The sequence below is a fragment of the Thunnus thynnus genome, chromosome 21 (assembly GCF_963924715.1).
Source record: "Thunnus thynnus chromosome 21, fThuThy2.1, whole genome shotgun sequence".
Classification (NCBI taxonomy): Eukaryota; Metazoa; Chordata; class Actinopteri; order Scombriformes; family Scombridae; genus Thunnus; species Thunnus thynnus.
Window position 1 is genome coordinate 6,937,130 of NC_089537.1, and position 53,891 is coordinate 6,991,020.

At 39.8% G+C, this 53,891-nt stretch overlaps 3 protein-coding genes and 1 long non-coding RNA gene across 6 annotated transcripts; 2 read left to right on the forward strand and 2 right to left on the reverse strand.

Moving 5' to 3' along the window:
- Window positions 1–2,327: 2,327 nt before the first annotated feature.
- LOC137173741 (toll-like receptor 13) lies at window positions 2,328–11,116 on the forward strand. Its single transcript, XM_067578783.1, has 4 exons — window positions 2,328–3,569; window positions 4,218–6,863; window positions 7,294–7,411; window positions 9,194–11,116. The coding sequence occupies exons 2-4, from the start codon at window positions 4,334–4,336 to the stop codon at window positions 9,432–9,434; spliced, it is 2,889 nt and encodes a 962-aa protein (XP_067434884.1). The 5' UTR covers window positions 2,328–3,569; window positions 4,218–4,333; the 3' UTR covers window positions 9,435–11,116.
- On the reverse strand, window positions 10,615–12,821 carry ccl20b (chemokine (C-C motif) ligand 20b). 2 transcript variants are annotated; one of them, XM_067578784.1, is made up of 4 exons: window positions 12,594–12,821; window positions 12,162–12,264; window positions 11,537–11,620; window positions 10,615–11,439 (listed from the first exon to the last, which is right to left on the reverse strand). In XM_067578784.1, the coding sequence occupies exons 1-4, from the start codon at window positions 12,673–12,675 to the stop codon at window positions 11,373–11,375; spliced, it is 336 nt and encodes a 111-aa protein (XP_067434885.1). In that variant the 5' UTR covers window positions 12,676–12,821; the 3' UTR covers window positions 10,615–11,372. The 2 variants fall into 2 exon arrangements, with proteins under 2 accessions (XP_067434885.1, XP_067434886.1); XM_067578785.1 differs by having other exon boundaries at window positions 11,537–11,611; window positions 12,594–12,813.
- A 5,642-nt stretch (window positions 12,822–18,463) lies between these two features.
- On the forward strand, window positions 18,464–22,912 carry LOC137173743 (uncharacterized). The gene is made up of 2 exons (XR_010925232.1): window positions 18,464–18,820; window positions 22,764–22,912. It is a non-coding gene; the product is annotated as an uncharacterized lncRNA (long non-coding RNA).
- Window positions 22,913–24,447: 1,535 nt separating this feature from the next.
- Window positions 24,448–52,321, reverse strand: map3k15 (mitogen-activated protein kinase kinase kinase 15). Of its 2 annotated transcripts, XM_067578781.1 has the most exons (30): window positions 51,542–52,320; window positions 47,196–47,335; window positions 46,933–46,956; window positions 46,430–46,507; window positions 44,101–44,294; window positions 43,301–43,469; window positions 43,078–43,184; window positions 42,337–42,507; window positions 42,018–42,130; window positions 40,650–40,809; window positions 40,026–40,176; window positions 39,817–39,924; window positions 39,547–39,596; window positions 39,004–39,099; window positions 38,755–38,842; window positions 38,517–38,650; window positions 36,708–36,835; window positions 36,281–36,411; window positions 34,957–35,062; window positions 33,255–33,412; window positions 32,969–33,152; window positions 32,411–32,588; window positions 31,626–31,800; window positions 29,547–29,732; window positions 28,733–28,838; window positions 28,285–28,525; window positions 26,774–26,886; window positions 26,582–26,688; window positions 26,406–26,482; window positions 24,448–25,744 (listed from the first exon to the last, which is right to left on the reverse strand). In XM_067578781.1, the coding sequence occupies exons 1-30, from the start codon at window positions 51,843–51,845 to the stop codon at window positions 25,651–25,653; spliced, it is 4,071 nt and encodes a 1,356-aa protein (XP_067434882.1). In that variant the 5' UTR covers window positions 51,846–52,320; the 3' UTR covers window positions 24,448–25,650. The 2 variants fall into 2 exon arrangements, with proteins under 2 accessions (XP_067434882.1, XP_067434883.1); XM_067578782.1 differs by lacking the exon at window positions 46,430–46,507 and having other exon boundaries at window positions 51,542–52,321.
- Window positions 52,322–53,891: the final 1,570 nt, after the last annotated feature.

Sequence of the window (53,891 nt, forward strand, 5' to 3'; positions counted from 1 at the left end):
CATATTGGTAAATTTAACGTAGCTGAGCTTACTGGTAAACATCTACTCCTAAAAGATAATTTATGGTTTCTTTCGACACATAAACAGACAATAACTCATTCAGCAAACATTTGATATAACTTGGTATTCATTGTAGCTCCATAAAGTGAATAAACTTGATGTTTCCCAGATAATACACGTCTGCCTTAACGACAAAGTTTACACATTTTTATAACTACTGATTTATTAAATCAGAGTTCTACTGAGTGAAACATAATGCCAAATTTAGCAGAAGACCTCAATAATATATAGAAAGTCTGTTTAATCAGGTAATCAATAGTGACGCACTGCCATTATTTATGGTTAGGCATTCCGATTAGGCTACCTCTGTCATCTTTTGCCCTTAATATCTTAGTGTATTTTGACATACTTGTTAAAAGATAATATGTTTTATGGTGTGACAATGCTGTGGTTAAGGTCTGGTTAGGTTTAGGCACAGAAAACACTTGGTTAGGTTTAAGGAAAGATCATCATTTTGGTTAAAATGATTAGGGTTATGGTTAGGGTTAGGGTTAGGGAGTTAGGGTTAGGATTAGGGTTAGGGGTCAAGGGAACGTGTGTATTTTTGGAGCACCCGGCCTTCAGAGCAGTGGGCTTTTGTTTTCGGGACAACAGGCCATTGGACTGATGGGCTTTCAGTCCAGTGGGAAGTTTAACGAACTATTGGGGTTTCGTAATAATGGGCCGTCGGACCAATGGCATGGCACCCGATGGACAGAGTAAAGGTGTTTAGCCATACATCAAGACGAACACTTTTTTGAACTAAGAAGAACATTTTGTCCCAATCAGGGACAGATTTAATGGTTTGAAGGGCTGTAGGCCAACTCGGTCACGGGGCCTTCTTCGTGTCTTGTTTTCACCCTTTGTCTGATTGGGTATGTTGGTATTGGCAGTGGTAGAAGAAGTACTTGAAACTTTAAATTATTAATACCACACTAAACATAATCTGTCAAAACTAAAAGTCCTGCATAAAAAAATGTATTTAATTTAATAATACTACTCATTTGTATTATTAGCACAATGTACTTAGGCAGAGCTCATTTTAGCTGCTTTACATACTGCTGGATAGTTTTAATCTATAATAATGCATCATGTTTTATTTGTTGATCATATACTTTGTGTGTAAAATCTTAATCTGTAAAGTAACCAGTAACAAACTGTCGAATAAATGTAGTAGAACAACTACAGTGTTCCCCCTGATATAGACGGAAGTGAATCCCTCCCAGTAGAAGTGAAGTAGAAGAATACAGTTGCAAAAAAAGGGAAATATCAAAGTACATGTATCTCATAACTGTAAGCATAATACTTGAATAAATGTACTTGGTTGCTTTTCAGTAGTGGTGCAACGGATCATAGTTAATCTGTGATCCATACAGATCGCCCCCCACGGTTCAGCACGCATGTGAGCTGCAGATTAATTACAAAATTTAATGTCTCATTTAAGACAAAATAAACAAACGGCTGTAAATACAATTCATGGACAGACAGCGCATCGCTAACAGGGATTTTGAAGAGCAACGACCAAACCAGCATCTAATGGGTCCGTGGTGACATCTGCAGGTATTTTTACCTGCTGTTTAATGTGCTGCAGCTGAGCAGCTAATTAGCTACATAGCTGCTAACCGACTTTAGCGGTGCACTTTTCCCCAGTGAATGTTTGTTTGGTGGCCCGTTCAACAAACTAAGCTGCAGGACAAGACGTGTGTTTATGTTTGTAAGTTATCATCAAGTTTTGATGATGTGGACACAGGCTGTTGTTTCATTCACTACCATGTTTAAAGGAGGAAGGTATCATGCATCATATTGCAATTTAATTTAACAATTGAGCTTTGAATATTTTATATATTTTAAGATTTTATTTAACTATTGGACATCTTCAATGATTTCATTTAAGACCATGAGCAAAAGTTCCATGCTGTAAGTGTCCAAAAAATGATCCAATCCGTGACTCAAATCCGTGATACGATCCGAACCGTGACTTTTGTGATCCGTTGCACCCCTACTTTTCAGTATATATTGTATTAAGGAGGTTGATGATTTCCATAACTGTGGTCATTTACCAGGTGTTTCCTGTTCTTATCTGATACAAACTGCTCACTGAAGCAGCCAGTGAAATAAACAAAATGTATTTTCTCAAGTGAGACAGCTGTACTGTACTTGATTATTTTCACTTTATGCTACTTAATAATTCTACTCCACTTTTTTTTTTTTCAGGTTAAGAATTTGATAAAATATGACGTATCATTATATAATAAACTACCCAGCAGTATATAAGGTAGTGAACATTCTGTTAAAATTAACATTCAAATGTTGCATATAAGGTAATGCATCGATAATAATAATAACACAACATGTAATATAATATAACACAAGTACAACTTTAAATGCAGGACTTTGACTTGTAATGGAATATTTCTATACTGCAGTACTGTTACTTTAAGGACATGAATACTTCTTCCGTCACTGGAAGCAGCATGTTGCTGCACATTGTCTGCACATCTCTACCTTGTACATTCACTCAAGTACTGTACTTAAGAACAGTTTTGAGGTACTTGTACTTTACTTGAGTATTTCTGTTTTATGCTGCTTTATACTTCCACTCTTACACTACATTTCAGTGGGAATTATTGTACTTTCTACTCCACTACATTTCTTCGACAGCTTTAGTTACTTTTCAGATGAAGATTTGACACAATGGATAATATAACAAGCTTTTAAAGTACAACACAAAGATGAAACCAGTGGTTTCCAACCCTTTTGGCTTTTGACTTCTTACAAAAAGCAGTGTGTAGTCGAGGTCACATTTCAGATGTCTATGAGTTGTGAACAGCTCCATCAAAGAGTGATTTTCCCTCTAAACTTCTCACATGGTTTCATTTCAATAAATAAAAATAAATAAAAAATCCAAAAACTGAAAACAAACCACTGCTTTCACTGCAAGACTTCAAGTAAATAAGTCACTTGATGTAATTAATTTTTCATGCAGGACTTTTACTTGTAATGGAGTATTTTAACATTGCTGTACTGGTACTTTTACTTAAGTAAAAGATCTGAGTACTTCTTCCACCACTGCAAGTGAGTCATTGCAACAAGAAAACACTAGTAACTGTGATCCTGCTAGTTGTTTAATGGGGAGCAGCTTCACTTTTACTTCCTTTTCCTTTAAATATGCACTCTGTTATAACTTTTGATTTGCACGTGGACTTGAGGAGTTTCCGCTCAGCAGCATGTGAGTGGAGAGTTGATGGGATAGTCCATTAATCTGTAGCGCAGAGGGTCGCACATCGACAACAATTTTGTAAAATGTGCTTTGGGGACTTTTTGTAATTAATTTCAGGGTATAATGAGTTAGAATAGTAAAACCATTTTATATGTTTCATATCTAAACATCTTAATAAATCTATAGCAGTTAGGGGCCTCATGCAGTGGCTTACCTTTCCTAATGGTGAAGTCCGCCATGAGTCAAGCAAATAAAGCAAGTGCAAGCTTTCACCAGATCAGTGATTAATCAGCTCTTCATGCGTGACACAGTGAGTAACAGACACCAGCATTTGTCACATGTTAATATAGTATTGATGACTTATTATGATTATGATTATGATTATTATTATTATCGTTGTTGTTGTTGTTGTTGTTGTTATTATTTATAGCTTCAACCTTTTCTAATAAGGTTAAAGAAACTGCACATTAAAAATTACTGGGCTATATTGACACCAATTGGTGTACCTAATACCTAATATTGACACCAATTTACCTAATTGGTGTACCTAATACCTAATATTGACACCAATTTACCTAATTGGTGTCATGTACATTTCACAGTTTGTTATTGATTGTTAACAATTTATTTGTGTATCTTTGGAATATCATTTGCATATCATTTTGTACAAGAAACAATACATTTGTGACAGTTTTTAAGCTAAACCTTGTGTAACATTGGGTCAAATTAACAGATTTCTACTGGGTAAAGTTAACTTAGTGATATATTTGTGTTATATTTGTCCAAACTGGGTAAAACTTTAACACAGTGATTTTTAGTGTAGTGTCTAAACTCAGATGTTGTGCTTTTTCACTTTCCATAATGGCACATTGCACAATTTATGATTGATGTTTTCTAATTTTGAGTATTTGTCACTCCTGATGATGGTCTATATTTTTCTGTTTTATTGTATTTCCAGGATAACATTCTGCAGTTTCATAGTTTTATTCACAAGGTGGACTATATCTTGAGAAATCTGACAAATTCCCTTGTTGGGTGGACTTCACTTCTTCTTTTGTAAGGAAGATTTTAAAAATGGCTGCTGGAGTGAAAGAAGATGGTACAATGCCAAAAGGAGGATCCAAATGGTTTAAATTAAGCATTATTTTCCTCTTTCTGAGTATTAGCAGTTTTGTGGCTCCAGTCACAGGATTTTCACTGAAGAATACATGTCGGGTCAGTAGAGATGCTGCCATTTGTGCCAGGTGTAATCTCAGCGCTGTCCCTCAAGATATTCCATCAACAGTTAAAGTTTTTGACTTGGCTGAAAATAAAATTTTAAAAATAAAAGAATTAGATTTCAAAAATGTACCAGATTTGATAGAGTTAGACCTAAAACGTAACAAAATAACGCAGATAGCTAAAGGTGCCTTTGCCAATCTGCGCTCCCTCGTGAAGTTAAGTCTAAATAATAATAGATTTGGTAACCTGGGAGAGAATATTTTTGATGGTTTAAGCAATCTCACAGAGCTAAGAATGGTTAGCAATCGCATCGAAACTGTGGCATCCACCACCTTTAAGCCTTTGACAAACTTGAGGTTTTTGGACATTTCTTTCAACAACCTGAAAGAATTAAAGAAAGTTAATTCTATAATACAGCAGCTGCCAAGTCTACGAGAACTAGTAATGAGAAAAATCGGTTTAAAAACTTTTCTGTCATGGGAGCTGACAAACACCCCAATAAAGCTTGCTTCCCTCGATTTGTCTCAAAATCAAATTTCAGTCTTTAGGATCCACGCAGATGTTTTTCCTAATCTCAACTGGTTTAACATTGGCGCCACTAATGGAAAGAAACCTATAATATGGGACGTGCGTAACAAAACTTTTCTCAGCCAAGTAAAAACTCTTGATATTGGTGGGCTTCATTTGGCTTTAAATAACATGAAATCATTCTTTGAGAGCTTCAACTCCTCACTGACTATTCTGAGGATGAATACAATGAAACGTAACCTTGCATCACTAATCAATATTTCCTGTACCATCCCAACACTGTCCACACTGACACTCCAACACAACAACATCAAGTCTACGGATTTGTTTCAGGCGTGCGTCAGTGTAACCGAGTTAGACTTAGCACTGAATCGGATAGAAAACGTCTCCATCACCTCCTTCAAAACTCTTCGAGGTCTGAGGATCTTGAGTCTGAGCCGTAACATGCTGTCATCTGTTCCACCTGTCATAAGGAATATACCAACTCTTGCAGAACTGGATCTCAGTACTAACAAAATCAGCTCACTTCGTTGTGAGGATTTTGCCAATCTTACAAAGCTCTGGGAGCTCAGCCTTCATCAGAACTCAATCTCAGCTCTAAAAGACTGTGTTTTCAAGGATTTAAATAGATTGGAGGTCTTAAAGCTACAGACAAACCAAATTACTAAACTAGGCCAGGCTTTCAATAAAACTTACTTACCAAATCTGAAACAATTGCGTTTGAATGGAAATAAACTTACTGACATTAAATATGGGCAATTTAAAGGCTTGCCATCCCTCCAGAACTTGACATTACATGATAATAAAATAAAAATGCTTCACAATAATAGTTTTATTGGATTAACATATGTTACTGATATTCAACTACAAAATAATGAGATTACACAAAATGATTTATTCAAAGATAGTTTCAATCACCTGACCAATCTAAGGAGATTAGATTTGAGGAACAATCACATTCAATATAAATTCACCACAGCTTTGCCTTATCCACCATTTTCTCAGCTCTCTCGTCTGGAGACATTGTTTCTTCTTTCACAACACCACAGGGGCAAGTCTAGGGGGCTGCCTTCCAATATCTTGGAAGGTTTGACCAATTTATTGGTTTTCAATACCAGAAACAGTCAACTTCTATCCTTGCATGTAGACATGTTTAAGCACACGCCTAAACTGGAACAACTTGACATCACTGCAAACGACTTTATGGATGTCTCCCCTGAATTATTTTCCCCAATTCGAAACCTGAAAAGCCTGTACATATCTCAAACAAATCTTCTGTCTCTAGATTTTCTGATAAAAGCCAACCTTACCAAGCTAGAGTTCCTACAGGCAAGAAAGAATGGATTCTCAGTTATCCGTGAAGATATAATGAAGTCCGTACCAGCTCTCCGATATTTGGATCTCGAATTCAACGGTTTCACCTGTGACTGCGACAATGCCTGGTTCCTCCAGTGGGCGGAAAACAACAACCAAACGCAAGTTTTTGGCGCTTACGATTTTTTGTGCAACTATCCTCCAAATTTTAAAGGTATGAAACTGAAAGACCTCGACATCCGATCCTGCTCAGTGGACATTGGCTTCTTCTACTTTATCTCCACCACATGTACAATCCTCCTGTTTATGCTGGCGTCCTTCATTTACCATTTTCTGAGATGGCAAGTGGTTTACGCCTACTACCTCTTCTTGGCTTTGCTCTTTGACTCAAAACAAAAGAGCAAGAACACTCCATATCAGTACGACGCCTTCATCTCCTACAACGTCAGTGATGAGCCCTGGGTCATCAAAGAGATGTTGCCAAAACTGGAGGGAGAGCAGGGCTGGAGACTGTGTCTGCACCATCGAGACTTCCAGCCAGGTAGGATGCTTTTTACACCTGGCATGAATAGATCACTTTTCTGTGCTCCAGCTGAGCTTTAAAGGGAAAAAATTTTTAAGTCTGAGTTCAAAATGCAGTCCAACAAATATGTGTTAAATACATTTTCACAATTTTCTCTCATGTTCACTTGAGTCCATTGGCAGTAGGGGAAAAAAAAGTGGCATTTCTCTCCAGTGGGTTTTCACAGAAGCCATCTGATTTCAGTGTGTGCCCTAGACATGCACATTTAGTCTGGTAATCAATATACACAGATGCTTTTTACTCATCACAGTTGATGTTCTCATTTTGTAGTTTCATTTGTACTCCAGAGGGTGTCACCACAGTACTTTTTTGCACTACCAGAGGGACTACAGAGAAGAACACAGTTCATCAGCTTTGTTCTTTTACCTTTTCCTTTTGTCTTTCTCAGGGAAGCCCATTATAGAAAACATCGCAGATGCCATCTATGCATGCAGAAAGACAATCTGTGTGATCAGTCAGAGATACCTTGAGAGTGAGTGGTGCTCCAGAGAGATCCAGACAGCCAGGTAAAGTGTCAGCTCACTATAAATGTGTCTGAGCTGAGATGCATATCAGTAAAACACCTCACTAAGCTTGTAAGAGGCATCTCTCATTGATGCATTGATACAATCCATCACTGGCTGTGCTCATATATTCACCACACTCATAGTAACAGTATGCTATTCACATTAACTTATGATGTGATAAAATCAATACTGCTTTGTTGCCAAAATTCCTGCAAACAATAGGACAAGGTCTTTTCCAGTTTTTTAAACACGGAAGTAGGAAATGAGTATTTTTTTACACTTTAATGTGCTGAGAAAGACAAGATACCTGTGAACAAAGTTGCCTTGTGCCCTAAGCAGGAAATGAGTACTGCTTACTGCTCTTATATGGTCTGTATTATAAGAGACCAGTGAAGCCAGTCAGAGCCAGTCTGCAGAAACTAAACCAAAATTAAAGTGAGTAAGGTGTTTTCATGCCAAGAACAACTATACACTTATATTTCTGTCAGCTTAGAAATATCTCCAAAATCACGCCGAGGCATAAAAACCCGGACAAAGTGCGACAAGGCCATGTCCAGATCCGAGGCCGACTCCATTGGGAGGATCCATCAATCCCTTACACTAAGCACTTAGTCCTCTTCCTCCCTTTATATTCAAAGTACTCGTGTGGTGTCATTCCCTCCTTTTCCTTTATTATTTTGGTATATTGCGTCATGAAATAAAAGGACAGGTTGACACATGCACTGTACTGCACTGAAAAGCCCACTGAGATAGTCTGTGTGCATACTAACTTCCACACCAGGTGCTCAAGCTGTAAAGACTGATAATTGCACCTTGAGGTGGACAGGCAGTCCACGCCTTTACTTGAAGAGTTTACCAACTTTTATGTAAACAGTGTCACGGCTCTTGTCAATCAGATGTAATTGTCTTTTTAATTATCATCAATGAATTGATCTACTTAAAAGTATTGTGTGTGTATTCAAAGCCTGATATATCATATTTATCTATGCCGTAGACCTCTGTTGTTGTCCAAAAACTATTAAAAATACATCAGTGAGCCACACTGCTGCTCTGGGTGACATGTTCCTTCGCCACAAAGAGTTTTGGATACGTTAGTTTGTTTAGAAACAGCTTCAAAAACTAACAGCGATCACGTTTTCAGTCTTTAGAGTAGTTCTGTGTAAGGCAGACACCACTGTGCATGTGCTAGCTTGTTTTTATGCTAAATCATAAACCACAATCTCTTGACTTTGTACTACATTGTAAATTAACTAAATAATTTTAGTACAAAGTCAAGAGGTTGTGATACATAGCACAACAACAGCAGCATCTGCCTTATACAGAACTACTCACCGGAGACTCAAAATGTGGTCGCTGATCGATGTCTTTCTGATTAAACTGACGTGACCATAATCTTCATGGTGAAGGAACATGTCACTTGGTGATGGTTGGTTTGGCTCTGCATGACATTTGTTGACAATAAAAAGATATATCCTTTAATTAATTTAGTGCTGAAACAATCAGCTGACTAGTGAATTTTATTTACTGGGTTTTTTTGTGTTTTATTTAATCAGTGTAAATTGCATATCTCTGGGTTTTGGACTGTTGGTCAAACTACAAAGCATGGAGTCACCTTGGGATCTAAGAACATCTGATAGGCATTTTTCATTGTTTTCTGATATTTTGTAGACATAATGTTTAATCAAAAACAATAACAGATTAACCAATAATATACAGTACGTAGTTGAGTTAAAGGGCGATGACGTTTTGTCCTCATCCATCTTCACCTCCTCCTCTGTTTAGCTACCGTCTGTTCGAAGAGAAGAAGGACGTGCTGATCCTGGTGTTTCTGGAGGAGATTCCCGCCTCTCATCTCTCTCCTTACTACCGCATGAGGAAACTGCTGAAGAAGCGGACCTACCTGAGCTGGCCCCAAGCCAAGGATCACACCGCAGTGTTCTGGGAGAAAGTCCGCCGGGCTCTGGAGACCAGTGAAGATCCTGGTGAGGACAGGTTCCTCCTCAGAGTGGTGAACAGATTTTGATGAAAAGAAATGAGGAGGTATACGGCCAGGAGAGTTCTTCAGTTGGATGTTTGTTGTTGTTTTTTTTAATTGTTTGGTTGTATATATATGTAATGTTGATGCTTTTTTGATTCCAAATGTCAAAAAAGGTTAAGACATTTTTGGTGCTCCGTCACTAGTCAACTGAAATGGAAAACCAGGAGCCACAAGTTGAACAGTTTCCATACAAGCAAACCGGAAGACCAAGTTATGAGCAATTAGGAAAAATAATTATTTGTTTTTCCATTTCAAAAGCCAAGACAACACGTGACCTCTTCCTTTGACTTTTCCTTTTGTGTGGAATTAATCTAATGAAGTCAGTTGGATGGATAATAAAAAGGTGACAGATGATGACTAGTTCCTGGACAAAAGAAAGTAAAAAACAATGCTGTGTGGAAAAAGAATGACTGACGACAAATTGGTGTCATTATGAAATACTTTGCCTCACCCTGTTTTTGACAGATCTCACAACTTACCTAGATAGATTTGACAAAAGTCATAAATCACTTTCAGAATTGTTTTTTTTTTTCAAACAGTCAACTATAAATTGATAGATTCATAGACATAGACACTCCTGTTGATTAGTTTTCCAATTACAAACAATAGAGGATGCAAACGCAACAGGGGGGAAACAAGCCTCTACGAAGTCATTAGTGAGAAGTACATTTTCCATCCAAAGCATCAGTCCACCTCCATCAGCTGTCACCAAATCACACATCAAAGAATCATTGATCACAGAGCCTGAAAGGTTTCCATCAAACAGCCATAAACACACAGTAACAGTGTCAGGTGTCATACCTTCCTCTCCACCACCTTATTAATATCCAGCGTTCTGACCCTGATCTGATTGCTAGATGCTAACAGCTAATTATGCACTTTTAGATAACAGAGAGGTAATTGCCTCATAGGAATATTAAAGGTTTTTCATCCATTACTCTTGAAGTTTGTGCAGTTTAAGGCTCAGAAGCCTGTCTATAGGACTGTGTACTCAAACAACTCCAAACTAACCAATTTAAGAACTTACTCTATATTTTGAAATGCTCAACATTATTTACAGGGAAAAAACAGACATTATTGTACTGTATTATTGCGTAACCACTGGATTTACATGATTTTCTTAAAAAATATTTAATCCCAAAAGATGAAATAACAAGCTTTGTGATTTATTTGACATTGATTTATTGATTTCTGACAGCAATCCCAAAGATAATAAATAGGCTTTAACAACATGGAGCCTTATTTCACTCAGAGTACATCATATAGCTTTAATGAAGAGCTGGAACAAGCTGATGTAGAATATGTACAGTGTGATACAGCAGCAGTAGAAAATGATCAATTTAATAACCGATAAGCTACTGAGCTGAAAGCTGAAAAACATTTCTACTGTATATTTTTGTTAGCAAGTAGCTGCAGCACTTTCTGTGGCCCCACGTTAGCCGGTTAGCTTCCACAGTTTAGTCTAGTCTATAGAATATGATGAAATTAGTATATAAAATCTGTATTGAAGGTATGAAATTACTTGTGTGGACACTCTGAATGTAGTGAAAACCATACTGACAGACACATGTATTATTAAATGTCTTTGTTTTTAATAAATTCTTTGAACAATGATCAATTACAATATCAATGTTCCTCTTTTGGGAACACTATACACAAATTTTTTTTTAAAACAAATAATAAATAAAAAATTGCAATACTTTTTTGTTGATGACACTGCCGCTATAGTTTACAGTATACTATGTATTTAGAATACTACTCTTCCCTGTTTATAAAACAGAACAATTATAATAAGAAAATGTAAGTGTAAATGTAAGTGTAGTTTAAAGTGAATCACAAATTTTTCCACTATGAAATAAGGGTTTTGGGTGCAGGAAGGCATAAAAACAAGAGTTATATTCTGCAGATATGACACTATAGAGTTTATGCTGATTGGGTTCTGGCAGTAGTTTTCTCTCTGATGACCTTTGTGGTCGTCTTCCTCTTTTCACTACAAAGAAAAATAAAAGCAAAACATTAGTTTGGCTCAATAAGCCATTAACACACACTGAAATAACTCGATAAAGAGGGACGTGGGTTCTACTCACTCCACACACTTCATCCTCATCTGGGTCCAGGTCATGGAAGGATCGGCACACACGAATCTGCCAGGAAGGTGAAAGCTGTGGAATCCAAGAAAGGAAAAAGATTATACATTAATTACACTGCAGGAACAGTTTTCCTCCCCTGCGGTCTCATAGCAGTGTGTCGGCTTTTGTATTAACTTCAGAGTGTCTCTAATAATATTTACCAGACACACACACACCCTGTCCAAAGTACCTGCTCTTAAAAAAATGTCCTGCAGCATGTCATTGTGACTGGTTTTAACTAAAACTTGAACTCATTCATACACTCATGACAAGTCATATCTAGTGCCTTTTTTAATGATGTTTGACCTCTCATAATCAGGACTGAGATTTATTTTCTATATTACTATAACTTAAAGTCAACATCTTATTTAATGCACAACTTCCCTACATTCTATATAGAGTATAACTTTATTGCAACATCTGACACCAACGTAAACATATCAGACAGCTAACAGGTTTTCAATGTGATGTTTTGGTTCAACCTGATCTACCTGTTCCCTGTGTAACAACTGGATTTGTGTCATTATTTCTATCCTGACTCGCAGCATTTATACACTGACATGAGATCGGACCGTTAACTCACATAATAGCGTTGATGTCGCAGGATGTGTTGATGGTCTGGATGGTGTAGCCCGACAGCCATTTGCATTGCAACGGGCGTCTGGAGTATCTCAGACAGCAGCTTGCTATAAAAACACAAAAAAAACCCAGTATGAACAACTTTTTTTTTTTTTTCATTTTGATGCAAAAAACACAACATTTAAACACACATTTTTTAAACATTAAAAGTTTGTTTCGATGCTCTCTAACTTCACTATGTGAATCTATAGCCAGTTTGTTAGAGCTTTAAAAATTTGCAGATATAAGACAGTAAAAAAAAAAAAGAAGAAGAAGAAGGAGAAAGATTTCCTTTCCTAAAAGTATTAAACATTTGACAGGTACGATAAAAATCCTTCACTATTATATAACATCAGGGTATTGCTCATGTATGAGCGGTAGTTTTTAAATCACTGACCTGACTGCGTGCTGCCGACGAAGGTGCTGATGATGATGAAGGAGCAGAGAGCTGCCACGAGATACGTTTTGCCGCTTGCCATTGTTCCGCAGTCGGTGCCCTTGCTGTGCCGGTTTGCGTCGATGTGAGGTTGTTGTAGCTCGAGTGGTTTGAAGTGCCTGAAGGCTTTCAGTGAGAGTGTGACAGAGAAAGCGATATACCTGCTCTTTTATGTAGCAGGCTCTGGATTTTCCCGGATGCTGTGTGTGTAAAAAAAAAAAAAAACAGACCACACCCCCCTCCAGGTGGGGTGAGTATTAGAAAATAAACGGTGTAAAGTTTATAATAAGAGCTTTACACTTGGTACTTGAGGCATGAGTCAGATATAAGTCATGAATATGAGGACTTGATCTTTATTTGACCTAAGCATTTAAAGTAAAAGATTTCATTTTCATTCGAATTTTGTCATTTCAATGATCCATATTACATGACCTGAGTCATATGACTCGTCTCAGACATCCTTTGACACAACTTCTTAACTTAAACTTGCTCCGACCTAATAAAAATAGCTGTTAAGAATCTATAATGCCTCTGTAATGTGAAACAGGCCACTATAGTTGCAGTGTAATCGCCAAACTATGCATCTCTTTTAGTTTTTTTAGTTCATTGTTTTGCTTTCAGAGCCCACACATACATTCTCATTGACCGTAAACCACTCCAAGCCCAAAAAAAACTCTGATAAACCCAGTCTCATCCATCAAGTGGAACTAAACACACAAACACCAAACAGCTTGTGTTCATGTTTTATTGCTGCCAAAATTCACTTAATGCAGCTTTAAAGGGGTTTATTTAACATTTAAAAAGTGTATATTTTACATTTTCTCAAGACCGAATATCATTGCAAGGATTTGAATGATGATGAAATGATCCCAAGAAGTAATCAAAGGTGTGTTCTTTTGTTTTTTCATGCAGTTGAAAGGGGATTTTTTTTTTTACCTCTACGCACTACAGGTTTTTCAGCAGCTCTCTCCCTTGCAGCGAAGCATGTGTCATTTCATCATTTTGTGCCTGTGTGTCTGTGTGACAGGTAGTAGGCGGGTTGGCATGTACAAATTATTTTTCAAGGTGTGAACCGTCCAAAAGAGACAAAATGATATCTGCGGTCAAATAATCTCAGCATGACAGCAATGACTTTCTACTGGGAAATGTGTATTATGATACCAAGAGCAGCAAAAAAAAAAAATCAATACTGCAAAAACTACGTCTCCATGAGTGAAGAGCATGAGAAAAGTTGTGATTGTTTAACAAGTGAGAGAGTTTGTTTGTTTATCTTAGATAAAACTCTACTCCCTGTAGAGATTAAAAGTTCCAGTTGAGTACAGCAGAAAGTCCCCAGCACACCACATCAGCTACATTAATCCACCGAGTAGTTAATCTATCTCCCTCCATCATCGCTTTCTTTTTTGTGTGTGCTTTGTGTGTGTCATGCCGCTTGCTACTTTGGGAGTTCGTGTGAAGTTAAGTGTTGCCATTCATGGTGGAAATATGTCAGTTATGTCTGTCAGTCTAATCTTTTGTCCATTGTTTCACTTTTTTTTTCTTTTTTCCCAACTCTTCCATCACAGCCAAGTAAGCCAGTTTTGTGATATTTTGTGATTTTTTTTTTTTTTTTTTTTAATTTTCAGCATTTCCACTCAAGACACCATAACTTTGTCTCCAAAGTAGCCCGCTCAGTAAATTATGATAACCTTATCATCATCACACCATGTACTGCGTTCAAAGATAGCCCCCATTCTTTTCTATGACAGTTGCTCAGTGGTGTGTGAAGCCAAAAAATAGTCCACTGTGTTTCTGCGGGCATCCTCACTCTTCCGCGTTTTTGGGCCCATGGAGCGTGCACATCAGAGACTCCAGCTGTGATGGTTCAGAGAATGTGCATCTAAGACTTCCGACTTAATCAAATGGTTCTTTCAGAGTTTCTAAATGCTATTGGACCAAAAGGATCAAATTCAGATAATAAAATGAGTCATTTGTGACACTCAGAAAGATGTTCTAACCATTTAAGACCTGTTCCTTTTTTTATCTTTACTGTACCTTTCATCACTGAGTCATGGCACACTCTCGATTACTTGGACCACTCCTTGAGGCAACTCAAACTTCACACCTCACACATCAGCCCAGGTCACATGCATCAGGTGGAGGGGATTGCTGCAATCCATAGTCTTGCATCACTCACGTGTATTTTACCTCTGGACATTTTGTGCACGCCGTGTTAATTGGCCCCAAACAGCCAATATACCGACCGTGCAGATGTTAGCTGTAAGCTAAGCTAGCTAGCAAAGGATACATGGGCTATGTGTGTGTTTGTGTGGCGGCTCGGCCTCTGACTGAACTCACCAGAAACTCGAGGTCTTTCTGTTATTTTCTTCCAGTCTCTCCCCTTTTTCTTCTTGCCTCTCTATGTATTGGATCAGATTCATGAAAGGGATATATGAACATTTTTCAACTTGTGTGGACACGTATACAGTAAACAGAGAGGGGGCCAGTAGGGACCAACGGTAAAAATTTGCCTGTCTTTGATTCCCACAATAAATACATGTTTATTGGATACTTACCCAGTTTCACCCTGTTGTGAAATCAGCTTGGTCGTCATAATCATATTACTAAAGAGCGGACGTACTCTCATTGTTTGTTTTTCAGTCAAAGAGCGATTGCATAGTAACGGCGACTAGCAAAACCATTGTGAAGTAGTGAAATATTAAATGTAACAGCACTTTCAGAGTTTTACTGCAGGTGGACTGTGAATAAGATGTAGTAGGTCCTAAATAATAAAATAACAAATGAAGGAGCTTATCTGCAGATCGTATCGACAACAGCTGGACTGACTCACGTTTCTTCGAGTGCCGTTCGATGCTTGGAATGCAGTTTATGGGTCAAATAGGAAGCCAGTATAGAGTTGTCAGGGAAACAGAAAGCCATGAATGTAAACTAAATTATTCTCATGCATCAAAGTCTCTCTCCTCATGTAAGGTTTTAGGTTTAGCTTATTCTCCGGCATCTCTAGCCAAACCAGAATTGTCAGGGCAAAATGTACTCACACCATGACTAAATGCGTGCACTGTTATAATAATAATAAGTAGTTACATGGAAATATGGTAAGCTTAAAAACAACTCTTACACTAATTACAGCAACACAGCTTTTTATGAATCACTCCTTCTATTCACCTCTCTAAGTGTTTGTGCACACACCCATACAGTATGTTATAACAAGGATATAAACACAACTGTTTCCTGATTGATTGAGCAATCTCATGATCTACTTCAAAGTGGTTGGGCAATTGTGAGTCTGGATATTTTGCAGTTTTTTAAGTTCAATTAGAATCAACTCACTAAGTGAACAAGGCTGGATTTGTGATGGGAGGCGAATGTCAATGAGTAATAATAATAATGTAAATGTACATGCATATATAAATGATCTTGCATGTACATATAGTTACTGTAGATGCATGCAAACACACAGTACATATACAAATGCACACACATGCAAAAAAGCTTATACCATACTATCTGAATTAGTATAACCCATTAAAAGACTCTGTAATAGTTTATGGCTTCATCTAGGCCAAACTGTGTTTTACGGGTCTGAACTGGAATTACCCAACCATTAAAGTCATTGGATGTTATCAGTTCAGTATAAAACTAAAAATGCCGCCTCGTGGTTGTATGCTTCCACCAACCAGTCAAGCTGCAGTTTATATCCATGTCTGCCCAGACTCATAATATTTGTAGTGAAGACTTTAAAGGAATTAATAAAAGATGATTCCAGTGCTGTCTTCACTTAGAGGACTGATAGAAAGCTTCATCACATGGTGCAACGATAATCACCTGAAACTCAGTATCAGCAAAACCAATGAGCTTGTGGTGGACTACAAGAGGAACAGGAGGCCCCCTGTCTTGGTTTTTCATCCAGGGAGAAGAAGTGAAGAGGGTGGATTCATACAAGCACCTTGAGAAAGCAAAATTCAAAGAAGCTACAAATTCTAAAAAGGTGGACGCTTCATACGTATCTTCAACCCGGCGGCACAGAAGATCCAAACAATCACCACAGTTTCAAGGTGGGAACCAAGATTAGTGTCACTGGTTCAATATCTGACCAAATGTGAAATATGTTCACAATCTCCCCTTATGGCGTTGAATAACGGCCAGAAAAGTGTTTTTGCAGAACATTATGATGTCACAGTGACGTTTGAACTTTTTGGATATAAAATGTCAACACTTCATCATTTTATCCTATTTGACATTTTTGTGAAACTTTGTCATAATGAGCGCATGAAATCTTAAGTTATGGTTTGTGAGGTCACAATGACTTTTCACCACCAAAATCTAAATAGTTAATCCTTGAGTCCAAATAGACGTTTGTGCTAAATTTCATGAAATTCCCTTAAGGCGTTCCTGAGATATCACATTCACAAACAGTTTGTGCTTTGTGTGAGCCAAAGTCTCTGTACCATTCTTTTCATTCTATTCCCTAAGTATCAATTCCTTATAATAACTGAATTCCCATAAATGAATCTGATATGTTTAAATGTTTCCATTGAACTGCAGGCATCATGTCATTCGTTCCCACAACTGATACAATCAGATTGATGCAGAATTCACGTGAAACAATGTGGAAAAAAATCCTGGGAACACTCTGATCTGATCTACCTCTCTGTAACTTATCTTGTATAAGATTACAACTCAGACTGAAATCTATTTGTAGGCCTTGATGAGCTAAAAATAGCAAAGGTGCTTAAAATAGCAACAGATTATCAAAGTTGGATTGTCCAGGTATGTGTTTACAATGGGCAGGGTGTGAGCTGCCACTTCCTTGTTGATGACCCAGTGACGCAACAGCAGAAAAAAAACAAAAAAAAACAGGAATAAACATAATGTAGTGCAGCAGTTGACTAACATGCTTTCAGTTGACTTACTGCAGGGTTCAGGTTTGCTTAAGATTTTATATAATATGAAGGTACACATATTCTTCTATGGGTTTTTTATCTTAGTAAATTAAATAAACTTCCTTCTGAAAACAAGGTCACACTCTCCAGGCTTTCACTGGACACAGGTAGTAACTTTATCTTGTGTTGATAAGTCCAATGGCCTTTGTAATTGTAATCAGGTTTATCAGCCAGGTAAGTTCGTCATTGTGTGCTGGTCCCATGGGTCATGTTACACATAACACTATACTAAAAAAAAAACAAAAAAACCGTTATGGATCATTTAGCAGCAGTGATAAAGCTCTGATAAACTCACTCACTCATCAAGTTAGCAACTAGCTGATGAATGTAGGGGAGCATTTAGCGGCTAAAGAAAAAGATATTTTTCTCGAGAGTCGGTAGAGACCAAAAGAGGGTTAACAGAAAATGTTGGTCACAAAATACGACTCCAAATCAATGCTTATGTTGTTTTCTGTATGCTAGATGTGTTAATAAGCTATTTTTTTGCTGATACAACTTCAAACTTCACCTACCTGCCAGCGGGATGAGTTATTACAAACTGAGGATTTGCATGATATATTAGTGAAGATACCCAAAGTTTTTCACTGAATGCAAACAGAAATAAAGAGCTAGGGTTGAACTTAGAGTCAAGTACAAGATTGCATCAAGAAATCAGATATCTCATTTTGATCTCAGCGTCTACTGCAGTTTAACACTGATAAGGGGACACTTTGACGTAAGAGCTATAATCAACAGTTACAAGTTTACTTACAGTAGCTTTGAAGCACAACAAGTTTCAAAGCTGGAAAAATGATCTTTGATCCCAATCACCTTTTCTTGGCAGACAGGGAAATAAGTCAAATGACAAACAAGATAAAATGCATTCTTCAGGGTAATGTTTGTCAGGGTTTATTTGGCAACAAATTGTAAGCGATCGAAAAAAATCGACCTGTTTGATCCACACAAACACAAAAAAAGTCAATATTTCTGTGCTGTTAGAACAATGCTGTCAAATTTGCAGAAAGCAGCTGTTGTAAGCTAACTGAATAATAAACACAGACACACTCACATTCAAGAGGTACCGGTTAGCCCTCCCCCCAAAGATCCCTCTTCCTAACATTGAATCCTGTAGCTATTTCCTGTTCTCCTTGAGCAAAATCAACAGCTTTTTGTCTCTGGTCAAATGAGGCCTTCTATTTCTAACATTTGCTCTTCTTTGACTGGCTGTCATGGGTTCAGGCATACATACTGTGGGTCAGGCAGCAGGTAAGTCATTGTTTGCAGAATGATAAAGTTTAAAATGATTACAGATGACTTGTCTTGGCTAGAAAAATAAGAGAAACACAACTGTATGTTAAAATACATACCTGATTCATTATTGTCTTTATTATGAACACAATACCTAGCCGAACTACCTGCTTTTTTTGTTGTCTTACAAATATATCTTTGTCTAAAAGAGACAAAAAAGCTTTAACAGGGTTGTTCATCCACACAATTAACCAAAACCCCCCAATTTCTCCACCAACTGCCTGACTGGCTCAATAGCTATTTGCTTTGGACGTCATTTTAACTGTGAAACGGATGATTAGAATGATTCATCATCCCCTTTCTACCCTTGACTGGACAAATGTTGTTTTTACCTTTACATGGGTTAAATAACTATGTGCAAAGTGAAAGTAGTTGCTCAAGTGACAAACCCACAGAGAATTCCTGCTCAACTTTTCAGTAATCCTCTGTAGAGTTTTTAGGGTTTTTTAAACTTCTTGTTTTGGTTTTCTGGCCTGCAAATTGTTTTCAGCTGCTTTCAGCAAACTAACTCTAATAAACCCAGTGTACGCTACTTCCCCCGCACCGAACTGCTGACAGGAAACGCTAACTACTAGCCGGTGAACATAGTAGAGCATTTAGCAGCTGAATAACTATTGGACAATCAGGTGGACAGAAACACGACTCCAAATGCTAATGTTGCTCTGTTGGATCTGTAAATAAGCAACTGTTAGGGTTAACATCTTTGCCGTATCAGCTTTATATATACCAGTGTTATGCGTATGTTGTTGCGGTGTCTCCAGGTGGCTTGAAATTCAATTAGTGAATTAGTGCAAGTTTAAAATACAGCAGCTCTTCTGGAAACATCAACTTTCTATATTTTCACAAAAATCAGTTTCCGTGACAAATAGGCCATGCACAAGCAGACTCATCTCTCATTTTATATGAATATCACCTTGTTTTAATTGTTTAATTGTTCAGGTGAGGTCTGGGTTCACTAATTGATCCAACACACGCTTTATGTGCTGGATTCTCAGTGCATGTTTTAGAGACTTGAATTTTACAGAGAAAACTGAGCTTGACAGGCTTTGCGACTGTAAAATTTATTACTAGAGGTCACACAGTACTTAACTTGTGTAAGGTGGTTAGTGGTGTACTGATATTATTTTTCTGATTGACCGATTGATATCAGCAGCCAACAAACAACTTGTTAGGATGTTTAACCAAAACACACAAAGGGTCAAGAGCAGACCATAAAACAATTCTGTTGCCAACGTAAACACACCAAAGGTGAGCCAGAAGCCTTCAAAATGTTTTCGTAAGAAGTGGGAGTTGCCCACCAAAAGGTTACTTTTCTGGATTATGTTTCCAGCTTTGTTCTTTTCTTTGTCTATGTCATACACAGGATGACTAAGCTCAAGTTGAACTTCCTTTCATAATGACCCAGTCCCTAGTTCATTATGTCGAATTTCCCATTTTCTTATCTTTTTTACACTTTCTCGTGATACTGTTCCCAGACTGATATGACGTGCACTGAGGTTAACTCATTTCCTTCATTTCCAATGAAGCTTGCTATTATATTTTTCCAGGCGTTAATCACTCTTACCACTCCCATCCAACAGTGTCATATCCTTCTCTCCTGGTAACATCAATATCATACTTTGTGGATGAGGTTGTCAACGTCTGGTTTTCTCTGTTTCTTGTCAACGTTACTAAGGTGGAAACCAAGTGCCAAGTGTGTGTGGACCAGACATCCCAGAAGTTAGCAGCTAATACTAGCAGCGCAGTAGTGTCGCAGCAGGATTGACTGTAAAGAATTAGATTATGTAATGTCAGCACATCTGAATCAAATTAACATGTGCATTAAAGCATATTAGTGGATTATCACTCACTAAATCAATAGATTTAGGGAACGTTAACAGATAACAGATCAGGCTAGGATAAAGTTAGCAAGACATAACATAACCACAAACAGTCTATTAACTGTAAATGCTGTTCTCTTAATGCCATTTCATCCAACGTTGTGGAATTAGAGAAAAAGATTTCTAAATGTGATATTTTGCTTGGTGTGTGTGTGTGTGTGTGTGTATGTGGGGGGGGGGGGGGGGGGGGTTATATATATTACAAGTAATCATTTTAAGGAATCATACTGCAGTGATGCTGCATGACAGGAGTGATGCAAGGTGAGGACCAATGAGGTCAAGGTCAAGAGGAGCAGGGATGTTGGCTGGGTGCTGGCAGGTGGAGGAGCAGGGATGTTGGCTGGGTGAGGCAGGTGGAGGAGCAGGGATGTTGGCTGGGTGCTGGCAGGTGGAGGAGCAGGGATGTTGGCTGGGTGCTGCCAGGTGGAGGAGCAGGGATGTTGGCTGGGTGAGGCAGGTGGAGGAGCAGGGATGTTGGCTGGGTGAGGCAGGTGGAAGAGCAGGGATGTTGGCTGGGTGAGGCAGGTGGAAGAGCAGGGATGTTGGCTGGGTGCTGGCAGGTGGAGGAGCAGTGACGTTGGCTGGGTGCTGGCAGGTGGAGGAGCAGGGATGTTGGCTGGGTGAGGCAGGTGGAAGAGCAGGGATGTTGGCTGGGTGCTGGCAGGTGGAGGAGCAGGGATGTTGGCTGGGTGCTGGCAGGTGGAGGAGCAGGGATGTTGGCTGGGTGAGGCAGGTGGAGGAGCAGGGATGTTGGCTGGGTGCTGGCAGGTGGAGGAGTAGTGACGTTGGCTGGGTGCTGGCAGGTGGAGAAGCAGGGATGTTGGCTGGGTGCTGGCAGGTGGAGGAGCAGGGATGTTGGCTGGGTGAGGCAGGTGGAGGAGCAGGGATGTTGGCTGGGTGCTGGCAGGTGGAGGAGTAGTGACGTTGGCTGGGTGCTGGCAGGTGGAGAAGCAGGGATGTTGGCTGGGTGCTGGCAGGTGGAGGAGCAGGGATGTTGGCTGGGTGAGGCAGGTGGAGGAGCAGGGATGTTGGCTGGGTGCTGGCAGGTGGAGGAGCAGGGATGTTGGCTGGGTGCTGGCAGGTGGAGGAGCAGGGATGTTGGCTGGGTGCTGGCAGGTGGAGGAGCAAGGGTGTTGGCTGGGTGCTGGCAGGTGGAGAAGCAGGGATGTTGGCTGGGTGCTGGCAGGTGGAGGAGCAGGGATGTTGGCTGGGTGCTGCCAGGTGGAGGAGCAGGGATGTTGGCTGGGTGCTGGCAGGTGGAGGAGCAGTGACGTTGGCTGGGTGCTGGCAGGTGGAGGAGCAGGGATGTTGGCTGGGTGCTGGCAGGTGGAGGAGCAGTGACGTTGGCTGGGTGCTGGCAGGTGGAGGAGCAGGGATGTTGGCTGGGTGCTGGCAGGTGGAAGAGCAGGGATGTTGGCTGGGTGCTGGCAGGTGGAGGAGCAGGGATGTTGGCTGGGTGCTGGCAGGTGGAAGAGCAGGGATGTTGGCTGGGTGCTGGCGGTTGGAGGAATAGTGACGTTGGCTGGGTGCTGGCAGGTGGAGGAGATGATGGTGAAGACGGTGGGAATATCATCTGCTTCCAGCCTGGTCTTGCCCTTTTTGGTCTTGACAAACTAGTCTGCCTCAAAATGTGTCTGCCGAGTGACGTGAATTTACTTCCCACACACAACGACTCAGTTTTGTCCACCCACATACATCCCATAGTGGTTAAAAGGATAACTTATTAGGGAACACTTTATACTTATTGCACATGTATACACTCATTACATATCTAAAAGACAGCCAAGAACATGACACAACTTTATACGAATTCATATCACATCAATAACTGATGCCACTTGTCATACTGTACTTTCTCAAACATCTGCAGCAAAAGCTGTTGATGATCACAATTAATGAAGTTGCATAACTTAAGTTGGGGAACAAAGTCCACACCTCATCTCCCAAGGCAATTTCCCATCCATACCTATACAGGTGTGTCTAATCCTTTCTCCCTCTCTCACTCCCACTCTCTCTTTCAGCACAAGAACCACAGAGGCATTCAATGTACCCTGATGACTCCCTGCAGTGAGACAGCACCCTCACCCTGCACCCTGAGTCTCAACTCCCTGGGTTTTGCGGGCTTTTCCCTGTTGCTTATTTTTAATAAACCAAACATTAAGCATCCCAATGGTGTGGGCTTTGTTCGTGGAAAAAGTGCAAATACAGTGTTTGAATATGATTACCATACATAAACTTTCCTTTTTGATGGAGCTTATAGTAAAGGCCGCCCAGGCTTGCCCCTAGTTATGCTAGTTATAGGCCTAGACTGCTGGGGGACTTCCCATGACAATGTTTTTTGTGCTTTTTTGTCAAACCGGAAAATCCAGAGTCCGAGTGTGGATGTTGAGGGCCATGGCTGCAGGTATGGTGGTGCGGTCCTGTGGGTGTCCTGCCCTGACACCTTCTCCTGCTACTTCTGTTGCTCATTGCTAAAGTACAGGTCAAACGACTTCATTTTGTTTGAATTTTACCCAATATTTTGAGCCGTTCTTTGTTACGAACTGCAGCAAAAATTTCCTTGTATGTTGAATAAAGGATTGTTTAACTGATTTCCTGGTGGTCTCACTTTTCTGCAAAAGACATGGTCTGCCATTAATGTCTAATAATCACAAACATCCAGTGGTGCAACAACACGTACGCACACACGGGTGAAGGTGATTTAGGAATTGAAAGAATGCACACTGAAGGTTATTTCCCAGTTGGTGTGGTTAATATTCAATAATGCTCTCATTGAGCATTGAGGACTATTTCAAGCTGCAGGAAAGAACACTGTCATTAGTGTTTCCTTGAATTCACTTCCCCTTCAACAAGCCTGTAAAGTAAACCTGTCGGGTTGGTTAACACGAGGGTGCTGACATGACTACTCAGGTTAATTTCGGCTTTCCACTGTCAACTCCCAATGCCCACATTTCTGTCGGCTGCTTTGAAGTAATGGAAATGCTTAAGAAAAATAGCTTTGCAGTTTATCTTGATGATAATGGATTTATGATGTAATCCAATGAGCTTTACTGAGGGTAAATGTAATAACAAATGCTAAAACATTAACCTATTCAACTAACATTAAAGGGTTGGTTCACCCAAATTACAAAAAAAAAAAAAAAACAGCATAAAACTTAAACTATCTGCATGGCTACAAAAAGAAAAGAAGAATGTGAAATGTGCTATCTGAAGGCTTGTTGCAACATGATGCATGACTAAACAGCTTGACCTAAAATGACTGTAAGCAACAGGCGGTCTGTCAGGTAACAACATCTGAGGAACTGGGGGAAGAAATAACAGGCAGGCCGCAGGTCGCACACAAGTAGGCAAACAGGTTTATAGAAGGTAAAAGGCTAGTGGTAAAGAGACAAAAGAAATGAAGAAAAGGCTCAAAGACAAAGTGGAAATATACTTCAGGCAATTTGGCAAAGAGCACTGAACTGCATTTCTGTGCGACTGTCTTTTTGCTGGTACTGTGAGACTCTTAAATTGTCCTTATAAGACTGTTTTAAAAGGCTGAAAATGACAAAATTATCTAGCAAGGCATGTATTCTATATGCTGTATATATATATATATATGTGTGTTAGGAAATGGAAAATGACCTTGCAATGTCAAAAAAAACCCCATCATATTTCATTTAATGTAAACAAATATCTGACAATTAACAGCTGACAATAAAACACTCTCATCATTTCCAGGTTTATTGCAGTTGTAAAGCAATCATGAAACAAACCAGCACATACATATAACAGTTGGAATAAAATTAAAAAAAACAAAAACAAAAAAAAAACATTTAAATACAATTACACGCAGATGAGGAAACAATCATTACTACATTAAGAACATAAAGGAAATGTTGCACACCTAATAAATAACATGCGTACACATAAAAAGGCAGTGAGGTGGTGGCAGTCATGGTGTGTGTGCATGTTTTAATAAATTATATCAGTGTGGCTACATTGGTTTTACAAAATTTAAGGCTTTTTAGCTGAAATTTGAAAGATCTGTAGGACAGTAGATAGTTTTGGAACAATTATCCAATATGAGTTTGAAAGACAAAACCCAAATGCAAGATTGATAGATAGGTTTGTAAAAGATCTAAGAAACCATACTAGTGATTTTGCATGTTTTACCCAAATTCAGTTTTTTTATACTTTACACTATCGCTGATACCTTACATTACAGATAGAGAGTTGGTCATTTAATTTGCAGTTTTCCTCTTCAGAGAGAACAGAGGTTGTGAAAAAAAAGTATCGAAACGTTTTTTTTCCAAACCACTTTTGCAGCATTATCAGCAAGCATGGTTTCTAAACAATGACAGAGCCAAGAGGAGGACGCTGCCACGTGTGTGGGCAATGGTCAAGCACTTGAGTCACGCGTGAGGAGCGACATGGAAGCAACGTAATCATATTTTGGCAAAAATGTGACTATGCTGAGAATCTGGATGGACAGCAGAAGAGTGGGCGATGCTACAGGAGCGGTTTCAAAACGTTTTATAGATAATTTCATACTTTTTTGCATTGTGAACACCTGTTTTCTCTGTGAAAAAAAAAAAATCAGCCTTTTTCTAGGCTGAATACATGTTTGAAAGCCATCAAGCACAAACATATTGTGGCACACATACACATGTAAATGCACATAAAGATACACACAGTAGTGCCTGCACTAAAGCGCTTTGGTCTGGTCAAGTCTGACTCTGTATGGAGATGCACAGTCGAGCAAAAATTCAGTCGGTCAACATGAAAAGGCACTAAGACACTCTACTACCTCACCTGCACTGAGAGAGACAGAGAGAGAGAGAGAGAGAGACAAGTATGCAGGACTGGTAGTGTGTGGACGTGTGCGTGTTTCTGCAAATCTTCCATCGCTGGGGTCCATCTATCCCGTCATGCGTCTTCTTCCGAGCGTTCGTCGCCCCTCAGCCTCTCGCGCTCTCTGTGCCGCTGGATGGCTCGCCAGATCCGGCAGAGGACTCCACCCCTGAGAGGAAGAAGGCTTATCAAGACTGTTTGATATATGATGGTTTAAAACGTTCCTCTTTCAGATAGGAAGACGTACTTCAGCTACTCTTGGAAGCCTTTAGATTCATCATATACTCGTATTTTAGGTCTTATTTTAATTCGTTTTTAGTTTAGTTCTTCCCTTGATGCTGCGGATGCTATAATTTCTGCAGTTCTGTTCCTTTTAAAATCTCTGCAGCCTTGCTAAAAATCTGCAAGCTATAAGTAAAAACATGCCAGCTCCCATAAGCACCTGCTGATTTTGCATTGAGATAGCCTGAAGCTTTGTGAGACGTAACCTCTCTAAAATACTTATTTAATAAATCATGAAACCTTTGTTGAATTGAAGCAATCAGAAAATAAGTGACATGAGATTTTTTGTTATCCTGTTCAAGGCTGTATTTCCGTTACTTGTCTTTCCTGTTCTGTTCTGTACACGCAACATCAGATGCACAACTGTCTGTCGGTTTTTTAGGGAGTTTTTCCTTATTGCAATCGAGGGTCTAATGACAGAGGATGTTGTGTTAATGCACAGATAGTTGAGGTCAGTGTCAAGGAAGCAACAGTGAAAAGAAGTTTGTCATGTTCCTTCCTGTCAATTTTAGTCATGTCAGGACAAACAGATACGAAAGAGAAGATACCGTAGACGTAGACAGCGGAGGTCGTCTTTGGTGACGTCGTTGAGAATGTCAGTCAGCGTGTATTCTTCCAGCACAAACTGCCATACAACAAAGAGAAAACAAACCGCTTTCAGTATATGCCCGGGTGGTATGCTCAGAAATAGAAGCTGTGGACAGAAAACCAACAGATATACAACCTTATCTATAGCATCAGGGTCTGCCCCCTGCTCTTTCAGCCAATCGGTGAGCTGCTTGTCCGGCTCGTGGTCAGCAGGGATGTGGAAGATGGAAGGAGGGGAGATATCTGAAAGAATCAAAGTCCGAGAATGAGACAAACAGAAGGCAGACAGAAGAAAAGACTTCTGGTCTGTATACCAGTTAGTGTTTACCTGGTGGTCTGTGTCTGACTCTGACCAGCTCCAGGTCGTGTGTTCTCTGCTGCAGTGTGGCCTTCAGGACCTGCTGGTACTCCTTCTCCTTTTGCAGCAGCTCCTCCAGCAGCCTGCGGGAGCCACCACATCATCAGTAACATTTATCTCTCACCGGATAACATTTTGACATGTTAACGTACAGGTAGTATATAATAAAATGAATGTCCTTGTGGGGTCCAGGTTTTTGTTGACCGTCACGCTGTCATGGCTTTCTGGGACACTTGAATAAAACATCAACATGTTGTGGTGAATGAGTAACAGGTGTGTGGGTGGAAGCTAAAAGGCCGCAGGTTTATTTAATTTAAAAACGATACGCTTCAACCTACAAAAAGCACATTTTGAGAGACATCCTACAACTCTAATGTCATTTTTGAGTCTACCTCCCTCTCTAATGGATTATCTTAAAGCCAATTTAGGGAATCAGGTTTAACGCCATGTGTAGTTTTGTGATGCCTGGCCATGGAATATTTATGTACAGCGTTTATCTTTTTTAATTTCAACATAAAAAAAAAGATCTGCAGGGACATTTCCAGAGGACAACAACAAAAGAGGTGTCGCAGTTAATGAATCTTTGTATTTGTAACCAGCGAAGACTTTGTTTCATATTTCTGCTGCAGCTGCCAAAACATGATCATATCTTTTAGGTTGGTGGGAGAATGTTTAATTTCCAATTGTCCAAGACACAACAGACCTCTCTTTGAAAATATTCTCAGTAATATTAAAGCATTGTTCATTTCTGTGGCTCCGGTACTGAAACAATTGGACCCCCCACACACACACACACAATAAATCAAATCTGCTTGTTTTTGTATTTCAACTCTTTTCAAACTAGAATCTTGGCAGCATATTCTCAAAAATATAGAAACTGACCTTGTGTATCTTTAAGGTTTTAGGCCTTTTGACACCATTTGTCCAAAGTATAAATCCAGATAATATCCTAATTTACTATTCCAAATGTTGAATCATTTCTATGCACTTTTGTATTGTTCTGTATTATTGTCCTACTTCTGTTTTTTTCTTTCTTGTCAAAGCTCTGTTTTTTTCTTACTCTTAAATATTTAAATCATTTACTGGGTTAAAAAAGATGTATTAATAAAAATACATCCTACACATCTTATTAAAGGTAATGTTAAGATAGTAGATTAGTGCTTAAATGTGCTAACGTAAACTTTTCCTGTGGAGGTTTGCCACTTTCACTTCACTGCTATGTGTCATCACCCTGGAGCACTTATGACACAGCCATCTATTATATGCAGCTCTCGAGCAACTGCATTCGTAGCGTGCTTGTGGGTGTGTGTCATTCATAACTTCCTGTCTGAGATAGAAGTGGAATTTATAATCATGTGCTCCAACCACACAATGGAGCGTACGTGCCAGTACGTGTTGAAATCTTTTAACGACACTTCACCTCTCCACGAGTCATAAGTGTTACCAAGTGTGTGTATTACTGTGTGTGTGTTCGTGCGTACCGGTTGGTCTCCTGTTTGAGCCGTCCCAGCTGTGCTCCCAGTTGATGATGGGAACGCTGGTGCTCCTGGGAGAGGGTGGAGTTCAGGGTGCTGATGGTGGAGGAGATGGGGTCTGCTGTCGTTCCAGAGTCGTCGGTGCTCGGAGCTAAGACCGGACCGAACTCTACCTCCTCTTCGTCCACCTCGTCCTCTTTCTCCGCTCCCTCGCACTCTGACGCCGGGCCGAAGTGGGTCTGCAGCTCTGGAGGTGATAGTTTGAAGGTCAAAGCTATGACCGATACGAATCTATAATTTCTCATGACATTATATGTATATTTAACCCTGATTTTTTATATATATAAATGTGCAGCAGGAGGAGGACAGGAAATTATGTGAGCCAAAACGCTGCGTGTGTCCGCTAGATGGCGGTAAAAGCTCGGTCCAGGCCGCGGCCATCTGACCGGCTCACCTGGTATGAGGATGGTGATGGCAGCCTGCACGGCTCGGCGGATGATGTTATCCATGGCAAACATCCAGTGAGGTTTAATGTGATGATTCCTTAGGACTTTGTTCACCTGAGAAAAATCACACGTCACGATGACGGATGCAGATATTTAGACTCATAAAGATACAGGATACAATACGGGATAAACTTGAACACGCAGACAAGTCAAATCAGCTCTGCTGTATGTGTGAAAAAGGGGTGGGAGATGTTTTATAATTGTTGGCATTTGTTCATAATTTAAAAAGTTAAATCTGAAACGATTCATCCTCACATCAAAAACAAAGGTTTGTCAGTTTTTAAAGATTATTCCTACAGTTTAGTGTGAATCACTGTGGAGGAGACTGGAGCATTCTGCTGGGTTTTCATTCATAGTAAGACACATTTGGGTCGAAAATACAAAATAAAAAGCTTGATACTTGATAGAAAAATCAGGATTAGATAAATAAATATATGTCAGTTAAATATGTACTTAAATTGACTTCTATTTAATTTGTTTTAAAGTGTCTGCTGTGGAAAAGCTTTCTAATATAAACTCCTCTTTCATTTCTATTATAAAATCAGTGTAAAATTCAATATGTTGCCAAATTGTTAAGATAAATGAACACTAATTTGTTATTGTAGTGCAAAATCTTTTCACTTTTTCAACTTTTCTTGCACTTAGTGTGGCTGCACTGCATTCAACAGCTCTTTAATCAAGCCAATTTCCTTGTATGTCAGTACTTATGACTGTATTTACTATGTGTGTTTTCCATTTGTGTGTATGCGTGCGCACACTGACCGAGTCCTGGAAGCCAAAGAGCACCAGCTGTATCTGGTTGATGGAGGTGGAGTCGAAGTCCAGGTCCAGCTTGAGCTTGGAGATGGTTGCCGCCATGACGCGCCTCTCGGGGGAATGGATGAAGTCTCGAAGGATGCAGATGATCTGCTTGATGTGTTCGACAGACAGCTGGAGCTCCTCGCTGCCCTACATGTTCATACACAAACACATTTACAAAGAAATCCAGTAGAATTTTAACAAAGTTTTTGATTGAGCTTAATAGGACCATAAGTATCAATATCTCAAAGTAAAGTCTATTAGTCATAAATATTTATGTAACTGAATGGGTTTACTTTAGATACAGTGCATCAGAACGCAAACTACAAAGTTGAAGATGCTGCACATGAAGCATAAAATGTCCAAAATGTGACTTTAACGCCATCATGTGGCAGTAACAGTAAAAGACAGTGATGGACAGCAATACCTACTGCTTTGCTTACATACAAGTTTCACATAGGTTCTTTGAATCAGATTATTTACAGTCAACAGTGCAAGTAAAGTGTGCTAACGGGTTAGGAATCCCACTGGAATTGATCCCGAAATGACTCTGATCTCACAGAAACTGGCTGCATTTTACCTAAAGTCATGTGGTCACCACGTGCAATGTTTGACTTTTATTGTTCATTTCCTTCATACTGAGGAAAACAGAGCAGAGGGCACTAAAATCATAAAACATCACCTTTTGTTGTCTGATATTTTTAAACAATAAAATTTAAATCAGGCCACTAAAAGTACAGAGAGTGGAAGAAAATAAAATTCCCAACCATAAAATAATATAAACTAGAAGAGCGCACTCAGCAGAGTGCAGATCTCTGCCAGGTGTGTAATGTCAACAAAGCGGCAAGATAACAAAAGCAGGTATTTATTCATCTCATATCGTGCCTAACTTTTGAGGATCATATCGGATATGGAATTAATCTGCAGATGCTCTGGTTCAAGATGAGACTTTTCTATGGATGTCAGTTTTTGAGCCACGACAAAGACTAAAATGTGACCTGCAACAGACTAGGTTAGCCTTGGCTTTAGTTTAGCTGATTGCCAAATATGCCTTTTGCTATGTTGTGACACACATTGTAAAATGGTGAGGACTGCCAAAAAGACAAAAGTCTAAGCTTTGTGATAGGCTCATGAGGAACTTATCAAATTTTATTTGAATTCACAACACAACTTGCTGTCAAGGTAGCAAAATTTGGCACCGATTGATCTAATTGTGTTGTCCCTTGTGGAAACAAGAGTCCAAACGGAAGCAGCTGCTGATCACTTGCAGCCCCTTCTGGACGGTTAAGATCAAAATAAAATAGGTTTTTCAAAAACTGTCAATCACCGTAACCATGAGAGATCCTTGAGCATACAGTCATCAATATGCACGAAATATATTAGGCTGATGGGTGCAGTAGTATACCAGAATAGCTGCGGATAGATACACACACGACCAAATGCATGATCCCCTCCAGGCTTAAGATGAAAAGGGTGAAGTAATCAAGAAGAAGAGCAAAACACTCAGATCCTCAGGCAGGGAGTTTCAGAGCTGAAGGGCCCTGACGTCAAAAGCACCTTTAGTCACTAGGAACAGCCATTAGAGCTGTGCCTGATGTGCTCTGGCTGATAGGGGAGCAGCAATTCAGCAATATAAGTAGGAGAAAGCCCTTTAAATGCTTTAGATGTGATCAGTTAAACCTTAAAAACATTTGTAAAACTGAGTGGTAACCAGTAAAGAAGGCCAGAACAGGGGAGATATGATCTTGTCTTTTTGAATTTGTTAGAAGCCCAGCAGCTGCTCTGCTTTGTACTTACCTTTTGTGTAATAAATTCATATATAATTAGTCAAATAAGTGGTTTTGTGTAGAATTTGTATGTTAATAATTCTGATGGCATTCCTTCATTCCTGTAATAATTGTTGTCTGCCAGTGTGTCTCTCTTATACTGTTAGGAGTTGCCGAAGTAGGAAAATCCTTATGCATAGGGAGAAGACAGCTTACAGATCAATTTACTCACAATTTATTTAATTTAGTGTATTTATTCAGACACACACACACACACCTGGATGTGGTTCTCCTTGAGGTTGGAGATGACCTTTTCCTGGTCTTCATTGAGGACCTTGAACAGAATCGCCCTTCTCTCGCTGTCCTTCTTCAGCAGGAACAGACCGCCGTCTCTGTCCTCAGGGGAGGGGGGGACACTGCGGTCCTCTGACGCTGAACCCTCATCTGGAACACTGCGACACACACACACACACACACACACACACACACATGCACACAGAGTGATCTCACAGGGACATAAAACAAGGCATGGAGTACACAACTGATTTACAACAACTGTTCAGTCTATTTACAGATACAAGCCTCTCCTGGCTACTATGTGTGCCCAGGAAAGTGCAGAGACAGCATGAGTCAGCGCAGCGTGCCGCGCACGCATGTTCGCTCGCACATGTGTGTGTGTGCGTGTGCAGATGTGCGCGTGCTGGTGCGTGTGTGCTCAGCCGCCAGCAGAAGCTTGTAAAGTTATCAGACCTCATTATATCAGCGTTATAAAAAGCAGTGGAGCGCACTGTGAGTACAATAAGGCCACCTGCCAACCAAACACACACTCTCTCATACACACACACACACACACACACACACACACACACACACACGCACTGCACATTCATTCACATCTTTTCACATTGCACATACTGTCTCAGTAGCATTTTGTATGCAGCGACAAGAGTTTTATGTTTGGATTTTATTTATCTTGAATAATGACAGATGTGTAACTCAAATGTAATCAATGCAAAAAGTCTAAAGTGTAAAAAAAATACACAAACTGGGGTTAATACACACCTCAGGTAATTGGAGTTGGGGGGTTTGAGCAGGTTCCCTGAGCCAGAGCTTTTCTTTTTCTGGAAGAAAACGTCGTGTTTGGAGTCACAGTCTGGGCTCACTGAGCCGTGTTCACTGCTGCTGCTGCCGGTGGCCTCGCACTGTAGCTGCACCGGCAGGGAGACGTTGTGGATGTAGTCTGGCCAACACACACACACACACACACACACACATTTAGCAAACACACACATGAGCAACTGACAACTCAAATTTATGAAATGCTTTTTGGGCCATATCACATACATTTTGAAACTAATTGCTGAATTTTTAGAGCACTGTGGTTTCAACTTTATACGCTAGCGACTAGAAACATCACTAAGTAATAAAAACTAGCCTTGAACACTGAACACTTTTATCTACTGTTTGACCCTGATAATCTGTTTTTCAACTTTATTTAAAACATGAAAATCAACTAAATTAGACAACAGCAACATGTAAATGTAAAAGAAACAAATATGTTACATCATTGTTGGGAGGGTGCATTGTATATTTGTGTGTGTGTGTTTGTGTGTTTGTAACCTGATGGTTTGAAGGCGATCTTGCTCTTCTTGCCTTTGGTGTTGTGTCTTACAAAAGTGTCTCTGAGCAGGTCGGAGGCGATGGCTCTCTTGTGAGGATCCGGCTCAAAACAACGCAAGATGAAGGACTTTGCCTCCAGCGATAAAGACTCTGGGATCTCTGGGTGGATCTTAAACATACCGACCTGTAACACAGATTTACACCGAGGAATCATGGCCTGGATGCTCGTTAAGAACCGACTGACAGACAGTTTGGAGATTAAACAAAACATTTACAGGATGCAAACCTTAAACATGGCCGCCTGTGGTTCCCCCAGCTCATGGAAGGGGGGTTTCCCAGTGGCCATTTCTATGATGGTACATCCCAGGGACCAGATGTCAGCCGGGGCCCCGTACCCTCGAGGGCCTTTATCAATGATTTCTGGAGCCATGTACTGCAGTGTACCTGCAGACAGAGAAGCAGACAGTAACTTTGAAATCTTTTCTTATAGATAAGAAGAGGCAATCAGGTCATTTAGCACGAGTGTCAATATATCTTACAGTAGATGTGTGTCTTTCTGGACAGGTGGCTAAGACTGGAGCTTTTCTTATCTCACTGGAGGTCTATTCCAAACTTAAACCCCTAAGGGCCGAAACCAAGTCAAACCAAGTAGATATCTTTCAGCGTTACAGTCTTTTTAGTGCCAAAGTCCCTCTTTTTGTTACTATTCTTCCACTGTAGCTCAACAGAGAAACTCTGTCCGAGGAAACAGAGAGGGCGTTTGATGCTAGAAAGACTGTAAATGTGGCAGATATCCACTTGATTGACTGCTGAAGCCTCATATAAGCTTCAGATAAATGCATTTTTTACCCAAAATGACTGGATTTTGGCCCCCATCACTTACATTGAAATCACATTTGAAGGGGATCTTTTAATAGACTGGATGAACAACATTTTCAGTATTCATAAGGGCACCTGACTGCTGTTTTAAGACACACTTTAAAAAAACCGCGAACCTGTCCTTTAAAAACTGGAGCTTTAACAGAACAGGAAAAAAAAAATCTAATCATTGCTATCAAAATTCAACAAATTTTGAAGTAGATCAAAAGACTGAAGAAGAGATGTTACGTCCCAGGATGTGAGCTCTCACTCATTAAATAATTTATGTTTCCTTTGGTCTCTAAGTATTTAGTCTGCAGTCAGTAATTCTGAGCAGATTTGGCATTCGTGGTCTGGCTGATGTAAATAGTGAGAGACAGAGAGAGCTATAAAAAGGAAAAGAGGAGTGAGGGAAGCAGCAGAGGAGAAACAGATAAGGACATACACACACACACAAACACATACACACACACACCTGCTAATGAAAGATAAACACCCTTCTGCCTCTGCTTGATTAGATAATGTAATTACACACCTCACTGGCAGCTGGAGAAGACCAGATGGCCAATGAATGTGTGTGCCCCTGTGTGTGTGTGTGTGTGTGTGTGTTCGTACATGCAACCTCTGAGTGTTTCCATAGAGGCTGATAGTGCCTCTTGACATTTTGAGGGTCATTTGATATTTACACTCATAGTCTGAGACGGGAGCATTTCTATGATTCCATTTATGCAGCTAGCAGACTGAATTACTGTCTGCTTATGAATGACGGCACTTTATCAAACTGGATTTGTCATGTGTGTAGTTTCTCTGTAATCCATTACTGGAGCAGTTAATCCATTTTGTTTCAGACAAGTTGTTTAGTAAAGTGTTTTTTTCCCAAATGATTTAGATAACTTTCCCTTTGTTCCCCCCCAAAATATTAGGAATTTGATGTCAATTTAATTTTCACCAGATGTTCCTTAAAGTTCTAGTAGGAAACATTTTGCTTAACCAATGTGTTCATGAGACATAGATGCAAGAAACCTCTTTTTAAAGGCCACTCTTGGGAAATGCTGTTAATAAGGAATAAATATACAATATTTGCAGTACACCAATGGTTATGATTGTAGCAAGAAGTGGACACAAGTTACCGGTGAATGTCTCTGTACAGGGGTTGACTCCAGCCAACCGCTTAGAAGTACCAAAGTCTGAAATCTTCAAAATGCCGCTGTAGGTGTTCACCAACACGTTGTCACCCTGATGGAGAAACAGTCAGACAGACAGAAAAAAAGAAAAAGATGAATTAAAGTATAATATTTGGACTATAAACTGGCCAGAAGTGGAATCGTTTTGTGTTTTAGCCTCTTATTGTTTCCAATAGTGGAAGAATGATGGTTAAACATCAGCGTTGGGTTTTGAAAGCTGCACTTTGTACCTTCACACACAGGTAAGTGTTCCCGGACGCCGGTGTTCGGAAATCTTTGCTCTTGAAAAATCAAAAAGTCCGCATACAGCAAACATTTGACTTGTCACAGCAGGAAGAACACAGGTGTAACTAATGAGGTTACTGATGGCTCCCACCCAGCGAGGCTTTGTACTGAGCCGATGTTTTGACACGTCACGGTAAAGCAGGTAAACCACAGGTGTAATTAATAAACCAGCTCCAGGGCTCAGCTATTATTACTATTATTAGCTATTACTATTTTTATACTAGTCTATGGCTATTATGCATGCTTGCTCGCTGGCATCGCTTACTGGGATTTACTGGGACTATCATTAATGTAATTATAATTTATACCTGAGTTTTAATTGCTATGACATGTCAGGATGTCTGCCAGGAAAAAGGCCGATTGTCTGGTGGAAGGTCTAAAAGGAGAACATACAGTCATCCTCCTCCATACAGCTGCACATCATGATTGAACTTGATAACACAATTTTGTTGGTTCAAAAAGCCCATATTTATAGAACTGCAACTGCAGCTATTTTTGAACTATTATAATTGATTAATCATTTAATCATCATATGAAAGCAAAAATGTCAAACATTCCCCAGTTTACAGCCAGTCAATTGTGAGGATTTGCTGGTTTTCTTAGTCTTATGTGCTAGTAAATTGAATATGTTTGGATTTTGGACAGTTGGTTGAACAAACCGGGCAATCTGAAGATGCCATGATGGACTTTTTTCGCTGTTTTCAGATGTTTTATAGACCAAACGTCAAACTGAAAATTGAAAATTGTTGAGAAAATTATCGGTAGATTGATCACAATTGAAAATAATCGTTAGTTTTACCTCTTTATATCTCATTTACCCTTCCATCAGGTGTCCCAAATAAGTCAGGCGTGTGTGTAATTTATTAAAATCTTGCCTGAAGCTTCAATGAAAAGAAAGACTCATCCCTACATCACAGTGACCCTGCACCACAGATGTGTTTGGTGTGAGAAGGTGTTGACCTCCGTCCAACAAATTTCCATGTACCTTGATGTCTCGGTGGACGATCTGGTTCTCGTGCAGGTACCGGAGCCCCTCCAGGATCTGTCTGGTGTAGAAGATTATTGTCGCCTCCTTCAGTGGACCCCATTTAGATCGCAGCAACGCTGACAGGCTTCCTGGAGAAAGGAGAGACCTATCATGAAATGGGAAGATGACCAAGCAGTTAGAGAGACCGCCCGGTAACCAAGAGGTCACAAGCATCGATCTCTGTAATAGAAAATCTGTCCATCATCGTCTCTTTTTGTTTCTCTTTGAGCCTCAACTAAATGCCTTTTATAGCATTTATAGTGTACTTTATATAGCAAGAGACAATGAGTAAACGGTTTTCTTTCTTACCACACAAAATTATTGTATTAGTATATATAACTCTGTCTGTTCCATGATCTCTTTTCCCTCTCTTGTACAAACACACCTCCGGGCACTTGTTCCATGAAGATCTTGATGTATCCGTTCTCAGAAACAGAGCCCAAATACTGAACAATGTTCCTGTGCTTCAGGTACTTGTGAAGGGCGATCTCTTCATGAAGAGGCTGAGAGTACCTGATTCACAGAGAAAGAGAAACGGAGACAAAGAGAGAAACACTTTTTTCCCTTCATTTATGCGGGTAAAGTTTGATAATCGTGCTTAATCTGTTACGGCATCAACCTGCTTCACATTATCATCTATACACAGTTGTCTGGTACAAGCAACGTCTCTGAAGGATTTTGTGAAGTATCAACTATCTCTTAACCTTTAATCTCATCTGGTTTTAAGTTACTCTTTAAGCTACTGCCAAGAAAACAATATGACACAAGGTTGACACTATGACACTATCTATCATAGTGTGGGGGAATGTTAGCAGCTCTGTGCTGCTCTTTATTGGATTTTGGGGACGTTTACACTTGAGCAAAAATGTTACCCAAAGTAATATTACCTTTTTTAAACACACCAGTTAGTCCTCACCCTAAAAGTCTTTACCCTTCTAATGTTAAGAGTGAAAATTTAGTGTTTGAAATATGAAAATACGAGCAAATGTGAGCTAAACAGCTAAACAAATAACATATGATCTGATATTTTTCCTAATCATATTTACAACACCAGAAGAACAAACCTCGGTCTTTTAGTCATGTGTTTATTAAAGATCCTTTTATAAGACTCTCATTTTAAAACTAGTCAGCTGGAAACATTAAAAAGTCAGTCAGTTTTCAACCAACTCTAACGTTATCTTAATTTGCTAGCTAGCTACAACTGCCAAATCTGCCAGTGACATTTCAGCCGGCAAAATCAACCATTAACCAATTAATTGACTAAGAATTTCAAGTACTAGTGTTAGCCTAGCTAAACCTGCCAGTTATTACTGTGAATGTGCTAGAACAGGCAGCTGAACAGAACAGACGAAGCAACAGTAACTGAGGAGGTGGATCTTAGTAAATAGTCAATACTGTAATAAGAACATAGAAGAAAAATTCAGTTTTTTGAACGTGGAACAGGTTAAACTTTGGCCAGGTCAGTGTTGCAAATTTAACGTCTTTCTCGTTAAATTTGATGATTTTTAAGACCCCATTAGCCACTTTTTTTTTCTTTTTCAGAAAAGCAGCTAGCATCAAATCTAGCAACTTTTTGTGCAGACCTTAAGTCCTCTCCTTGGAGGGAGTTACCAATAGTGCTGCAATGAAAGATTATTTTCATAATCAATTAATCTAATTGTTTGGTCCATAGAATGGCAGAAAATGGTGAAAAATCACTGTTTCCCAAAGTCCAAGATGACATCCTGATATGTCTTGTTTTGTCCACAAACCAAAGATATTCAGTTTACTGTCATAGAAGACTAAAGAAACCAGAAAATATTCACATATGAGACGCTAGAATCAAAGAATTTGGACATTTTTTTCTTATAAAATGACTCCAACTAATTGATGAACCAACTAATGGTTGCAGCTCTAGTCTCCAATATTCCTCAGTGAATTAGTGCTAATGTGGCTCTCTGGACTGACTGTGTTCAGTGGGTGAGACAGAGCAGCAGCACATTCAGTGGTCCAATCATCAGCCAGAGAGAGACATGAATGAGCTATATATATATATATATATATATATATATATATATATATATATGGCCTCACAGATATGCAAATTAGCATGTGACAGTATCTAGCAACTTTTCGAGCAGACTTTAGCCACTGAAAATAGTTGGTAGCACTGGATCATGTCATCATCTTTCCACACAACCACACACACACCTACCTGCTGTCTCTCTCAGGGATTTCTTTGATGGCGATTCGGACCTGGTTGCTAAGGTCTCTCCCAGCATACACCACGCCATAGGTGCCCCGCCCCAGCGCCACCCTGTCCCCTGTCTCATTGGTGTCATACTCATACTGTAACACACACACACATAAAGATGAATACCCAAACATAGTCAATAATTATTAACTATAAAGATATGTATTTACTGTACACACACACACACGCATATCCTGACCTCGAGTGTATCTCCGTCTCCTTCCCCTTCCAGCTCTACAGCATTCCCCGTACCATCAGATATCATCTCTTTCACCATGGAGCAGAACCTGAAACGCACAACCAGACATACGTATTACAACATATTTATTTCCAGTTCAAGGCCATCAGGTCATGTTGCGATTCCATCACTCACACGATACGGTACAAAACACAAACACAGACAAACACACACACCTACACAGACACATCTAGAGGTGTGTGTCCTCACCGACCGCACTGCTCCTCAGTGGAGAAGTAGATCTGGAAGTCGTCGGAGTTATCGTGGACGTAGAGGAAGCAGCAACGCTCATCAAACTTACTGATACTACAGATAGAAGAGTCAGGTTAAATTAAGATGTTTTTTTTCCCCTTTTCTCTCTGTTTTTTGACATATCTTGTCACATTTGAAAACAACTACAGTACGTCCTTTTCTTTGTTGTATCAAATTTACTCTAAAACCATCAATTAAACGTTTTACTGTACAAGTGATAACAGTTTTTCACGTATTTTGGTCAAGCTGTCATTCACTTTGAACATGCAGCAAAGCAGCAAATCCAGTCTTCTGAAATAGGATATAACTCTTACATGATGATGATTAATTTTCAAATTTATGTGAGCCCATAATTAAGAGTTTAAAAACAGCCAACCATAACACCTCTTCTGCTACAATTAACCCAAATAAGAGGTCCCTCTTCTCTCTCTCAGTCAGGTAACTTCTAAATACTTAAGCAACTACACACAATCTGCCCAAAAGTGACTTGCATTTTCATACCTAATGCCTTTGATGGACATTGCAGTGAAGTTCCACTCGTGGATCCCTTTCTGTAACACATTATTCACATTTACTCAGACGGGTCACATGTTCAACCAGGATTGAAGTATCAGAGGTCACTATTATAGTCTCATAGTCTAAAAATCTAAAAATGGATGAGGAACAGAGGTAGGGAGCATCATTTTTGGATAAAGGTGCATGTGTGCAATGCTATGAAATACTGTAGTAAAGAAGAAGAAGGACAGGTGGACAAGAAGATGATGCTCTGACCGTTTCAGCCGGAGAAACGTGCCAGATAGAGACATTCTTCTCTTCAGCCTCATTGTTAATGGACACATAGGAGGGCTGGTACACTTTAGTTGGCTCCAGAATCAACACCTGAAACAGAAAGAGAAATACAATAACGGACAGACATGTTAGCATAAATCTCTGAGTGTCTAATCCAACATGTTTTAGTGTGTATGTGCGTGTCTTTGTACAGGAAACCGCAGTCGATTGGTGGTGCCCTGCGTGGCCTCAACGATGATGTCCATCCAGAAGTTGAGTCTCTCCCGCTGGGGGGAGTGTTCGACTGTCTGCTTCTTGAACCTCTGGATCAGCTGCAGGTTCTGCACCACCGACCGCAAATACCTGAAAGAAAAAACACAGAAGGAAACGAGAGAGGAACTGGTTAATAATATATCATATCTTGTGGATCTAACCCATAAACGTGTCTGCATTAAAAAAAGGGTATGATGACTATATACCGAAATCACTGTTGGGGATTATTTGGATTTTTGTGTCATTACTATACATATAACCAGACAAAATTATGGATTTTTCAAAATGTGATTTGGCTAGCTGGCAATAATCGGAGCTTCCTTAGTGTCCCAGTAGTCAACTAGCTACTGGTATTTGAAAATGGAGAATATAACACTGGCTAAAACACAATTATTTTGATAAGCTATTACATATATTTCATTTATTAACTGGGTTATTTAGGAAATAAAGTCAGTTAAATATATATTTCAGACCATAAAATGTTTTTTTGGTCAGTACCAAGATGTACCAAACTACTGTATAATAACAATACAGAAATATAAAAATGATATGAACGTCTTTACCAGAGAGGTGGCTTGAGTTTGAAGAGCTTCTCGGCAGCCTGAGTAGCTTTAGGGATATCGTTAGCTAGCATGCTAACGGTGAAAAACTGGCCCACATCCCAGTAGTTATTCATTTTCTCCAGCGAACCTTTGCGCCCCAGCAGACTGTTCAACCTCACACCTAAGACATATGAGTGGGGAAAAAGTGTGAACACATATTGTAACCAGGCTTAACTGAGATATTTTATCCTATTTTGATTAGTTTAGTAACTAAGTACCCTTAGCATGCTTGCAATATATCATTCTTTAGCACACAACACAAACAATGAACATATAAAAACTGATTCAATCAAATGAAACTGAATCCCTTAAATTTTACCTTAAAATTACAATAATTTACCAATTAATGATTGAATTGAGGTATTTATTAATGGGTTTTTAAGGGGATTATTAATGTATTGAAATAGGTGTTTTACTGGATTATTTGCACAGTTTAAGGTGCTTTTAAGGGGCAAAACCCCTTAAAATGTTGCAAAAGCCATGAAAACCCCTTAATTTACATGCCCTAATTTTCTACATTTAAGGATTTTAACCCCTTAAAAATAAAGATAAGTAAATTATGGAGTAATTAATGGTATTTTAAGGGATTCTTGCTTCATAGTGAATCACAAGTATGTATTTGAACGTCCAACATACTGTCATGTACAGTATATGGCAATAGATTAAATTTTTAGACATCTAGATGTAACTATTGTTTCAACAGCATTTCAGTGACTATATTTCAACATGTATTCCTAATTCACATTGAAATATAAACACTTAAATGCTGTTGAAACAATGTTAATACATAACTTAGATATGCACATTTATGCTGGTTTTAACCTTGATACCGACATGTTTAAAGTCGTTCCAGCTCTTTAAAACTATTCAGCCGTAAAACAAATCAGCCACTCTGCTCCATAAAACTGAACCCAAACACCTCTGAAAGTGAAATGGAGCTCAGTGTAAGTTCAAACACGAAGACTATCTGTTACTCATTCATTCATCTCATTCCTCTCTCTCTCTCTCTCTCTTTCTCCCCCTGGTTTCTCCTGCTCTCGTATCAGCTGATATTCTCTCTCGCCTTCACTTCCTCTTTTATAAATATGATGACCTCACGAGGGGGTCTAATCGCCAAACACTTCTCACTTTCATCTACCATGCATGTTTAATAAAAAAAGTCAAAATCTCTCCTGATTGAAGTGAGTTTGGCGCAGACGAATGAAGCAAAGGCTGTGAACAATGGCCCATTGAGGATATGTTGACTGTTCCAGCTGGACTCGGTGCCTGTGTGTGTGTGTGCGCTGAACAACGATCAAAGGGGTGTCAAGTTCAGAAGGACCCTCTCACCTATTTTCCTCAGTTCGATGGAGCTCTCAAACTGTTGGCCAGCAACTATGAGGAGGACGGCCAGGTTGATACCAGAGTAGAGGGTAGGCTGCAGCTCAAAACCTTTCCTGTACCTAAGAGGTGATAAACAAATAAATGGATGGAAATTCACTCAGAATTAACTCAAACCGCACCCTTTGCAGTGAGTTCTGCTTGCAAAGAGGTGGGATTTAATCATATAAAAAGCATCAAGTTGTTATGAGAGGAATCAATAGGAGAAGAGATACTGAGCAAAACATGAAGAGGCATTCAGGTGCATTGTGTGTGTAGTTTTTTTCACCACTGTATAGCGTTGTCCCTGTTCTTAGTGTCTTTGCAGTCCGAGTCGAGGAAGATGTCCTTGTAGATCCGTCCACAGAGGCAGAACATGTCCGGTGCCGGGTGTTCGCATGACTGCAACACCTGCAGCATCACTCTGAGAGCCTGCTCCCTGTCACCAGGACTGTTTCTCCTGCACACATACAGATTTATACATTAAAACCTGCTGTGTCACATTTTATTTCTTAAGTTATAATGAAGTGACTGTGTTACTTTTGCTTTGGGAAAAAATTGTGCCAAAAACATTTAAAGAACCAAAATCTGTCATATAATGGTTTGTCTTCTCGCTTCAGCTGCACATACAGAGGTATACATGTCTGGTTTATTGGTTTTGTATTACATGTGAGGAAAAAATTAATAAACCTTAAGTGAGGGATCAATAATATTTGCCTTATCAAAAACAGAGGCTGTGCTTAAAGTTAAGTGGCTGATTCAAGCAGTGGAAAGGGAATGTGACTTTATCATTTGTGAATTTAAAGGGAAAATAGTCAAGATATTATTAATTTTGCATTAAAAAGAGAGCAGAATACGAGTTCATTAAAACCTAAAAATAACGGGCACATTCCTCTTTCTTGTTCATGAGGGAAAATTAGTATATTTTGGCTTGGAGCTTAAAAGTTGGCAGTAAAAGCTTCCTCTTGGCAGAGTATTCTTGGATCCTGCTCCAGACTTGAGCTTGAATCCAGCGGAGGCATGACGTTACCTGTTGAGAGCAAAGGAGTAGTGGAACTGGATCATAGGCTGAGTGGCCAGATCACAAGTTGGCAGCATCTCCAGAGTCTGCACCAGTTTCACCATGGCGTCATAATCCTAAGATAAGGACAAATAATGTCACACCTTTCACAAATATGCGCTGGTATGATATCTGACGGTGCTGTTTGTGTCAGTCGTTCTGCTAATTAAGACCGTGTCATGTGTGTTTGTACCTGTATGTCTCTGTAGGAGAACAGCAGGTTCATGACGATATCCTGCGTGAGGACCTCGGTGTTGTCGATGCGGAGTTTGATGCGGGAAAGCTCCTTCGCCAGCTCCTCTCCTTGGTACTTCTCTCTGGCCTTCCTGATGTCATTCAGCAGGGTGTCCTTAAAGGAGGCACTGCAGCAGACAGACAGAGACGAAAGATAGGAGGAGGAAGAGGAGGAAGAGGAGGAAGAGGAGGAGGAGGAGGAGACAGACAATTTAAAGGAAGAGATAAAAAGTCTCATTATGACATTGATAATCGTGGTGGTAACGTTGACAGGTAAAGACATGAGCTGCTCGTCGGTTTCAAGACTGATCTTTAAACCTTTTCATATTTTAAAGAAACATCTAACACTGCAACAAAAGAGCCACCAGTGATCCAACATGCATTTAGTTGTTTGGAAAAAGAGAGAAATTTGAATGCCCTGCACATCTATAATCCACCCACACAGGTGCTAACACTGTACAGACTGCTCTTATATTGCACCTGTCAAGGAGGCAAAAAAAAAGGTAATACTGCACTCACGTCATAGAGGTAGAAAAGATTCTTATTTTTACAACTTACGAGCATTCACGTCACAGGACAAATAGTATTTTCAAATTCCATTTTTCATTTGTTGAACACAGAAAAAAAAATTTTTTTATACAAATAAAAGTCAAAAATCTAATGAGAATCAAAAAATATCTAATGAGATAAAAAAAAAAGAAAAGTGTGAATTCTGTCTTTACTTGTGCATGACAGTGTATTTGTATGTGTGTGTGTTACCAGGACGTGACGTGGATGTCCTTCAGCAGGCTGGTGAAGCGGTCGGTCAGGGGAACGCACAGCGGCCCCAGCAGGTTGTCCCAGCTGGGCTGCATGTACTCGCTGGCCCTGCGCTGGGCGTCGCTCTCACAGCACATATACTCATGGTTAGGAGTCACTATGTAGGGGATGAAGTAGTAGTTACCACTGGATGCCTGGACAGAGAGAGGAGGAGGAGGAGGAGGGGGAGGGTGGTGGGGGCGGGGGAGTTAGTTTACATCAGGAAAAAGATCCCTTTGATTTCAGTGTGAGTACCGGAGGGACTTTTAAAAGCCTGGTGTCAGTTTTTTTCCGGCTATATATCAGATAAACACACACATGCTGCAGGATGATGCCAGGCGTAAAAGGAGTCCAGGCGGAGAAAGACAGTAAGTGGACGAAGGGAAGGAGAGAGTAGGGATTAGAATGATTAATGAGGATCAGGAGGAGCGCATCGGCACATCACTGAGATTGTTCGGTGGTATCATGGTGATATCAGCAAAGGTTAGCACAAATGCTAAGGCTGTTAAATATCCAGTAGGGCAGAAACTAATACACACAAATACACACTGCAACTCCACATCTTTGTATTGCTTTTTTTATTCTCTGTCCTTCTGTTCTTTCTCATTAACTTTCCTTCTGCATTGGACGATATGATTCTTCACCCAGTCTTGTGTTTCTGATTGACTGATTTACAGAGTTTTATCTGCACAAATAATCCATATTGTTGTTTTCCATGCATACTAAACTGCATCGTGATTAAGAAAATCATCAAAAAATTCATCAAAATCTAACAAAATGGTAAAAGTCAAGCAATCAGTAGCTCACATGTTTAAAGGGAAGCAGCTGCTGAACTGAACAAACAAGCCACTGCACTCATTCATGCTATTTTCCGTTTCCTTTTCATCAAACACAGGATTAAGTGATAAAGATGATTGATTAATAGTTACTTTCATTGTCACAAAGCTCCACAACTCAAGACTCTACCAAAGTTCAACCTCGCTTTGAAGTTTTTTTTCTGAATGAGGGAAATGTGAGCACGACGTCCTCCTTGGCGGAACAGAGCATCATAAATTTTCACGACCCTCTGCCCGCAGAAGGTCAAGAGTGTCAAACTCGTTTTATCCTTTGGCAGTTTGTGAGTTGCACATTGTTAAGGGGGGCGGGGGGGTGGGGGGGTGGGGGGGGGTGCACTGGTTATTCACACAACATCCCTCAGGCGGGTCAGTCTTTAGCCCCTCCTCTCTCTGGCAAACTGGGAGGAGCTATTTCAGGTGCCTCTGGTTCCAGAAGTAATGACTCACAGTTGGAGCATTTCTACAGCTCAGACCATCAGTGCAAAAACGAACAACTGCATTAGAAAATATCTGGTTATTTGATAAAAAGTTGAAGCCAGTGTATGTAAATATTTCGAGGTAGCAGTTAACTACGACCCCCAAGGTGCATTTTTGGCAAGAAACATCCAATAACAAAGCTTGAAATTCTGTGATGTGCGTCACTAACTGCCAGCAGAAGCTAAAGATTACAGTGAAATTAATGTTAGGTATTTTTGTCTTAATTAAAATTATTCATTAATAAAAATTCCTAAAAAAAACAAACAAATTTCTCTGAGCTGATTATCTATATCAAACAATTAATTTATTCTATAGCTGAATGTACTAACAAAAAGCTGTAAAAACATATAAAACTGTTTCACAACATTTTCATGTAAAAACTTCTTTTCTTTCACTATTTTAGTATCACTGGCGTATATATATATATATATATATATATATATACGAGTTGTATACACAAGCAGTTTTTTTACTTGATGTATACTTGTCTATCTCAAAAAAGTTCATTTAAAAAATAAATAAATAAAGATTATAATATTGAGAAAACTGAAAACAGAATCTGCAGCTTCAATCAGTTCACTTGTTTTCAAATTTTGGTTCAATTCTGGATGAATTCAGCAACTCAGGCGCCGTGTTTTATTCTCAACAGCAACGACGAAACGTTTTGAATTTGCTGCTGACTGGCCTTTGCTCCATAGCAACCATGGCCGAGGCTCATGGGTATTGTCGTATAATTGAGCCGTCAACCGAGCCAAAACGACGGACAAAGGAAAACAAGGCTACTTAGAAACAAAGTTGAAATAATCAAAACCGATGGCCATAACTTAACCCATATCATTGTCACATTATCTGAAAGACTCAGATAACATTTGAGAAAAACACTTCCAGGAACCAGCGGCCCCTCCCGTTTCTCCTCTCTATTAATATTAGTCTGTAAGGAAATCTCCCAGCATGCTTTGGTGCAGCATGGTACCTACTTTATTGCGCAATCCAGAGCCTCTGTATTCTGGAGGCAACTGAATCCAGGGAAAACCTAACACTGGAGGACAAGTGCTCTACTCCACACACACACACACACACACACACACACACACACACACACATACATACACACACACACACACACACACACACACACACACACACACACACACAGAAACACCATACATACATTCAAATCAGTTGCTTAGAAGAATAGCTGCTTATATTACAAGACTCTATTTCAGGAGCCTGTCATGTATGTTTTGTGTGTGTGTGTGTGTGTGTGTGTGTGTGAGAGAGAGAGAGAGAGACAGAGAGAGAGAGAGAGAGAGAGTGAAAACATGTGCATAAGCATTCCTGCATGCATTTGTGCTTGAGATGACGAACGGCACTTGTCACAAATATAATTCCAAAAATAGCATAATACAGTGTGCGCACACAAATCACTTTGGAACACACACACACACACACACACACACACACACACACAGAAACTTACTGTGTTTTTCTGTGCAACCATGTCCTGTTAGGAGATCAAACAAAGAGCATGTAAGAATGGATTTCAGGGCTGGACAGCACTTAACACTGCCACATTACTACATGAAACAGCTGTTTCCCTCATGGCAGCACAGCGCAGGACTGTACCACACACACACACAAGTCCGTAAATAACTTAGTGGATCACTTTGTTCTAAGGAAGCGCGAAGGAATGGCATCCAGGAACTCTGATTACAGATTCAAAAGGGATGTGTGGGCGTGTACCTTAAGTGACTGGGCAGTGTCGGGGTCAGTGTCGTGGTACAAGATGACGTTGTTGGCCATGTCAAAACTCTCCCTCACGCCCAGATGGTAAAACAAGGAGGGCTGTCGAAATACATCGCTCATGTCCACAACCGCAATGTCTGAAGGGAGGGAGAAGAGTCAGATCATGGGACAACAAAGAGGACATACATGGTGGTGACAACAATCACATGTCTCTAAGGTCACATTTTGACATAAATACAATCTATTTCTTTGTGCAAATAAGCAGGAGACGTCCTCCTTCAACCACACAGACTTTAGCAAAAGTTCTTGCACGCTGAGGTCTGTAGTTTTATTTCTCAAATCATCTGTCATTCCCATCCACCCCCCCACACACATACTTACTCATAATTTCCTGGCTGTCATTGCAAAGGGTGTCAATTGAGACGTCAGCTGTTCACATCAGCTGGTCACATCTATCCAATTGCACGGTGACACACCTTCATTGTCGGCCTATCATCTTGCAACTGTCTCTTTAAATACGTGTTCTCCCTCTCTGCCTTTAGTGCTTTAATGTTGCCGTTATGCGGGCCCAACCACTTCCCCCCATCACTGCCCAGCCTTTGCAGATCCATCAGTTCATCACTTCATCAGCCTTATCAGTCTCAGTGGAAGTCATTAGCCACCACCATCAGTGTCTAGACTCCATGGGGGGATTTATCTTGCTGCTGCTCAGGATTGATGTCCCTCAATTAAGCCAAAGACCTTTAACAAGACTTAATCATCTGTATAATAAACAATTATCTTGCTTCATTCGCTTGTGTCTCCTTATTAAACTTGCACTACTAGACCCGGGTGTGCTATTATGCACCTGACCTCATTAAAAGTGGCAATGTCAGCAAAGGATTTCACAACAATAAGAATATAAATTGTCAAAAAAAATATTTTTATAGACAGATTGAAACAACAAAAACACAGCTGGCAGCTCTTTGCTTGCAAAATGTCATAATTTATATTCTCTTTTTGTTGTTTCTACCTTTTTCCCCTAACTGCATTTTACATTCTTAAAAAAGACAGTTGAATATAATCTTTCCCCGGAGGTTGTATTTTTCAGGTTTTGCAGACTCCAAAGGAGAGACACAACACTCAGCATAGCAGCAAATGATGTGTGTAAAGAAAACAAGAATAGGCTGGTGTGCAGAGATAAAGAGACACATTCTCTTACTGGGGGCAGCCTTCATCTCAAGGCAATAATGATATAACTACAATCTACATCCAAGTATAATGTACTTAAAGTGTGCATGAGTAGGCATAAACATCCTGTGTTTTATAAGTGGAACAACAACATATCTATTCCAGGTGGCAATGAAGATTATTTTGATTTTTGTCAAGTCTAAATTGAAAAATATTTTTGGTTAAAGCATCTTCACAAGACCACAACCAAGCTAGCAGCCCTGTGAGGCTATGCTATAGCTTTGAGCTATAAAAGCTAATGTGAGCATGCTAACATGGTGGTGTTTAGGAGAAGTGAGGTCCACCACATTTCCCCTCTTAGTTTAGTGTGTTAGCATGCTAACATTTGCTAATTAGCACTAAAAAAGCACAGCTGTAGCTGATGGGAAGGTCATTAGTTTTGTAAATGTATAGTACAGAGTGAAATGTTGACCTGATGATGGCGCTACAGTCACTTTTTAAAACTTTATTTGTATTTATGTTTCATAAAAGCAATTTGCGAGTACTGCTACATGCAGATCGCAAAGGGTGTCAGTGCCGCATTTCACAAATGATTGTCACTCACAAACTGCAGATAAATTTGTGTCCTACAGTCCTCACACATGCTTATCCATGGGTCGCAAGTGTATTGCGTTTTTTTGATTAGTTAAACATGTAAAAATGAACACAAGAGGATATTATCTCAGCTTGCATGTTGTGAATTTTGTGAAACAGGCCACAGTATCACAGATCGCTTGTTTTTAATGGGATTACCAAAGTCATTAGGCTTCATCTCTGGGGACCATGAATGTCTGTACCCAATTTCATGAGAATCCATCCAATAATTGTTCAGATATTTCGGTCTGGACCAATGGTGGACTGACAACCAACAGACTGGCATTGGGTCCATCCCAGTATCAACACTTGATATTGAGCTCTTAAGTGTGCAGCTATCACGTAATATTAATTAATCTGTTCTTCTTGGGACTGATGAGACTAATATCACTTATCTAATACTCTCAATATAAATATTAAAAATTCATATTCATTATGTTCCATCCTTAAATGATATCAGACAGAAACCATTCAAAATAATATTGTGTTGTGTCTCTTCTACATACAGTAATCCTACATCCTTCTAGATAGTCTAACTCTACTTAATTAGTTTGTATTTTTCCTCTCAGCTCCTGAATGTGCGTTTTTATGACTAACACCGTTTGGTTGCTCCAACTCCTACTTCAACAAATCATCTGAGCTTGACAGCACCATGTACAATCAGTGTGTCCCAGTGAGCTCTGATAAACCTCCACACCCTTGTGGTTTGAACAGGTACTCAGGTACTGTGACAATAACTGGAAATATGTCACACAAGTAGCCACTTGACTACTTAAAAATACTGCAAGAGTGGGTATTGGGACAGATCCATTGCCATCCCTAAGGCCACGTCGCTAGCATGGCTAAGAATGCATTTGAGCTCAGCAATCTAATAATCAGATATTAGATTAAGATGGACGTATATACTTTATTTACACTTACATACAGGATTACCACTTCCAGCCTGCATGCATTTTATTAACTGCACCTGTGCTTTACCTGCTCTGACAAGTCAAAATAATGTCTGCGGTGTGAAAAGATTCAACTCTCTCTAACAACCGGCTTTTACTTTTTTCTCAAACTACCCACATATTGCAGTCATGCTTTGGCGATACATCAAAACAAAACCTGTAATATCTGATCTTATGGCTCTTTGGCTCCACTCAGTTACTGGATTTAACTGGTCTAAGTATTTGTGAGACTAAAACTTGTATCAGCAGAGGTGTGGACAACATCATAGCCTGATATAAATAGTTGGCAAATACAAACTTTTGATAGAAGCTCTAGTTTCACGGCTCCAATCAGAACCGGAGCTATAAAATGTGTCAGCGGCTTTTCATGAAGGTGACAGACTGATGAAATATGTGAATGAAACACACCACTATCCTGCTCATGTCACATGAGCTTTAAACATTGAACTATTAAACATCATAACAGCGATGGAAAGACTAATTTACCTATAATCTTAAAACATTCCCAATAATATAACTTTATTTTGATGCTGGTAATAACTCTGTAGCTTTGCTTAAGTAAATTTTAAATGCAGGACTTTTACTTGTAAAGAAGTATTTTCACACTGTGGTATTTTGACTTAAGTAAAAGTTCTGAGTGTTTATTCCACCACTGTATTACTACTTTTCTCTAGAGCTGCAATGATTAGTCAACTGATCAATAACTCGGTCAGTAGAAAATTAACTGCCAACTACTTTGGTAATCGTTACGAGTTATTTTTAAAGTAAAAGTGCCAAAATTGTCTGGTTAAGCTTCTTAACTGTGAATATTTTCTGGTTTCTTTAGTCTTCTATGACAGTAAACTGAATATATTTGGGCTGTAGGCTGTTTGTCGAGACAAAACAAGACATCTGAGGTTTCCTCTTTTGGGAGACAGTGATTTTTCACCATTTTCTGACATTTTATAGACCAAACAACTAATTGATTCATAGAGAAAATCAGTAATGGAAATAACTGTTAGTTGCAGCCCTACTTTACTCTTTGACATATTCTCTCTCATGCACACCACTATTCTCTCATTAAAATTTCTTTTGACACACTTCAATTCTCTCAAAATCATTATATTTTATGCACACCAGAACAGTATTACATACACTGTTAGGTATAATGATGTATGATGGTGTGTTAGAGCGTATGATGATCAGGTAGGTATATAGATAGTGTGTGTGGGATCATGAGAGAGAGCAAACAAGTCCCCTGACGCTATTTGTTGAGTTTATAGTTTGCTTATATTGAGTTATAGTAGGATAAGTTAATATAATAATAAGCTTATGATAGTAGTGCAGAATAGACTTATACGTCCAAACATTTTTTACATTCCCAGCATGACTTTGGTGACTAAATGGTCATGACATAGGTTGCATTCAGTGAGTATTTCCCATTGTTTCAACAGCATTTCAGAGACTATATTTCAACATGCAGTTGGGACTTGCTTCCCTGATTTTGAAATAACTTTTGTGTAACCGAGGCGAGTAAAAACGTTAACTTGTCTTACTAATTTTAACCTCCTAGACGGCTGGATCCTTTGCAACAAACTACCAAAAACACACCTGCGTCGTAGAAACTATCCAGCACTGATGTTTCTCCAAAGTCCAGCCTGCCGAAGGTGACGGTGGTGAGCAGTGCGCTCTCTGCGTCGCAGGCCCTCTGCAGACACTGCAACGCTCCGGACTCCGGGCTGCTGGCCATCACGGACTTCAGCCCGTCGTTCAGGACGTACACGACCCGCAGGGAGCGCTGCTTGGCCGGCGGGCTGGGACTGGACATCTCGCCCCTGTCCCGCTCCACCACGCACACACCGGCGGAGTGCTCTCCTCCCATGTCGACGACCTGTGCGCTCTGGCCCGTTTCCATAGCGAGAGCCTGGCTATTGTTATTGCTTTATCTCCTTCCTTCTCCGGTTACTTTCCCCTCTCCCTCCCGTTAATTCCCTTGCTCTGTTTTCTCCTCCGTCTTGTCCTCCTCTCGCTCACTCGTTGCGCACCTGTCGTCGGTGGAGAGGAGCGCGTCTGAGTTTGTGCCCCCGCATCTCCGCCTCATTAACTCACATCATCTGCCGATTATCTCGCACCAAGAAGTCCGCTTCACTCAGACTGGATCCGACTAGATTACTGATCCCCGAGAGAGGAGGAGATGTGGAAAGAGGGAGGGGATCGAAATGCATCCAGAAGTTAAATTATTCTCTTTTGGTTCTTGCCAAATGGGAGATTTCCACCTTCATGTACCGTCCACCGTCTGAAATGCTATCGCCGTCTCTCTTGGTTGTCTAAATATAAAACTGTGTGTCCTTCTGGGTCCCCCCTCTACCCGAAGACACATGCAGCCAAGTTATTCTCAGTTATTTCCACTTCACAGCAAATCAAATCAGCAAAATTATTTCTTTTCATGGCTAAAATGTCACCTGAAGTGGAGAAAAACGGAAACAACTCTCAAGCTCAACCTTTCTCAGAAATCAAATTGAAATCACAGCCAGAAAACACTTTATTTGTTCTTTGTTTCCATTGCATATTCCAGCAGAAAAGGGGAGCCGTATCTCCATACAGCCTGGATCCGTTACGCACTGGCAGCATGTGCTGCACTGACTGCCAGAGGCCATTTATCTATCACACCCTGACAGATGTGTCTATGCGCTCCCAAAATGGGACCAGTAAATGCACTGGTTCTTACTGGACAGAAAGGGTTTTAATGTTTCTCTTCTACATCATCATAATCACCATTTTTTATATTGGAGTGTCTCCCTTCATTTCTATTCTGCAGTGAGAGAAATAAGTACATGATTTGTTCATGGTTTAGGATAAAAATGATGCTTTGACTGACTTTACTTAAGGATAAATGTATCTAAAAGAGGTTGAATAGACTTAATCCTCACATGTAGTAGCACTGGACTCTGATTGGACAACAACAGCTAATTCACATGAGCCTTTCTAGATTAAATAACACTTATCAGATGGGAGGGATTGAAGTATCCTTCAGTGAATAAAGATCAAGTCTTCAAACTTCTTAAAAGGAAAGGAAGAGATTTTAATGTTCACTTCAGGATCTTCAGCTGTAAATGAGGATTTGTAATGTCAGTCCAACATCCTCCAGAAAATCTTTGAAAATTATTGAGACCTTATTTCCTACCATGTATCTTTTAATAAGCTTTGGTTAGTAGTTGATTGATGATTTAAAGTGGCACTCAGCCAGTTTTACACATGTAGTGTTCTGCAGCTCTGCAGGGATCTTTCCATAGTTCAAAATCAGCGTTATCTATGTTTGGGAGTTTGAGAGTTACAATTTTTAACAAAACTGTCATTACAAACTAGAGTTGTGGGGTTTAAATAAGTGAGTTGCATTATGGGAAATGTAGGATCCAGTTTTTTGGAAGCCTGACTTATACTAGGGACTTAAACCTGCATTAACTGAGTTTTTGGCCACTTGGAGGGCAGCGGAAAAACAGGTAAGAACACAACACTGACATATCATCACTTTTTAAGATGATATGTTAAACTTGTTAGCAAACAGTTGCTTATTTACACATCCAGTTGTTAGAGAGCAATACTATCATCTCAATTGGAGTCGAGCTCTGTGTTTGGTCTCTACCAACTGTTTGGTGCTGGGCAGGTAGTGTACAGTGGGTTTTTAGAGCTTTTTCTCTGAAAACAGCTGCAAACAGCACTATGAGTGGTGAGAGTGAACCAAACCTGCTATAAACTCACTATAAGGCTCCGTAAAGCCGAGGGGAGCTGCAGAGTCTGGGTCTTGTTAAAGGAATAGTTTCACATTGTGAGAAATAAGTTGTTTTTTGCTGAGCGTTAGATGAGAAGATCAATACCAATCTCATGTCTGTAGTTTATGGAAATGCAACATTGAATTGCTGAAGTACCCCTTTAAATGTTTTCTTATTTTCCTCTTTGGTCA

Excerpts from the sequence above, each read along its gene's own strand:
- LOC137173741 (XM_067578783.1), top strand. The coding sequence starts at position 4,334 with ATGGCTGCTGGAGTGAAAGAAGATGGTACAATGCCAAAAGGAGGATCC. Across the intron at positions 6,864-7,293 it reads CCATCGAGACTTCCAGCCAG|GGAAGCCCATTATAGAAAAC; the intron begins GTAGGATGCTTT and ends TGTCTTTCTCAG. Across the intron at positions 7,412-9,193 it reads AGAGAGATCCAGACAGCCAG|CTACCGTCTGTTCGAAGAGA; the intron begins GTAAAGTGTCAG and ends TCCTCTGTTTAG.
- ccl20b (XM_067578784.1), bottom strand. The coding sequence starts at position 12,675 with ATGGCAAGCGGCAAAACGTATCTCGTGGCAGCTCTCTGCTCCTTCATC. Across the intron at positions 12,265-12,593 it reads CGTCGGCAGCACGCAGTCAG|CAAGCTGCTGTCTGAGATAC; the intron begins GTCAGTGATTTA and ends GTGTTTTTATAG. Across the intron at positions 11,621-12,161 it reads TGCGACATCAACGCTATTAT|ATTCCACAGCTTTCACCTTC; the intron begins GTGAGTTAACGG and ends TTCCTTTCTTGG.
- map3k15 (XM_067578781.1), bottom strand. The coding sequence starts at position 51,845 with ATGGAAACGGGCCAGAGCGCACAGGTCGTCGACATGGGAGGAGAGCAC. Across the intron at positions 46,957-47,195 it reads ACACTGCCCAGTCACTTAAG|GACATGGTTGCACAGAAAAA; the intron begins GTACACGCCCAC and ends ATCTCCTAACAG. Across the intron at positions 42,508-43,077 it reads TACTCCTTTGCTCTCAACAG|GAGAAACAGTCCTGGTGACA; the intron begins GTAACGTCATGC and ends GTATGTGTGCAG.